This window comes from Cyprinodon tularosa, unplaced genomic scaffold (genome assembly GCF_016077235.1).
Source record: "Cyprinodon tularosa strain WSP-4 unplaced genomic scaffold, ASM1607723v1 ctg34, whole genome shotgun sequence".
NCBI lineage: Eukaryota > Metazoa > Chordata > Actinopteri > Cyprinodontiformes > Cyprinodontidae > Cyprinodon > Cyprinodon tularosa.
The window spans coordinates 606,600-678,688 of NW_024039052.1; the positions used below are offsets into that span (position 1 = coordinate 606,600).

General features: G+C 37.3%; 2 protein-coding genes across 3 annotated transcripts in view; both read right to left on the reverse strand.

Moving 5' to 3' along the window:
* Positions 1-993: 993 nt before the first annotated feature.
* On the reverse strand, positions 994-22,146 carry LOC119789488 (high affinity cationic amino acid transporter 1-like). Of its 2 annotated transcripts, none has more exons than XM_038294392.1 (12): positions 22,017-22,146; positions 13,257-13,657; positions 12,999-13,157; positions 12,507-12,678; positions 12,287-12,420; positions 11,976-12,198; positions 10,661-10,800; positions 6,700-6,802; positions 6,143-6,348; positions 5,910-6,061; positions 1,301-1,409; positions 994-1,212 (listed from the first exon to the last, which is right to left on the reverse strand). In XM_038294392.1, exons 2-12 carry the CDS (start codon positions 13,624-13,626, stop codon positions 1,046-1,048), a joined length of 1,935 nt encoding a protein of 644 aa, XP_038150320.1. In that variant the 5' UTR covers positions 13,627-13,657; positions 22,017-22,146; the 3' UTR covers positions 994-1,045. The 2 variants fall into 2 exon arrangements, with proteins under 2 accessions (XP_038150320.1, XP_038150321.1); XM_038294393.1 differs by lacking the exon at positions 22,017-22,146 and adding an exon at positions 15,096-15,118.
* Positions 22,147-32,226: 10,080 nt separating this feature from the next.
* Positions 32,227-72,089, reverse strand: part of gbe1b (glucan (1,4-alpha-), branching enzyme 1b) — a 159,808-nt gene continuing 119,945 nt past the window's right edge. The window contains exons 15-16 of the mRNA XM_038294400.1: positions 52,828-52,945; positions 32,227-32,901 (exon numbers count right to left, since the gene is read on the reverse strand). Of these exons, the coding sequence (XP_038150328.1) occupies positions 32,839-32,901; positions 52,828-52,945 (181 nt within the window). The 3' untranslated portion in view covers positions 32,227-32,838. The remainder of the gene's footprint in view (positions 32,902-52,827; positions 52,946-72,089) is intronic.

The following is a 72,089-nucleotide window of genomic DNA, read 5'->3' on the forward strand; positions in this document are numbered from 1 at the left end:
GCATCATGGCCGGGTGAGTTAAACAGTCACAGTTAAAATGTAAACCATGCATTATTGATCACATTCATTAATTATTGAGCTGCAATTAAAATCTACTATATTTTCAAACATAAACATGGCATCGGTGTTAATGCAGCACTGGACTGGGCGAATGTTATACTGTATTTGAATGACTGTATGAGGCACAAATGATATCTATAGGGACATTTCTAACTGTTAAGGTTGCTATAATGCATTAGAGAGAGAGAAAAAAAAAAACAGGATATTTTTTTAATGCTATCATAAAATATTCAAAATGTCTTTTCTCCATTATCTAGTAAAAATTGTCCAAAAATGTAAAACTCACCGTATTCCTTAAAAGCAGACTTTGGCAATTTAAAATGTGCGTTATATACACAGACAAAAAATGTATTTATGCCTCACAAAAAAAAGTATTTAGTGTTATATGAACGCCACCTTTAAGGGTGTAAAATTTGTTTAGGAAATGAGCACATAAAATAAATCTCAAGTATCTGACTTCTAAAAACTCCATATTAGCAGCTTTGCTGGTATCAGAGAAAATATGCAAATTGCCATTGTTAAAAACAACATATGTATGTGCTTTACATTCAACAAACTTTTTTCAAAGATAAACGAAATAAATGCTTAAAATAGAGCAGACCATCCCAGGAAAGACTCTGCTCTCACTAGATGTCAAAGTGACGTACAAAATATTCACACAGTTGTCATGTTTTAAGTAACATAAAATAATGCAAAAGCTCCAAAGTCGAAGCACCTGTGTGTGTTAGGTGCTCTAACAGAACTCTGGCTCTAATTTCTACAGTTCACAGTAAACAAACATTAAAAGATGCGGCTCTGATTCTCTGAGCTCTAACTCATTTTCCCCCGCGTAATATGCCATTGAAAGTGTTTGTCATGTTAGCACACTGCCAGTTTGCAAATGGCTAACTTTATAAACAGTCATACAAGGATGCATGCATAGCTATTTCTCTGCTGCTGCTGCAGAAAATCTCAAGAGTAGATATAAACTTCTCCGTTATCCTCATCAATCGTCGCCGTCTGGGGTGCAGCTCGCCGTGTTGTGCAGGAAAGACTCCTTCTCTGGGCTCATCGGCTCTCCGTTTATCGAGCAGGCGGGAGGGAAGATGTCAGACCTGTTGGAAGCTGCTTCTGAACTGTTCCAAATCCCATACCCGAAGTAGATGATGAAACCTGCAGTTTGTGGGAGAATATAGTTTAGAGAGGTCAGCTTCTTTTTATAAAAGCTGAAAAAAAATGTTTTGCTATTGAACTAAAGTACCTATGATCATCCAGATGGTAAAGCGTATCCAGGTCCCTCTATCGAGCTGCATCATCAGGTAGACATTGACAAACATGCTGACGACGGGAATGAAGGGCAACAAGGGAACCTGAGGAGAGAATGTTCATTTCAAGAGGTTAACATTGAAATCCTTTTCCCAATATAAACGTCTTTTTTTTATTTTTTTTATGAAGTGTAGTGGAGGAATGAATTCATGTAGGCAGAGAGCAAATCAGTGAGCAAAGCAGAATACCTTAGGAAAATTAGCTATCTGCATGATAATTGAGAATTAAGATCTTTATTGGTTAAATAAAGTTTAAATTCTCAGCAAATGTAAAACAAAAATATAGCTGTTTCATTCTTGAAATCTAGTGTGATTTATAGCCAGATCTTAACAGAGGGGTCTGGCTGCAGACCTGCACTGCCGGGAGCCTTCCTTGCAGACCTGCACAATACGGCCTCCTGCACTGTCAAGAACGGAAGTTTATTCTGGGCGTTTTAATCGAAGCCTTCAGGAATAGCACGTAGCCTGATTTTATTAGAAGAAGAAGACATATTTTTTTTGGAAGGCGAATGCACACTTAAATCTGCCTTTTCCCCACTTAAAGACCAAGAAAGCCATGTTTTATCATATTTTTTTTTCTTTTACTTATTACATTATCCGTCTCTTATTGACGTACCGTATGTTTCAATATGATGCTGTGCAATCTGCTATTTTGACAATAAAAGCACTTGCAAATAAAAAAAAAAATTTTTTTTAAGTTTTTTATTCTGTCTACTGTTTTCTCCAGTATTGTGGGGAAAAAACATAAGTTACAGGCTATTTTGGTCATGTATCTAGGTATTCAGTAATTTACTGTGAGTACACAAAGCTAAGTTAATTTGAAATCACACACCATTGGCAAATCTATGTGTTCCAACAGTCACCTAGCTAAGACGCAAAAAATACTAAAAGAATAAAGAATATAAAATACAATACTTGTAAACACAGATTAGATATATCTTCATAAAAGAACTTGGTAATAACATGGTAATAACATAGCAAGTCACACTACATTACTTGGTAACAAGAAAAAAATTTGGTAATCACCCCAAAATTAAGGTATATAATTTCAAAGTAATTACCTGTATGTAATTATTACAATCGTACATTTATGTGTAACACTGGAGACTTTTGGTGGGTAATTAGGTTAGGTTACCACATAACAGTTTGTATTGTATTTAACAAAATTTCTTTTTGTTTACACTTGTGTATTCAAAATGACAAAATAAAATCTGTCTAAGTCTTCTTGGCCACCACCTACGAACGACTTAAGAAGTAAATTGTAACTTATGATCAGGTTAATAAAGCATTATAAAACTGAACTTAAGTTACATATAAATAAGAGTTTAGTTAAGAAAATTGTCTTGCTGTCTTCTAGGTTTGATTTTCTGTTATATGCCAAGTAATAAACTGCATCCTATTAGATAGCTAGCTTTTATTTTATTTCCCTTTTACTTTGAAAGGATTCAAATAAACTTCAGTTTGGGACACAGAGGACACCTCACAGTGACGTTCAGCAACAGTGCAATTCTGCAGCTAGACTCTCTTCGATCTTGAACTGAGCGTCACTTGTCATTTTTCTGGGGGGTCACATTTAACCTTGAACGTGAATCGTACAAATTTAACATCAAACAACAAAGAAAATATCAGTGATCGTACACAAACAGCTGGAAAGATTGTGAGTGGAAAGGAAAACATTTCAGAGAGGCGATTACTTAGTTAAAAATCAAAACCTGCATCTGATCACAGAAGACCAGGAGGAAGGATTAAAACAATGTGTAGAAAGTGCCTCCATTAATATTACCTTTAACCAGGGAGCAAGCACAAGAAGACGAGTCCTGTGCTCTAATCCTTACCACAAAATGTATTATGAGTATCTAACAAATGTATGTCCTAATAAGCTTATAAAAAAATCAAGTTGTATGAGTTAATACTGAAGCTGCACTGAAAAAACTATGGGTTTATAACTGTAAGAACACAGTAGCCAATAAACCTTAGATGTAAGAATCATCTTAAAAATCCTCGTGCTTAAAGATATTAGTTTTAAAAAAGTTTTGTGGGAAAGAAAGGCAAAAATAAATATTGCATTTGTTAATTACGTCTTTGCCATAAAGCTGGTCGAAATTTCATTTTTCAGGGTTTTATTCCCTTAATGCAAAAAAAGAAATAGATTTAATATTGAAGCAAGGATTCTGATTTCATTAACATGCAGATAAAAACCAAAAAGATTCTTCAAATTGATCAATAGCATTTAGATTAGCTGACAACTTGGATTTTATAAGGGAGGAATTGGCAGCTAAAAAGCAAAACAAATGTCTTCGACCATAACAGCTGGAAGGAAAAGGTCTTAAAAATGTTTCACAACTTAAAGGAGAAGTTCGGTTTTTTACACTTTAAGCCCATTTTCTGTAGTGTCCAGGATGAAATCGAATGATCGACACCAAAAGTTTGACAATTGGTCCTGTCTCTGCTTTTTGGCTCATTTAGAATCACCCCCTGGCTGCTTCAGAATGGCTAGCATAGAGCATGTCCGATAATGTCCTTAAAACAACCTTAAACGTTCTTTTTTTTAAATATGCTACTCACCGGGTCGTCAGCGCTGTTCAATGACGTTCCAAAAAATGTTTCGTGAAGAAAAAACGTTCCTGTAGTGTTTTATTTAGCATTTTGTAAATCCCATTGAGTTCTGTAGGAATAGTCAATATTCCGCTGCCACCGGAAACGGAAATGGGGCCTGTTTACACAGTTGTAGTCTTTTCGCTTCACTCTGTGTACTCCGACGTCGAGAATCAAGAATCCACCTTTCGTATTCCATTTTCAGAGTTTTTTAAAGTGTTTAACAGAGACGTTAGCACCTCGACGTCGGAGTACACAGAGTGAAGCGAAAAGACTACAACTGTGTAAACAGGCCCCATTTCCGTTTCCGGTGGCAGGGGAATATTGACTATTCCTACAGAACTCAATGGGATTTACAAAATGCTAAATAAAACACTACAGGAACGTTTTTTCTTTACGAAACTTTTTTTGGAACGTCATTGAACAGCGCTGACGACCCGGTGAGTAGCATATTTTAAAAAAAGAACGTTTAAGGTTGTTTTAAGGACATTATCGGACATGCTCTATGCTAGCCATTCTAAAGCAGCCAGGGGGTGATTCTAAATGAGCCAAAAAGCAGAGACAGGACCAATTGTCAAAAGTTTGGTGTCGATCATTCGATTTCATCCTGGACACTACAGAAAATGGGCTTAAAGTGTAAAAAACCGAACTTCTCCTTTAAAGCCTGAAATATGTTAGAGGGTATTAGTATTCACCTGCACCCCCTCTTCCCTGAGGCAATCCTTTTTTTGAACCAGCATTGCAAATCTATGGAGGGAAAATTTGGCTTTTGTTCTGGACAAAGCAGCTCAAAGTCAGCCAGGTTAGGGGTATATCAATAAACAGCATGTTTTAAGACAATGTTGCATGTTCTCTGTTAACTCTAAGTCTGGGTTATTGTAACACAAAGATATGCATTGATCTAAACTATTCCTGTTGCTGTATTTTTTGGGATCCAGTCCTGCTGGAGAGTGGACCTCTGCCCCAGTCTTATTTGTTTACAACCAAACAGGTTTTTTCATTATTTATTCCCATCAACTTAAAGCTGCTTCCCAGTATTGGAATAAGAATCCCCACAGTATGATGCTGTCACCACCCTGCTCCAATAAGGTTGTTTGTTAGGCCTCGTGCGTTGCAATGTTTTTCATATTTTATATATTTAGGCCAGAAAGGTTAATTTTAAGTTGATTTGATCTGAACCTCTTACTCCACATGTTTAAATAGTCTCCTTCATTACTTTTAGCAAACAAATAACTGCTTTTATTAAACCTGAATTTGTGGCATGTGGAACCAGAAGTTACCAGAGATTCTTGGTTCTTCTCTGACTAAGTACTGTTTTTTATTTACAGCTAATGGAGCAAACAGTGCTCTACTGTGGGAATATTGCTTTATACCTGAAAGAACAAGATTATTAGTTTTCTCCATAGTGTGTCTGGGCTCTCGCTTAGAGATAGGGATTAGCTCAGTCATCCAGGGAGGACTCAGAGTAGAGCCGCTGCTCCTCCAAGTCGAGGGGAACTGGTTGATGTGGCTCAGGCTTCTGGTTAGGATGCCTCATAGATGTCTCCCTGGTGAGGTGTTCCAGGCACGTCCCACCGGGAGGAGACCCAGGGGGAGAACCAGGACACGCTGGAGGGACTATGTTTCTCGGCTGGCCTGGGAGCGCCTTGGGATCCCCCGGAGGAGCTGGCCCATGTGACTGGAGAGAGGGACGTTTGGGCCTCCCTACTGAAGCTGCTACCCCCGCGACGCAACCCCGGATAAGCGGGAGGGGATGGATGGATGAAACCTAACCATACTTTTAACTTTTGCATAACTTTATCCCTAACCTCTGTGCTTTTTCTTGGTCTGTTCCTGCAGACATTTGATATAATAGGGTAAAAAAAAAACTAAAAGGTTATGAATACATTTGGAAGGGACAGCATGAGAGAAAATAAAAGCAAGAAAACAATACATAGAGTTTAGACTCACCTTAAAGGCCAGCTTGGCTTTGCTTTGAGGCTGCCTGAATACAATAAATGTGAGAAGCAAGCAGGCCACCATGATGACGATCAGCAGAGACACAGACCAGTGGGCCGTTCCTCCTTGAACAGCCACCACACTGAAAACACACACCAGAACACCTGGAGGGAAAGAAAGGATCCCACCATGTCATGCTCTGGGCTGGTGGAACATGAATCATTCAGAGACTGAAAGAAGCTTACCAAGTATGCTGGTGCAGATGTTGACGGTACGACCAGACATGGGAGACGGCTCAGGGTTGGAGGGGGACAAGAGATTCTTGATGCTGGCTGTATCCTCTGATTGAGGAGAGATGTCAGAGTTCCCTTCTATGTAAGACTCGGAAATGTCTGCATCATCCTGGGTGTTGGCCATTTCATAGGCGGTACTCAGCTGCTCAGGCTGGTACCTTCACATAAGAAGCGAGCGGAGTTCATAAGGTGAGGATGAGAGCTACAGTTCTGAAGTGAAATTTATAAACCTCAAACAAAGGAACTTATATCACTTTACTTCAGGCTTCTTCTGATTTCTTGTGGATCAGTTCAGAAATATACATATAGACTCAGATGTACTTAGTGCAACAATAATATTGGGTCAACCTGTCTAGTTAATTTCTACTGTGCAGATTATTTCCAACCTTCTAGGTTTTAATTTGTCCTGCATTCAGAGAACTTACAAGCAGCCCTCTCAAAGTATAGAGCCACTATGACTGGTTTAGACAATATGTCTACTGAAACAATATGGTGAGAAACACAATTACCTGAGCACCAACACACAGGCAGCAACCAGAGTATAGGCAAGCAAAGTGCCGATAGACATGAGGTCAACCAGATCCTTCAAATCAAACAGGAACGCCATCACAGCTGCAGGGAACAGAGGAGGAACATTTTCTTTCGCAAACTAAGAGATTCAAAATGCACAAGAAATATTAATATACACTGAACACATACTGTTAAATAGAGACCTTATATAGCAAATAACTGGCAAACTTTTACTTGTGGGATTTTTTTCTTAATCCCCAAACCCTCCTCCTTCCACACGGGGGCACTATTGCCTTTAGCTTTGTTTCAGCTACCTACCAGACATAGGCTGCGTCTCAATTCGCAGGCTGCGTACTTGGTAGTACGCATTTTGAGGCCGGTGACGTCACAACGCTGCGCGGAGGCCGTCCCATTTGGCAAAAATTCTGAGGACGCTTAAAATGCAGCCTCAAAATGCGTCCTCCTTTTCCCCGAATTCTGAGGATGCATCGCTACCATCCTTAGTGGCCTCGCCTGCCACTAGATTTCCCGAGGTGCTTTGCGCGCTTTTTTTTTTTTTTTTTTTTTTTTTTTTTTTTTAGTAGTTGAAGAAGAAAGTCGGATTTTCTTGAAGTTACGGACAACCGAAAGCAGCAGCAGCGCCGACAGTAGTGCGGAGAACACCTTTAAATGTAAGTAGTTTGTTTTTTTTTTGTTTTTTTTTAATGAACATCTATTAAAATACATGACGGTAACGGAGCCACCGGAATGTGTAGGAGCAGCTAAAACTAAAGCTTAGAGCTAACCTGTTGATACGTGATGTTCATCAACAATTAAAAGCCTTCATACAAATGTCACTATTTTTTATTTTAACCTACATCTTACTGTACTGATAGCCGTATCCCTCACTAATCGGATCTATTTATTCTCAAACAGTTTATTACAAAGGATTAGAACTGTTAAAGCTTAATGCAGCTGAAGAAATAACATTAGTCCAGCTGTACTGGGCTGTTAATACTGCAAACGTTTTGTTTTAATACTCAATAATGTATAGTTTATTTACAGTACAGTATAATAAGGTTTAAAGTATAATTCGCTTGAAGAACAATACAGGCGTAATTATACAGAACAGTCATTTTGCCTGTTGACATAACAGAAATATGCTTTACATGTCATTTGGTTCCAGGGAGCAGACAGAGGAGTGGATAAAATGACCACCTTATCATCGGGGCCAAAGATACTGCTGCAGGCGGATGGAGGGAAGAGTTCAGGCAGAATTCCATCTACATGTTGCATTTCTATGTAAAAGTCACACAGGTTAAAATAAGTCCTGTTCAAACACCAACGTACAAATATAATCTTTTGATCACATCAAATGATGCTCAGATGCCACTTTTTGTAAGTATGTATGTATGTATATGGGTATGTGTAGGGAAATTACATCTTTCATTTATTATTTTCATGTTAATTTACACTTTGAGTAAGCTTGAAAAAGTAATCTCCAGGTTACCATTCCAAAGTCTTTTTCTGTAGAATTTCATTAATCCATCCAAATCATGAAACCTTCCTTTTTTCTAGCTTTAAAGAAACACTACAGAAAATAGCATCTGTTGATACAAATAGTTTTCCTCTACTTTAGGAATGCAAAGATCCTTGGACAGGGCAGGGGGTCAGTGGGAATCCTACTGCTGCCACCTGGCCCTGGTTTGTCCTCATGGATGAGGTATTAGGACAGAGGCCCTCTATTACCCCACCTGTCCTAATTGCCTCCATCCCTGAGGACACACCAGGGCTAGATGCTGCAGAGGCAGAGCAGCATCAGGGTGAAGATGAGGAAGAGAATGAGGATGAGGGAGGAGGGAAAGGAGGAAGAGAAGAAGGAGGAGTGACGAGTTGGTGGATTTAATCAGGGAGGAGATGAGATGGCAGAGGGAGGCGGGAAAGGATGGACAGATTATTTCATTTATTGGAGAGGATGGTGGACAGATGTTATTATTTTTTTGGTGTTTTTTTTTTTTTTTTAACAAGTTGAAGTTCTGTGTTGCTGTTATGGTTAAATTAAATTATTAAATTGTTTATAAAAGTTATTGCTGTCGGTGTGTTCTTAAAGTCTTTTAACCTTTTTACATGATCTGTTTCATCACTTCTTTTTAATTTAAGTAAACTTAGAACAACTTCTCAGTGACATCAGTTTATTTTTAGAGAAGCAAGTATTTACAATAAACTATTAAAAACATTTTTAACTATTGACATTAGATTTTAAAATTAACTACTACAACTATTTACAGAAGATATACAGTAAATATTACTAGAGAACATATATATATAATTGTCACTGAGCAGGAGTCCCTGGTGGGGCTGCTGGACTGGATGGGATGCCACACAGATGAGCTTGGAGTCTTCTGACTGCGAGTGGGACATCATCTGGGGGGTGGGGGTGCCTCTCTCCACTGCTGATCCAATCGATGGCTGCCATGTTACTAAAAATGTTCAAGAAGACGCAGAAAATAATGACTTTACTAAAACTGTTTTTATAACCCTTAAATAAGAACAGCTAAAATGTGATTCTACTTGCCATCTAAATGTAACGGTGGTCAGGTAGACCCTCCTCCAGGGCAGACACCTCAGCAGACAGCTTGCCCCGCCAGGGAGCACCACTGACTGCCTCCTACACGTTCTCCCCTCCTCATCCTCTGGCATGTCGTCCTGCTCTTCATCCTCTGGGGCTGTTATGACCTGTAGAAAAAAAAAGACAAAAATATTTATTTTTATTCAGTCATCTATCTTTTTTTCCTTATCTTTATTACATGATTTATTAGAAATTACATTTTACTTCATCTAGATCCACTATTTAACTTAGTTTTTTCGTTTTTATATTTTGATTTTTTTCCCCCTGTATTATGTTTATATATATATATATATATATATATATATATATATATATATATATATATATATAAAAAATCAGGCAGTAAGGGGATAACAATTTAGACAAAAATGATTTATTTCTCAACAGTTTGGCTTCTCAACACAACATTAGTGATAGTAAAAGTAGTGATTTAAGTCAGTTATTTACAGGGTTTGTACACATTTAACTATTCAATTCAATTTACTAAAGTTACAAACAAATAAATCACAAACTTACAAATAAATATAAAATTTGATATTTAAACCTATTCATCAATCTGCTGACAAGCGTTTATTTAATAACTGGTATATTCTGATCATTAGCAGGCCCTGTGGGTTAGAATAATAGCAGGTAGATCTTACCTCTCCGCTGCGCTCTGCCAGCCTGAGAAAAATCCGTCGCAGGTTTTGCTGCCGCCGAAGCCGTCAAAGCGACTCTCCTCCTCCAATAACAAGTAAATAAAAAAAAATAAAAATTTCCATATCTATTTTTTTGTTGGTTCTTTCCGTATTTCTCGAGCTGTCGGATTTTGTTTCGCGCTGTGTTTGGGGTAAACGTGATGACGTCGTGTCGCAACCAGGAAGTGCTCCAAAGGCTAGACCGTCCCATTTACCAACGGCTGAGGATCCTCCGGAGCAGCCTACCAAGTCTGGGTCCTCCGGAGGCTAGGTAGGCTGCGTCCTCGGAAGTACGCAGCCTGCGAATTGAGACGCAGCGATAAGCCCTGCCACCAAGACGGAGACCATTGGCGTCTTCCTCCCGCTGACATGAGCCAGAAAGGAGAACATCACACCGTCACGAGCCATAGCAAAGATAATGCGTGGCAGACGAAACATGGAGCCAAAGAGGCTGAGCCACAGATGAAGGAAGGAGGAGAAGATTAAGAACTTAGCTGCTTCCACAAGCTCTCATTCATTCTAAGCCCAACAGAGCATCTGCTCAGAGAGTGTCAGCGTGGTGGAAACTAAGGTCGGCTGCCTTTGTGCTGCATTTCATGTTAGTAGGTCCTGAGGATACTGGTCTGCAGGTTCTGCAGCTTTCATTCAGTTAGTGAGTTTAGGATGTGAGCTCACCTGCAACTATGCCTGATGTTACTGTGGCAGTTAGCGGGGTTTTGCTTCGTGTGCTGAGTTTAGCCAAACATTTGAAGAGCAGGCCATCGTCTGCCATGGCCCAGATCACTCTCGGCATTGGGAACATGGAACCAAGCAAACTATTACGGAGAAAGAAAAACCAACATGCAATGTCAATTAAAACACACAAAGCTCAGATTTCAGTGGTGAAATAAAAATGTATTTTTTTTGTATAAAAAAAGCATTTAATGAGAGCATTTTTTATGACACAGCAGAAACCTATATTCTATATGCAGGCCTGTCAGTGCAAAAAAATAGAAATCTATAGAAGTAATTTTTTCTTAAAATAAGTGCATTTTTTCTTGAATTGAGGAGGTAAGTTAGACCTTGCCAATAGAACAAGACAATTTACATTTAGAATAAGAAAAAAAACAATCGCATTGTCTTATTTCAAGTGCATATTATTTAATTATCTTATTTTTAAGAGTAAAAATACTCAATTAATTGGCAAATCATCTTTACCAACTGAAATTAAGAGTAACTTAAGAAATTTTGACTCATTTCTAGATTGCACCTCTAATGAATTGGTGCATCTTTTGGACTGGGAAATGTTTTAAATGTTTCTGTTGTTACATCATGTAAACATAAAACATGCACAGGGTAAAGTGCTTTAAATCTGGAGCTACAGTGCTCCAATAACGTCTCTAGGAGTTCTTGTGTTTATTTTTTAACTGACCTTGAATTACAATTCAATTGTTCTCAAAATAAGGCATATATTTTCTAGGCTGCACTACTTGGCTTTCTAACTCTATACATTTATCCCTATATGTGATTTTTTTTTTCTAAAGCCAATCATTAAAAATGAATTTGGAGATTTAAGGGCTTCAATCTAACTCAGATTCACAATGATAACTATTTTCTAAGCTGTGACAAAAATTGTTTGATTGAAGCAAATTATCTTAACACAGAAGTCTGTTACAGTACCATTCAGACAGATAGAGGAAGGCCTGGATGAAACATGAAAATAGTTAAATATCATTTCATAACCAGAATAACTTCATAAATCTATCTGCATGTTTGATCAAAATAATATTAAAAAAATTGTATCTGTGACCTGCCTCATAATAAACCCCACTCTTTCCAACCTACAGTGTTTTAACTGCAGCTCATCGGCCAACAGTAAGTAAAAAAATATGTAAAAGAATTCACAACTCAGTGCAGCTAAAATGAATTATTCATTTCTAAAGATTCCTGTTGAACAATTACGCGCCCTCTGTGGCTTCTCATGCTGAGAGGCAGTAGGAGACCCACTTACCTGGTCGACAGAGCACATAAAGAGCCAATGGCTACTGCATAAGTGGCTCCCTCCCAGCCGACATACTTAAAGGCCACTGGAAGAGGGCTGTTCTTGTCCAGCATGTAGTACGGCATCATAACAGTAAGAGCCGCCGAAACGCCAAAGTAAGCTACAAAACAGATGAGGAGAGAGGCCACTATGCCAATGGGAATGGCCCTCTGGGGATTCTTCACCTCCTCTCCTGAGGGGGGAACAAACAAAAACAAATAGGATATGTCAGCTAACAGGGCTCATGCAGGCACTACCGGTGTTAATGGATTCGTCCTCACCTGTGGTGGCGATGCAGTCAAACCCCACGAAAGCATAAAAACAGGTGGCAGCACCGGAGAGGACACCTGTCCAACCAAAAGGCATGAAGCCGCCTTGACCAAGAGTTTCCTTTTTAGGGAGGGAAAACGAGGTACTGAAGGTACAAAAAAAAAAAATTACTTTACTTACGCAGATCCCTGGAGATGAACTTACGGGTAGACTGATCTTTATTTAACCTACTTAACGCTGGTGTTTGCAGTGATGTTAAGGATCTCATCAGGGTCCAGGCTCCAGTTTTTTAAGCTTCCTTTCACCAATCCAGAGATGATCACAAACAGCAGGACAAGCACATTGACGCAAGTGAATACTTTATTCACCATTGCTGATTCTTTGACTCCAAAAGCAAGCAGTCCTACAAAAGGTAAAAGAATAATTATTAAGGGGGGGAAAAAACCCACAGGATTCCTTGAAGTGTCTTATTCTATTTCAGTTTTAAGCCTGTTGTTTATGTACAAATCGAGGAGTAAAACATTAGGGGCAGTAGGGTGGATAGACTGATGGATGGAAATAATAAAAAGGAAAAAAAATAAAAGGAAAAAATTCAATTCAAAAATTTTTAATTTAGATTTTTATATTCTAAATTCTAATCCATGCTGAGAAGATCCTGCTCCATATTTTTGAAAACGTAGCGTTACTTTGTGTGAATCCTGAAAAGTAATGCTTGTTTCTAACCTGTCAGAATAAGTATGATTAAGACAGCAAAGATGTCTGGATACTCTGCGAGGACTCCTGGAAAGTTCATCCTCATATTTTCTCTGCAAAAAGTCTCAATGTTCTTTCCAGTCAGCTCATCGAAGGTTGCGCTCCATGCCCTCGCCACGCTCGAAGTTCCTGCACAGAGAAATATTCAGCTTATTAAAAAACAAATACTAAGACGGACGACGGTGTACTCTTATTTTCTGTTTTGTTTTATTTTTTTAACAGCCTCACCAATGACATAGGAGAGGATGAGGTTCCAGCCGGTAATAAAAGCCCAAAGTTCTCCAACTGTCACATAGCTGTAGAGATAAGCTGATCCAGTTCTTGGAACACGGGCTCCAAACTCAGCGTAGCAAAGACCGGCCAGGACGGAGGCCAGGGCAGCGATGAGAAATGAGAGGACGATGGCAGGTCCAGAGCTTTCACGGGCTACGGCACCAGCGAGGACGTAGACGCCAGCGCCCAGTGTGCTTCCGACACCTAGGGCCACCAGGTCAAAGGTGTTGAGACATCGTGATAGCCTGGACTCTTCTGTGCTGCAGTCCACCACCTTCACCCGCAATAGCTGCTTCCCGACGTCTTTAAGTTTGGCCAGAATCATCTTTGTTAGCACCAAAAGGCTGAAAAAATACCTTTGGACAAAACAACAGAAATGTTGATCAGAATATGATACATCTGGTAACACAATACAATATCTGGTCTTATAATTTTGTGCTGGTCCACAATCAAAAATAGATTTCGAATTCAACTTTATCGTCATTATACTGTCACAAGTACAAAGCAACGAAATTCACTCTGCATTTAACCCATCCCCTTGGCGAGCAGTGGGATACCTTTGTTCGGCATGCAGGGAGCAGTGTGGGGGTTAAGCGTCTTGCAGAGTGGCAGTCTGTGGGAGTGGAGCTTGAACTCAGAACCAATAGAACCCAAACGCAATGCACTAACCATTGGGCCACCACTCCCCTACTACCAATAAAATGCATTGAAATTTGTGGCTGCAACAACAATCCAGAGGGCACAGTTTGTAGCACTGTGGCCTTGAAACAAAAACGGTTCTGGGTTCGATTCCCAGGGTTTTATGGACCATGGATACCACCAGGGGTTCTACTCAGGGTACTCCGGCTTTCCCACATGCCAAAAACATGACTGTTAATTTACAAGCAAAACAAAAGTAAATCTTTTGTTGATGAGAGAAATTTGGTAGTAAAATGTACTTTTGCATTTGTTTGTTAAATCAAATTGTCTTAGTTTGTAAAATCAACTTAGATTTTATTGAGTGAAATTTTCAAATAATTTCTATGTGGAAAAAGTTACCTAGAGTAAATGTTACCCCTTTTTTTCAGTGCAAAGTTACGATGGCATGTATTCAGACGATCAGTGGCCAGTCCAGGAAAGAGGCTCATAAGTTTATTGTGCTAATTTAAACAATCACACTGCAATCAGGCTTAACTTTGCTGCGTCAGTCAATCTAAACCATATCTAGACTGAACACACCTTAAAAAGAAGAAGCGTGGTGAGTTTGGTGCTCCTTGAGTGTTATTTAGTATATAACCTCTCTTTATTCTGTTCCAACAAAAAGCTGAATAGGCTTCTTTTCAATAGTGATGGCATCTACGAAAGTAGATCAAAATATTGGGTATTAAAAAATTATAAACCTCTAATTTATTCAATTAATAAGGAATAAATTAAGAAAATTTAAATTTTTATGGTTTGGTAAGGTAGGCAGAATATGTATCAACAGTATGAAATAAATTAGGGCTGAAACAATTAATCCGATGAATCAATTATCGAAATAATCGTCAACTATTTTAGTAATCGTTTTAGTATAGAGACTGTAAAACATGCCTTTAGCTCACAAATCAACCCACTTAGAGCAGTAGTTTTATTAAAATTGTAAAAAAAAAAAAAAAAAAAAAAGATAAAGGAAGCTTTTTCCGTCAAAATGTTCAATCGATTTGCTAAATAATTGTTAGTTGCAGCCCTAGACTAAATAATTGTGACATTAGTTTTAGTTTCAACCTTCCTCTAAAACAATACATCAGCAACAGTAGTGATCCAGAAAGTACTCACTTCACTTCAACAACTAAGCAAGATGGAATCCTCAGCCTTTCCTGATGCTCCCAAAATTAATTCTCCTGACTGCACATCACCATCGCCATCTTTAGATCAGACATTTACCACCATAGGTCTGACATGTGACTAAGGACGCCTTTTTTCTGTGCAAGGTGTTTGGTTTACAAATAGAACAGTGATGCATCACATGGCATCAGGGGCAGCTGTGATTACGCCAATACTAACCCGCCCTTTCCTTTTTAAACTACTTCAAGAACATACAGAGGCAGAGGTAATCTGAATTAACTGTTTGTTCTTCTCAAAGCAGCCACCTTTAAAGATTTATATCAAACAAATGCTTGACTATAGGAAGTTGATTTTAAATATCCTGCTAATTTGGTCTAAAATAAGTTTTTACAATACCTTCCTGAGGATTTAGATGTCCGACTTTTAAGGTTTGATCCACCAAAGCAGAGAGAGTTTGATATCTATGTGATGCATCTTTAATTGAGGACACAGGCAGGAATGAGACTGTAAAAAATATACTGTGGTATTTTTTCTTTAACACTAAGCCATTTACTGGTGTGCTATATTAGGAGGAAATGTTGTTCTTGATACGTAAAAACTGTATTGTCATCAAGCATTGAGAAAACCTCAGATAAGACCAAACAATTTTAAGCTGTGTGCCCAGGTCATAGTGAACTGTTATTCTGACCCGCATTCAGCTTCTAAAACAAACAGAAAAAAGGCCAAATATAGACACTAGAAAATGTACATAGAATGAAAACTATCAGTGAGTCTTTCCCATTTATCCAAAACTGGAACCAGCTTTTTGACATGCAGCATGTCCTCCTATGCTGCTGGTGAACCAGATCATTAGCCACATCCGCGTCCAGAAAAAAAAGAAAAAAGAGGAGGTGTAACGATGAGTCAGTGGTTCAGAATTAACAACAAAACCACACAGCAGAATGAACATGATGTGGCGTGCCTTTGCTGAGCTAAAAAAGGCGGGTGAGAGGAGAGGGCCCCTGCCCCCGTCTCATCCAATCGCTGTGCTGGTGACTCATAACGGCATGTGGATTAACTTGGAGGAGCAGTTGGTCCCGTGGTTTTAAATGTTTGCCTGCAGACACAATGAATATAAGCTCCTTGAAATGACTTTTATACTGACGGTCACAGATAGACCTATAAAGAACTTTTAATAGCAGATCAGCAAAGCATGCATAAATTACTAATTAATTATTCATCCCATTAAATTATCCTCATGTAAACCTGATGTTCAGCCAGGGATCTTTGAATTCATAGTGAGCGGATGTGAGTGGACAAGCAGTGTAAACACTCGGTCCGCCCTGTGGCTCTCAGCCTTTAGGGCTAGCAGGCGGATGATGCAATATTGACATACCAAAACTGTTATTTTGCTGTTTATGCTTTGGATTCAAGCAAATTCCAACACGCCCTTATACTTTACAATGTACTGTGTGTTGCAATCATACCTCTTAATTTTGCCAAATTCTGCAACATTAAAACTGCAAACTTCATCTTAAAAACCAACAAAGTAATGCAAAAGTGTGACGTGAAATTATTTTTTACAAATACTAATCCAGGAAGTGTGACACATATTTATATTTAGTCTGCATTTCTTCGTACCCCTAAATAACTCCAAAAGCAGTGGAATAAAGCTGTGGCTAAGTTTCAGTCAGGATTAGGTTGTAAAACAGTATTACAAATGTCAAACATTACAAACTCACACTACAGTGCTCAGTTCTACATGCCGGAATGGAAATAAATGGAAGTTATCTACCAAGATGTCGCCAGAAGGACGAGATGGGAAGCAGAGTAAGAAGCAGCCAAGAGGCCCGTGATAACTGAGGAGCTGCAGCAATACCAAGCTCTAAAGAGAGAATATATTGGCCAAACCAATCGTCGTTAGGATGGCAAAAATAAAGCCATTGCTCCCCAAAAAAAAAAAAAAAAAAAGCCAATATGATGTTTATGTTATGTCACAAGCCATGCTGGAGCCGGCTTTAGGTTTCGGATTTCAGGCTAACTCTATGGAAACTTGCTGCTCCAGATGCCAAACCCAAGATGAAAGATAGATTCACATATTTAAACATCTTGTCTGTCAGTTGACAAAAACTCCTAGGTAGGTTTAGAAAACTTTTCAGAACAAAAGTCTGGTTGCTTCCAATTTAAGCCAGTTTTATGGGTTGACATGACCCAGATGACAGAATTTGCAAATCAAAATCAAAAACAGCTTTTAATGTTTGATTTTTATTCATGCTTGCAGGGCAAACCCCTGTCGGATGCTGGAGTTCACATCCGACATTGCATCCTGCAAATGGAGGGTAGCTCCAGCTCTCACTTTCTTTGTCCTTGGGCAAGATACTTTACCCGCTTTGCCTACTGATGGTGGCCGGAGGGCCCGGTGGCTCCTGTATACAGCCGTCTTTTTCTGTCACTGAGCCCCAAGGCAGCTGGAGCTGCAGTAAAGCTTGCTGCTATCAGTGTCAATGTGTGTTTAAAGCAGTTTGGAGTCCTCTCCTTGAAAAGGTACTAACATAGGTACGTGCTTATCCTGTGTTTTCTGCTTATTAGGGGTCATGCATGTGTTTGGTAAATGAGGGGAGTGTTGGTCTAGTGGTTAGAGCAGTGTGCTTGCGCTCTGAGAAGCTTGAGCGTACTCGGTTCGATCCCACTCTGGTTTCCTGAACAAAACCCTAAACCCCTGATTCCCACACTGATGCCAGCAAGATACATGAGGTCATTGACGCCATCAGTAGGTAGTGTCTTTCCCAGAGGGAACACAAGAGCCGGAGCTGGGGGGCAAACACCCGGTTACAGGCCGAGCTCCCGCATCCAACGCCACTGTCAATCCATTAGGAGTAACAGTATAGTGTAGTTTTTTGAGATGTGCTATCCTTTTCTGCCACACCAACTACCTTCATGTCCTCTTTAATTCCATCCGTCTTCCTCTAGACCTCCTGCCTGGCAATTCTTCTATGGATCTACCAATTATCCCTCCTTAGCATACTTCCAAACCATTTCTGGCTTTATCTCCAAAATATCAACATGAGCTGACCCACTGATCCTGTTCATTCTTCTCGCTCCTAAAGAGAACCTCATCATCCTCTCTGCTACCTTTAGCTCCGCCTCCTGTCTCCTTTTCAGTGCTGTTGTCTCTAAATTGTCCACCCCTTCCGAATCTTACCACCGTCTTTTACATCTTTCCTTTCATTCTTGCTGATACTCTTATAACACAAAACACCTGATATCTTTCTCCATGCGTTACCAGCTTCCGGCTTGGATTGCACTGGACTGTTGACCCTATTTACTAAAGATCCACACAAAAATCTCTTTAGATTTTCCTCCAACTGTTCCCTTTTCTCACTTCATCTCACTATGTCATCAGAAGTGCTACACAAATAAAACTATTATAATTACCATCACTATTATTATAGTGCCAACATTATTGTTGAGGATATGGAAGCTCATCAAATTTCATCAGAAGATAAAAGGTGCTACATTTAGGGCAATCATGGGGGAAAACATGTTTTAGGCTGCAAAAGGGGGAGGAGCTTTACCTCGCTCCAGGTCAGCGACCATAAATGTCAAGCCAGAGATATAAGGAAGAAGTTTCAATCTAAAGCATATCAGTGAGTTAGAATGGTCTTTAACAAAAAAAATGTATGTTTTCGATCATATAAGGTTTAAGACTTGAAATAAAAACAGACAAACATCTCCTTCAATGGATACATCAACATATACAGAGAAAAATTTATCAAAGCAAGGGAGGATGAGTGCAAATAGATACCACACTATTTAGATTTTAATTTCTAGAAAGAAACAAAAATAATTTATCCTTTTTCCTGCTGGTTTTATTTTACAGCTTTGTGTTTGATTACCACACACATTTACTATACAACATATTTGAGTTAGTAGTTGTGATGTAAAACAAAGTTAAAGGAGCAAACATATTTTTCCAAGGCAGAAGTATACATAAAAAAAAAAATACTTGTGGAAAGTTTATCTCATATCTCCTCATGTACACTTGATAAGTAACTGACCTTTTGCTAACGACCCTGCCTCAAGCGTTGCTCTAAGAATATATTAAAAGAGAACAATAATTTTGACGGTGCCTTGGCAGGTGGCCACACTGCTTATTAGTGGGATTAATTATTATCTTGAATGTATTTGCATTCATTTCATAAATCTTGCAATGCCTAATTAAACGTTGTGGAAAAAAACATGAACTTTGTGTTTTTCTTCCTACTCCTTTTTGTAGTAAATGGTGTTGGATTCTAAAGTTAAATAAATACTGAACATCATAGCAGTTTGTATAGTCACTTTAAAGACAACAAAAGAATCAATAAACAAGAATCAAACACCAACGGTATATAATTTTTTAAAGAAAACGTAACACTTTGGGTCTCAAAACATTTGTATATAGTGAAAGATTTAAATGTATAGTGGAGGATGTTCTTTTTCCAGGTGGATCATCAAAATAAGTGGTCCTCCTAATTGTCAATCATTTTGGTGATATGTTTTTCGCAAGGCCATCTGAAGTAGTCGTTGCCCTTTTCACTTACTGTTGGTGAGTCTGACATAGTGGAAAAATTGCAAATCTTCTTTTGGATAGTAAGCTTGTATGAGCAATGCAAACAGAAACTTTTAGACAGATCGTGCACGAGGATATTTTCACTCGGGAGCGGGAACAGGGTTGTGCATTCGCATTTTTTTTAAAGTGGAAAGGACAGGTCTTTTCAAAAATTCGCCAAAATCCTCCACTGTATCTTTAAATATGTAATCTGGACTCTAGACAAATCTCAAGACAGTCATTGAAAGGGTTGCATAGAGTTTGTTTCTTTGAGGAACTATTTCCTCCCTGTCCTTAACCTTTGCAAATTAGAATTTCTGTGAAGAATACACAGTCAATCTTACTTTGATTAAAAACTCATAAGGAGGTATAGTAATAGAATTTTATCCTGAATTTCAATTTAAAAAATTGTTATATTTCTCAAATTTTATCTTGTCAATTCATTCTCTCATTGACATTCCTGCACAAGATCAGGACAAATTTAATTGCAATATTGTGCAGGCCCAAAATACCATGACAATTAAAATATATTTGTTACTACGGTAATTGTTGCTTTGTAGGTATACTTTTAGGTTGCAATATCGTAATTTCTTGAACTGCTGCAGCCTATAAATGATGACGTATCCCACTTTGATGAGTTTTATGAGGTAAAGGGATAACACAGCTCTTTTAAATTATTCTGTTGCTTGCCGGTTCTTGGGTCTCCAACCTACCTGACAAACAGAATTTATCCAAACTTGCTCCTTCTACTGTTTGGCTTTAATGCAATAAAGCCTACAGCTTCTCATGAAAAAAATAAATAAAAAATCTATAGTGGGCTACATGTTTCCATTCCCTACTTTACAATACTACATTTTCCTTTGTTGGAACTTACGGTACTAAAGTTATGCTGTTTCTAGTCCCAATGCCATCACTGAGTGACAACATCTGTGTTATGCTCCGGTTATGTTTTTGTTTGTTGCATATTTATTTAATTTTATCACATAAATGAATGTAACTATTAGTGATGATAAGCCTAAACACACACAAAGTTACAAAATTAGTGTTTTGTTTTATTTGTTACTATTAAATTGGGCTGAAAGAATGAAGCAGATTAATTGATTATTGAAATAATCTTCAACTAATTTAGTAATGATTAATCATTAACTGGAGTATAGAGACTGTAAAAGTTGCCTTTAGCTGACAGATTGACCTACTTAGAGCAGTAGACCTAATTATACCAAAATTGCAAAAAAAAATAAATAAAAATACATAAATATGTTGTCTTTAAGATATATTTTTTTTATTTCTGCGGTAATATGCTCTACCCAGAACTCCTGAAGTGGAAAAACTTTAGTTCCACCTGGCTTAATCCTTTAAAAAAATCTTCTTGCCAACAAATTATTAATCGATTAATTGAAAGAAATAATTGACAGATTAAACAATTAGCAAAATAATTGTTAGCTGCTGCCCTTCTAGTAAAATCAACATCTTAAAAGCAGAATATAAATATCATCAAGCATGGACCGAAAGAAAGGGCCCCGCAAACAAATTCTGCTCCAGGTCTCAAATAACCACAGTCCGCCTCTGAGAAGTATGGAGGACCAACTCTGCCATATTTAAAAATAAATACAGAAATAAATAAATGCTCACTACATAAATAAGCATTTAATTAATTGCGCCCAAAAATACAATAAACAAATAAATGTAGGTAGAAATTAAATTAGACAGCGAGACATAAATGCATATATCTCTTTTAATTAGCTTGTTCATTTATTCCCCTTTGTAATAATTACCTTTATCTTCAACTTTGTTACTTTTTTTATTTATGTGCATGATATATTTTATGGCAGAATTGGTCCTCCATAGGGAAGCACTAAAGGAATACCAAGTTAAAAAAAGAAAACATAAATATATCTATAAAAAAAATTGCACTATTTTCTGAGCTGTTATAAATAAATAAATAAAAGCAGAGAACAGGAAGTTTCATTCATGCGCCTTTTTGGGTTCATGTGAGTTCATCCGCCAGCGCTACAGCTGTGAAGCGCACTCCTATAAAAGGAAATGTTCCTCCGCCTGCATTGCCCACACTTTTTAAAAGTGTAAACATCAACAAAACTTCTTTAAAATTGCCTAAATAATTAGTTTCCCTGACTGTTTGCAGCAACTTCAAAGTGCGCTTTGGAAGCAGAGTGCAGCTTCCCTGAGATGCCCTGAAGTTTTATTGCATCAGCCGGATGATCCTTCCGTCCTTTCTCAGCCCATGTGCGCCTGCTTCCTTATTAACTGTGAGATGAAGCCGCGCTTATACCTACTTTTCCCTTCTCTTTCATTCCAAAACATCATTATTAATAATATTTACTTACTTTTAAGTCAGCCACAAACAGCTTTAGTTTTTTTTCCCCCTTTGAAAGGATTCCCCTTAATGAAGCTGACAGATGATTCCGTGGGAAGGACATACACATGGAGGTGAACTGTATTCACACACACCCACGAAGAGTCCACCCACTGAGCTGCCTGTGGCTCCACCCGATGATGTGCAGGAAGCTCTGTGAGCCGCTAGATGGCGCACTTTCCAAGTGAATGGTCGTCCTGAGGGCCCCTCAGAGGCATCTTGGGTGTAGATCAGAAAGCAAGCTGCCCTCCGGCCATGTCTCACTTTTTAAAATCACCCCTATAGCCCATCAGTATGCATGCCTTCACATCTGTCCCTGCTGTTCTTTTCAGAGCTGGGTGATTATGAATTTCTTGTGAAGTTGTAAAAGACTCTGTGGGGGGAAACAAAGCTGCTACGCTCCATTCTCCATGTGTCCTGCTGTGGCTGAGTGTTGGTGATCCTCTTATCCCAGCCTGCATCTTCATAGATAACACAAATCTACATCTGGATTTGGGTTTATCCACTAGGCTGTTCCAGGATTTAATAAAAAATAGGCACACTTTCCACATACTGCGTTAGACTGGGTCAGACTGGTACCATTAGAGATGTCTAGAGGTCAAAGGCGTAACTTTCGGTAAGCAGAGACTGCAGTTGCTTAGGGGCCCCCGACCTCTGAGGGGCCCCGTCACTGACACCTGGTTGGCCCCTTACATAATTGTGAATATGTAATGGCGCGAAAAATTCTTCTTAAACCCACTTGACACTAATATAACTGGCCGGACGTTATTTATACCCCAACACATGGCAGATTTTAACAAGATGGTGAGCCGTTTAAACACGACACCAATAGCAAAGCAGACATTGGTACTTTAAATTACTATATTAATAACTGTGTATAGTTCATTAGACTAGTTGGTTAAAAATACACCCATATAATATGTTTCAAACCGCAATAAAGATCTTAAAAGAACCATGTTTTTGAATATAAAATTTTTTACACTACAACTTGGAATTATGGGTAATCCAGAGCGTAGATTAAAACCATAACCCTTACGTACAATGTGTTAGCATTGATGGATCTGACTTTTACTTTCTACTTTTATACTTTAAGTTTTGTTTTTTGTTTTTTTTTTCTTGGAGCACATACTGTTTCACGTTTTATTGAGTAAACAGGTGAGGTTGATACTTCAACTTTTACCAGAGTTTTTTTAAACTGCAGCATCTATACTTTTACTTAAGTAACAAATGTGTGTACTTTTGACACAACTGGAGATGTCCTAATTCTTCATGGAATTTCATTAGATGCCAGAAATATTTCTAAGAAAATATGCTCCATGTTGACATGATAACACAAGGCTACCACATGCTTGTCTAGAGATTCGATTAGGATCTGTACCGACATTACAAAGATTTCATATCAGGCTGGGATTTGGTGACTGAGCAAACTATCAGAAAACAGTGAACTCATCTCCATGTAAAAGACACCAGTGAGATGATTTGAGCTTTGTGACATGTTCAATTATTTAGCCGGAAACTGCCATTTAAAAGATGGGGATGGGGATGCTGTTGCAATGAAGAGATGGGCATAGTCAGTATAAATGCTTATGTAGGCTGTGATGTTTAAATAAAGCTTAGTTGGTACCAGCACTTCTAAATTATACAGAAAAAAAAAAATCAACATGATCGTATTACCACCAGCAGCCTAAAATGTTACAAAATGATAGAAGACAGGGGGATCTATGTTCTATGTTGATTATGTTAAATTCTGTCATGCAAATGTTGCAGGTGAAATCAAGAGTTATAAGTGATTGAACCTTTTTATTCTAATTTACTATTTCTTTTTTTGGTGACCCTGAGTGAACTGTAAAAACTAATTTCCCTGGTTTGAGCTTACAGGAGCTGCTCCATTGTGTTCTGGTGTGGTAGCCCATCAGCTTTGAGTTTTGTTGTGCTGTGTTTACAGATGGTATTTCACATAATGTCACTGCATTGAGAGGGTATTCGGGCTACTTAGACATTTCTATCATGTCAGTCTGTCTGTTCTCTGATCTCTGATATAAGCAGCCTTTTTTGTCCACACAAGTGCTTCCTGGATAGTCCTTTTTTTCCAGACCATTATGTGCTGATCCAAGAAACGGTTGTGCATGGAAATCCCAGAGGCACAGTAGTTTCTAAAATAGTCAGACCGTGCCTAATTCTATCTTAGCAAAAATGCATTATACAAAAAGGTACAGAGCAGACTGTGTTTTTAAAGAAACTGGAAGGAAGATCCTATAGAGTTTGCAGCAAGATGTTACATATCTTATGAGGGTTTGTTGTGGAGACTGCATTTTTACCTGCAATCATCTCTTGGGTTAGGCTAAAAAAAAAAAACTGAAAGGGGAATACACTAGCATGTTTTGGGGACTGCCTAAAGGCTCAAGAGCTCATTGCTTAAAAAGTGAAAGGTTCTTTATATTAAAATCATGGTGAGCTACGATGAACATCATTTTCACCAAAAAGTCATCTTTAGGTTTGTTCCACAGACCTCCTGAATACATCTATAACCATCTATAATGACTTCTTCAAGAAAACTATAGAATTTGTATGAAATCTGGTACCTTTTTTTTCTGGTTAATAAAGTAGCATATATATATGGACGTATACTTGTTTGAATTTCAAAGGATCAGTGGCTTCTGATACTTTAAAACTGTGCTTTGCTCAGATTTCTTTTGTAATGTTATGCAATACCTTTCTGAAGTGGAGTCTACATGCATTTGAGAATACCTTTAATTTAATATATAGCCTGCCAGCTAGACATGTATTAAGTTTTTGTATTTCTCTATAAAGTTGCAGCTTTATTTCAAATCTAACTTAAAGCCTGTGTAATGAAAATCTGTGAAAGGTAACATTCTCTAAACTTATGGCAGGACAGCGTATGTGTGAAAAACCAGAATAATAGTTTTTTTCTATATTATTTGGATTCTTTCACACTCCAAATAACTTCCCCTTTTACTTTGAGCTCAACTACTAACATTTATCTAAATGTAATTGCTATAGGAGAAGCACATTAGATTTCTGCATCTGACATTTGTAGATTTATAACTGACTGCTACTCACCCTGTGGGCCAATTGTGGGTTGCCTTGATGAATAGGAGTAGCAGCTCTTAGGGGATTTAGATGCCACGCAGTTCTCGGAGAAGGAAGCAGCTCATACTAAATATTAAATCAGATATATGCCTCTTTCCGGCTCACCAGAAAGAAACACGTCTGGAGGGTTGCTCTCCCTTCATAAAATGGTCTTAGAAACACCTCTAATAGAAACACATCTAACTTCTAATCCCATTTTTGCATTAAGTATTGAATCAAACCAATAAAAGAAACAAAACCTTTTTACTGCCTTGCAAAATATCAATAAACCTAGTTATGTTCCACATTTGGCAACATTACATCTATAAACGTTATGCATTTTACTGTATTATATTTGGATTGTACCAACAACAAGTATTAAGTGAAACTAGTGTCTCACATGGTTTGAAGTGGTTTTCAGAATAAAAAAAGATTCACTCTTCCTTATTGATATGTATTTAGTCTCCCTAACTCATAAAAATAACCCCAACAGCATCATTTTGCCACCACCGTGTCGGAAGGTGTGTTCCACATGTAAAGAGCAAGCAAAAACCTTTTTTAATTTTATTTGGGAATAAATATTTTTTGGTTCGACTTTAAAATTATGCTTTTTTTCAGGGTATGCAGTTTTGGTCTATTATAAAAAAACATTGCATTGCGTGCATTTGAAGTTCCATGTACAAGAAATACAAGGGTTTGAATACTTTTGCAAAGCATTGTGGGTAGCATGTCTATCACGTATTAGATTGAAGCAACAGAATTGAAATTTAAAGACCTTTGGCTTTAATTGTCCCTTTCCTTCATATCAAGGATTTTACTATTTGGAGAATTTAAACAGATTTTTTTTAGAATATTTAATTATTCACCATTGCTAAACGTTAATGTAAGCGAGGATGACATTTACTAAAGCGTGATAAATTTGGGCTTGCTTTTATAGCAAAAAACTAAAAAGCTTCTATAAAAACAAACTAAGCAACAAGAACTTCAAAAGCTTCTGTTTGGGTCTGTGTAAACCAATTACATTTAAGTCACAGACTGGCTTTAAAAAAAACATCTATTGATATTTTCAGACTCTCAAAGACTCTTTTAAAGTTTCTAATAAAAAAAAAGGACTGAAATGAAAAAAAAAAGGTTTTGCATAATAAAGAACCTTGTCCCAAGTTACAATTCAGCTTCCTAATCAAAACAAAGTGAAGTCAGACGTTAATTATGCAAGGGCTCAGTTTGCACATCATAAAGCAAATTAAAGACAAAAAAATATTGTCAAAGCTTGCTGAGAGATGAAAAGCATCCCTAAATTTACACAAGAACTAATATTATGTTTATTCGAAGGTTCATTATTTTAACACTGGGGCTGTACTGAAAATAGTTTACAGGTTTTAATGTTCAAGAATCTTTTTTCTGAATATATCTAATTTGGTTTTGGCTAAAATGCTCCATTTTAGCTTCTGTTTCTTTACTCCGTGCCCATTAAGAGTTCAACATGAATCAAATACCTCATTTTCCATGAAAGAATATAATCAAGAATAAATTACTAAAAAAAAACATTTTTTTGGTGATCTTTCACGTTACAGATACATACCTGTGTTTACGGAATTTCATTTAGGCAAATGTGATCTAATTCTGTGTGATGATAGCTTGCAGTTTTCCAGATAATGCACTGATATTTGAAGACTTTGTGAATGAATACATAAAAAATAAGTTTTAGCCCTAACAAATCTGTGCAAAGCGTCTCACTACAAAAACAAAATGAATTTGTTAGCCTTAATGGAATCAGATTGCATGCTGTGTGTAACAGGTGTTCAAAGCAGCGGGAGCTTATTGTTCCTGAACACCATGTACCATTCCTTCGAAAAGCAAAACAGAAGGTTTCTAATATCTGCAGAAAAAAGGTTGCAGTAAGATTATCATTCCAAATTAATCAGTAAATCTGTAGATTGAACTTGTCATTCCCTAAAAGCAAATCTTGATTTCATATGTGGAATTTTTATGGCAGTAAACTGCTTTTTGTTAAAAGTTATTCAAGCTTGAGTAGATTTGACACGATGGCATTTAGAAATGCTCAGAAGGAAGTAGACAGCATTTAAGCAGATTTTTCAGGCATTGGGTGTTCCCTGCTGCTTGGACTGTATTATCCTGCAGAGAAAGGGATGCTGTAAGATAGCGTGCAAAGAGTAAAACCCCTTTCATCTCCGCATTCAGTGACATCTGCCAACGGAAGAAACTCTATTGGAGCAGCAGCAGTTTTCACCGGGAAAACGCTCTGACTGGTGCTGTCTCATGGGTTGGACAGGCACCATCCCCTCTGTGTCTGTCACACCTCCCGGTTTTGACGACATGACTCCAGCTTAGAAATTTATATTCATGAGGGCAAATAAGAATGCAATACAACAAAGTGATACAACACAGAGCTCCCACTACAGCCTCCAGTGCAAAGTCTTTCCTTGTACTGTACTGCATAGTTTATACTGTACGGCATACATTTTTTATGACACAGATACCTACCGGGAGTGCAGTCAATAACTTGAACACCTGTAAAATTCAGTGTTTCAGAAAGTCGGTTATTGCTCTCAAGTATGTGGTGAGACTTGTGGTATTGATGCATTTTCTTTGCAGCCTGTTTGGAGCATTAGCTATACAGCATTGATGCATTTTCCCTCTATGGAGCATTGTCTACCACAATTGTGGTCCAGCATCCTGGCAGGCTAAACAAACACTTTACTTTAACTCTTTCACATTATCACTGCAACAGTATTTTATTGATATTTTATGTGATGTACAATGGTGCTTGTAAGCATGAAGCTGAACAGGAATGTGGTATTTTCAAAATGTTTTAAATATAAAGTTTAGTGTGCTTCTTTAAAAAAATAAGGAAATTAGAAGACAGATTTTAAATAAAGTTGCAAAGAAGTATAAAAGGTTAGAAGTTATACATCCATATTGCATGCTTTTGATATTTCATACAGTCCTTTGCCATTAATCATTGGAGAATATAAAGAATATGGAGCAACTAGAACACTTATCAAGACATGGCTTTTCTGCCTAAACTACTAGATGAGCAGCAGTTACAGTTAAAAGCAGCCATATTAACTCTGGAGGAGCAGAGTTAAGGGTGTAAAGGGGTTTAACTGTAAAAGGGAAGATTACCAAAGCGTTGAAGGAAATTGTCTAGAAGTCCTTTAAGCAGTGTATCCACAAAACAGATAAGACAAAAGGAAAAGATATAAAGTGATTTGATATTTAGGTCAAAACCCTATGGGCCTGATCTTCAAAATATACAAAGGAGTGGTAAATTGCTTGTGCAAAAACAGAGTTAGTGGGTCTGTTAAAGGTGATCTACAAGGCTCCTTGTGCAATGGATAACAGAAGCAAGTTTAACTGGGAAAACAGTTTGCTACTGGGAGTTTGGGGGAGCAGGGGAGCTGTAAATGAAACATGAATATTAAAGCTGTGGACTATAAAAGTAAAAAAGCTAAAGTTAAATATATATATAAGTTATAAATAATAACTATTATTATTAAACTTGACGGTGCTAAAAATGAATCTTTGGGTAAGGCATGTGTTGCTGCTCAAAGAGAATCCAAACAAATGACTGCCCTGAAGATGCAATATGATCCAACAGCTGAATCTTTAGACAGATACTGTATGAGGCGGAGGGGGAAAATAGAAAATCATAGAAAAGGGTTAACAATAAAGAAAAAAAACAATACAGAAAAACAATAAAACATCCCCCAAAGAATCGAATCCACACCTTTGTGAGACTACCTCAACAAAAGCTATTGTGATCTTCCCTTTACAGCTATTCATGCTACAGCTGCTATTAAGAGGCTTACACAGATGCCTGTGCACAAAGACTCATAATCTGGTGTAAGTAGAACAAAGTGTGGGGCCCAGAAAATGGAAATTAAAATATTACAGTCTGATGAGCTGTCTTTCATCCTCCTTGCATCATGTTGTAGAGAATCACTTGCTGTGATTTCTTTCATGCAGTCATTTGGTAGCATCTCACATCTTCTCTTGTCACCAAATGGAAAATGAAAGTTTTATATTCTGCAGCACAGAGTAGATTCCTTCTTCTGTCATCTGAGATATCAGGGCTTTTCCTGCAGTCGGCTGCAATAACTGAGCACACAAAACAAACACTTGATCCGTCTATGGTGAGAATTTGATTGAAAGCTACTTCTGGAAACCTGATTTACTGCAGCATTGATCATGTTTACAGTAAAACATGGAACTGTTCTGTATTCTTGGAAATTCCCTGGGGAAACGTGAGCATAATGTTTTCAATTGTATATGGTGAAAGGTGAAAAACTAATAATCCATAACACATTTTAACTATAAAGACAAAGTAAATCAAGGCCTAGCATTTTTTGTACAATCAGAACTTAAGGAACACTAGATTATTCTGATATGTTATTTTGAAAAAAAAAAAAAGGTCTAAATATAAAATTAAAATCCCTCTGATGAAAGGCTTAAAAAAGGTTCGAATTGACCATCCAAGCCAGAAATAGTAGTGGTTTTTAACTACAAGCTGTGCACTACCAAATTACCTTATAAAAACCATTATGGCTTTAAAAAAAATTATTTCAAACTCCAATATGTGTTAGATTATTTGGCAGCAGAATTATTTCATGTTAAAAACAACATGAACCTGCAGTGACGCAGTGGGTAGCACTGATGCCTTGTAGACAGAAGGATTCAGGTTCGATTCACAGTCTGGGGTTTTTCCTGCATAGAGTTTGCATGTTCTCCCTGTTCATGTGTGGATTCTCTCCGGGTACTCTGGCTTCCTCCCACAGTCCAAAAATATGACCGTTAGGTTAATTGGCTTCTCTTAATTCTCCTTAGGTGTGAGTGTGCATGGTTGGTTGTCCTGTGTGTTGCCCTGCGATAGACTGGCGACTTGTCCAGGGTGTAACCCGACTCTCGCCCATCGACAGCTGGAGATAGGCGTGTCAAAAAAATGGATGGATAGTAAAAATAAAGTGCAGTTAGATCATTTAACATCTTTTAAATTTTTTTTTACAAATGTTATAAAATTGTGTTTTACACAAGGTCATCATTGGACTCGTAATTTCATCAGCATGACGAGATTTCACCAGCCTACCATGTACACACTGTAGACAATATTAAAATAACCACATTATCTAAAGGATGCAACAGAAACAGATCAGTAGTCGAGACATCACACCGAGTTTATCCACATCGCTTTGCTTTGACAGATTCTGATTTATTATCTTTAATAGTAATGAAAGAAATAAACTGAAACAGTTACAGTCTATCAGACATCAGAGGTTCTTTAAGGAACAAAAGTAGACAATTGATTGTGGCAGCAGCAAAATGACAGTGACACTGGGTCAGATAAAGGGTGATTAAAGGCTCTAATTCAGGTGCACAACCTTGTTGCTTATAATGTATGCAGAGTGATCCTCTCTGAGCGATTTGAGAGGTGGAGAAAGGCCTTTCTTTTTGAATACTTAAACAGAAGCAATGACATGTTCATGATACTTCTGACTAAACACAAGAAAATGGTGTTGAATATGAATGTGGCTTCCTTTAGCTGCGGGGGAGGCAGATCAGAACCCGCCATATGCTACAGAGTAAACCTTAAATGACAAAGTCTGAACCGATTCAGATGGGCTGGATCATAATAAGCAGAACATTAGCATTTATCTCCAAATAAAAACTACTCTGTCATACTCTTCTCATCTGGATGCGACCTAGAAAATGATCAAGACCATCCAAAAGCAACAAGGGAGTCCAAAGAGAGTCAAAATCGAGAATATATAAAGGCTGGCAGGAGATTTTTTTATCACAGTTATTTTCGGGACATAATATTTTACATTTTATGAGCGTGTGAGTTCAGCTGTCAGTTAGCATCAGTGCCATTTCTCGGTTCATTTAAGTTAATCAATAACCTTCTCACTCAGCAGCACTGCACCGCTCTTAGACATGTTCAATAATCAAGCAAGTTGAGACAAAAGTCACAAAAGTCAGATTTAATTGAAAGAGGCACGCATAGCTCTGCGTGCGGATTTCGGCTTTGTTTTTTTTTGCAGGAACAATCCCATGGGAATACAACAGCACCTAATGAGCATAGCATAGATAAATCACACTACTTCTTAGGGTAGTGAAGTGTGCCAGTCTCATGTATGACAGTCTTCTGCCTCAAAAAGGGTATATCGAAAATCAGTCAATAAGGCAAAATTTTGCTAATAGCTTAAAAATTGTACAAAGATTAAATAGACAGGTTTTAAAATTGCAAGTAATTGCCAGCCAAAAGCAAAGCTACCAATAATTCTGCACTACATTTTAAGTTAAGTAGGTAAAAAACGACCGAAAGACTGAATTCAAGAAAAATATAAGGAAAGAAATGTGTAGCGAAAAGGTAGTGGGAAAATGTATTAAAAAGTAATATTGATTATGTACTCCATATTGCCTTGTATGGAGGACAAAGAAATAAAAAGGCTAATGTGAAAAAATATAGTCATTTTAAGAAGTTTACCTCAAGCCATTTTGGGGACACAACTAATGTGTAAAAAGGTGCTTTAAATAAATAATGGAAAATTAACAGCCAGAAGACATAAGGCCTACTGGTATGATAGTGGCAGCATCACGTGCGGTAATGCTCTGAGCAAACAAATATACCGTATGAACATATCTAACAATTCTGTTGAAGTCCAGATCTTAATCCTTCCAATAGTCTGTCGTAAGAATTGGAAATCGATCTTTGTTTACATCATAAAATCTGAATAAGCTAGGTAGTGTAAAAAGAAAAACTGTGCATCAATTTCAGTCAGAAAATGTATATAAAAAAACAACAAAAAACATCTAAATGAGTATCCCAAAAAAAATTACTGACTGGCTGTCAACAGTGTAATTTTAAGAGTTCCTTTTATTAATAATCTGGAAGGACCTTATAAATTTACTGTCTGTACAAAGAATTCAAATATATAGATTTAGAATTCAGTGTCAGTTTGTCAAGAGAAAAAAAACTAAAAAGCTTAAGAGTATGAAGACTGATGTGAGACCATTTACATAACCTGTTTATATTTAAACAAATGTTAAATGCTAAAATATGACTTAACTCCTTATTTATTGCAAGTGACTCTTTATTTGGATCCAATAACAATGAACAAAGATAGGTCACAGGTGTTTACATACATGGACATATTGATGTTAAGGTGTTCCAGTTAATACACATTTCTTTCTGTATTCTATATCTATACAAACAAATTACTTCTGTTTCTACAAATCTACCCGTCTAAAACACTCCTATTTTCTTTGATCATTATGTTTGAATAAATGAGTGCTGGCTGCCTTACAGTCGCTGGGTGTATTTTTCAGATGACACGCCAAATGCAACCAAGCTGAGAAATAGCTGCTGGCTAGAGTCGGATGGACTGGGCAGGGCTTTTGATTTTTAGCATCTAGCTGCTTGGATGGGTCGGAGGCTTCCCAAATGGACCACTCTCAAGCAAATGGGGTTACACACAGTCTAAGGTTACAGATGGTATTTTGAAAGCACACAATTGTATGATGCCTTTCTTTCATCCCCCTTTATTCAGGAGAGGGCTTAGAGGCAAAAAAATAGGGTTTGGTTGGTGTGCAAGGTTGACACTTTAAGATGAAGGTGATTGTTAACACTCAGTTTGAGCTTGGAATCTGTTCTCAATCCCAGCCTCTGTGGAGACAATCATCCTCTAATAACAGTAATCTATCTCCTCGTTGGCCAGGACAATAGCTGTTCTGCAGGGGATGTAGACCTGAGAAAGAAAGAGACAGAGAAAAAGAAAGAAAAGTGAGACAATTGAAGATTAATGATGTTAACAAGATCACCAATTTGGAGATTACTGAATCTTCAGGTTTATTTTATTCTTTTTAGAAGTGACACACAGACACCTGGTAGTGTCTCATGGTCAGACATGGACAGCTTTTTCCCCCTTTTCTTTTTAACCAAGGTCGATGTGTCAGCTTGGGAAGGATGCGGAGGAGGAGGAAAGACAATGAAGAGTGTAGGAGGTGTATTCACATGAGAGCAATAAAAGAAAAAAAACTTGATAGGAGACAAACGCTACAGCTTTGATCAAAGTGAACAGTCAAGGTTAGAAAGCCATAATCAACGTGACAGGCTTGCAGCATGTCGGCCTCTGGGTGGCACTAGAGTCAGCAAACTGAACTAAAGGGTATCAGAGTCAAAATTCCAAAACTACACTCCTGGACAAAATTTATATGGAAACTTAAAAAATAATAATACACCAACATTTGTACAATTGCCTAACAATATCTAAAAGTTACCAATAGTGTTTAATGTTACATTAGGCATGCAGTTTTAGAGTGGAAACCCAACAACCCTATGGCTTCCCACCGATCGAGACGAAAAGGTTTAGTAGCAGAGTTAAAAAAATGATGTGGAAAGATACAAAGATTGTAGTGGGGATGTTTACATTAAAGTATTTAAGGCAAAGGAGGGAAAGAAGCTATAAGGAGCCGCAAATCCGAGAAGACAACTCGGAGATGCAGAGGCAGGGAAAAAGAAAGGGGAGAAGAAAACGGTGACTGAAACTCGTATGATGTCATTTTGTTTTTTTCCCCACTTATTGCTCCTTTGAAGCAGTACATAGAAATATATCAAATAGCAGAATTAAATATTTTTCATAGCTTTTAAATTGAGCCACAAACCACCGTGGTTTGTAAAAGCAAAGTTGGCCTTATGGATACCGGGAAGCGTCTTTGTGTAAATCCTTGACAATCTGTTATTAAATGGAAAAAATGAGAGAAGTATGAAAATTCACTGGATGGTCTTTAGACTCGGTAAACAATTTTTGTATGCTTCATGCAAATCAACATAGGCATTTCACCCTGGTGAGGTTCGCACAAAGCAAAGCTGCAATTGGAAAAGTATTTTTCAATTTATTTATAAATGTAACACAATCATATTCTTCGAAGGAAAATCCTCTAATTGCGAGGACTTGTTGACTCTGCAATCCCTCACACAACATGTGGTGACAGTGGAGAGAAAAACTCCCTTTTAACCTCCAGCAGAACCAGGCTCAGAGTGAGCGGCCATCTGCCGAGGCCGAATGGGGTTCAAGGAGATGGAAGCCCCGGCACAAGACTGGCTACGTTCAAATTGGCTACGTTGATGCTTAATTCAGTTTTTTTTTTTGCGAAATACGATTTTATTATATTTCCAAATATATGCGACTTGTATGTGATCTCCTGTGTGAACTGCAGTCATACAACGCAAGCAGTAGGGGACTCAATGACGTCACTGGCCAGCATGCTCTTTTTTTACGGAAGTAAACATGGATGGTAGCGCCGGCACGCATCTAGCGGTCTTTTCCAACCATAAAAACACCATCTTTTCCATATGGTTAAACATAAATACTGCTCTCCACATCATCATCCACCATGGTTGTTGTTTTTCTTGCCACTTCTGTGTAGCAAGACGCAGAATAGTGACCTTTGTCGGGTATTAATGGCGTTCAGGTCGGATAAATGTGACCTGGCCGTTCAGACACAGGTCGCATTTGAAAAGATCAGATTCGTATCGGATTCAGGAGCACATAGCCAAGTGGCCTGGGTCGGATCAGAAAAAATCTGATCTGTGTTGTTCAGAGAGCCATGAAAAGATCAGATGCCCATTCGCATATGGGCAAAAAAATCGGATATGGGTCACTTCAGGCTGCCTTTGATGCTGTGAATCAACATTCCCTTGGATGAGTAACCTAGAACGGATTAGAGTAGTCTTCCTCCGGGGCCCGGACACTGGTGGTGGAATAAGCCAGAGGGTGAGTGGGACTAAGAATAGTCTGCGATGGGAAGGGAGCCAAACGTGGATTGTTAGCGGTTCAATCAGTGTTTGAAAAACAGGCGGTAACCGGCTATTTTCAGTGGGAAAGGGGCTTAAGATTATAGACCAGCTACTTAAACAGCTGGTTTTCTTCATGTCCAGATTGGTCAATGCAAGCAGTAAAAGTAAATAATATATAGATATCTATTTATTTGGAGTTATAACTATGTTGTAAAGTCTTTCTTTTAGCCTAGTTTAGGATGGGAGCTAAAACAGCTTTTGCACTTTTTACCTCACATGGTCAAGCAGACTTCTCATATAACAGCTTTTTTATTATTATTATTATTATTATAGCATTTTGTTTATGATTCAAAATTAAATTAAATCTTTTTACAATTAACAGAAAATTCAAATTAAGTTTATATTATACTTATAATAATTTTATTTCCTTTTTTTAACTTGATTGATTTGTTCTTTTTTACAATCCAATCTAATTTAGAGTAAACACCATTAAAACGATTTGTGTGTTCTTAATGATGGGGAGCTCTTTAAATCCATAGGTTATATGTCTTTAGGTTTAACTGCAGTGGGTTTTGCAAAGTAATTATTGGAGAACTTCCACAGGATGTGGTCCACACAGCGTAATAAAAGGGTGAACAACTCTTCTAAGACCTATTACAGCAACAGAGGAAATATATATTTTTAAAAGAACATTACTTTTATAAATGGGGAAGGTTATTAGATATGACTATGCTACATTATATGCAATCATTGGAATGTCATTTGTACATCAGAGGCTTCTAAAAAAAATTCATCTAGCAGGTAAAAACATTTTTTGCCATTTCTTTTTCTCAAAACAGGTCTTACAAGGTGAGCCTGTAGAACTTTATTTGTTGCTTTCTCCAACAAAGAAAGGACATTTTAATGTTGAAAATCCTTTAAAGCGTTCAATTGTTGAGTCAATTTGCTCAAAATTGAAATGATTACTTTTCATCCAAAGCCTTTGCCTTCACCAAAAGAGCAACTTTGCTTGAATTGGAGGCACCATGTCTTCTGGAAAAATAATCTCCACATTTTCCAATCAATGCAATAACTGTTTCTAATTATCTCCAAATACTGGCTGTGTATCTAGTGCAAATATGGGTTTGTGTGAAGAAGCACAATCTGCCACTGGGCATAAGCTGATCTAAAAGAAGCTCTGTGGACTCGGCAGGGAAAACAAACAGAGCCTGCAAATGTCAGACTGCCTACATATATACAGTACAAAGAATCAGCCAAGTAAGGGCCTCATTTTCAAGCCGTGTGGCTAATAGAGCCTATGATCAATCCTTTTGATATTCAGTGACATTTAGAGGCAAGAAGCCATCGTGTATCATTAGTCACAGATTCATGCCAAAGGAAAAGCAAGACAGACATAAATGATGCGATATTTCCCCAACAGAAAACTAAAAAAAGGGAGCAGAGTTGTAAACAGTTCAATCACCCCACTGAACTCTCCTAGCCGCCCCTCGGCATCAGAAGATCTGAGCTCGCCGTGGATGCGTTTCTTTGGCAACAGTTTGTCATTGAGGGAGTCGAGCAGCCCGCCGCTGAAACACTGACACAGACATTGGTGCCTAATTAAACAGTCACAGTGGGAGAGTCTGCATGCAAAGGCATCACAGAGGGAAGAAAAGCCAGAATGAATCGCTGCACCTGTTCAGACAAAAGCTACCACTGCGCCAAACCTGGAGTATGTCAACAGCTTTTATTTCCACTAAACGGATAGTGTTTAAATAGATAGTGTCTTGTTTATCAGAATTACAATCCTAAGAATTAGTGTGACATATTAAAAAGAAATAATACATTAAATTATCTAAAATAATCTGGATATGTTTTACTGCAATTCATTATCATAAATATTCAAAAAAAGTGTATTACTAATTAGATAAACTGGACAATAATAGTAAAGTTTATGTGTACAATACAGGTTCAAACGATAGGAGGAAGGAACAAAATAGCAAGGCACACTGCAAAAAAAAATCACTTTTTTTTTAAATAAGTGCATTTGTTCTTGAGTTTAGGAGGTAAGTGAAACACCAATGGAACAAGACAATTTACATTTAAAATAAGAAAAAAACAAACAACTGCACTGTCTTATTTCAAGTGCATATTATCTTAATATAAGAGGAACAAATGAATTCCATTCACAAATAATTTATTTTACCTACTCAAATTAAGGGTAAATACACTTAATTTAAAAAATTTTGACTTATTTCTAGAGCGTTTCTGCAGTTCATTGGTTCCAATATAATAATATGCTTGAAACTACCTTTGGAAAAAAAAAACATGAAATTGTTTTAAGTTATCCCATTATTTTTTTTTTTTTTATCATGAAAACAAAGTCGAAACTAAAGAGAGGTTTTAATTCTTTGGCACTGAATACTGAATGATAATTTGATTTTAATTGGGCTTTTATTTTAAACAAAAGTCAGATTTTCGATGTTAAGTCAACAAACCAGAATTTTAAGTCAACACTGGCCTTCAAAATCCTGGAAGGATTTAACCAGTTTGAAACATACAGGGATCTGTCACAATAAACAGTTGACATGCTGGTATTAAAACTCTAACACATCAATGTGCTGCTAACCTGTTGTTAACCGCTGTTAACATTACTGAGCTTGGAATCAGGATTTAATGTTTTTTTTTTTTTTGCATGGTATTTGCTTATAGTGTTTAGCTTAGTTGGTAACATTAGTAATGATCTAAATCTGAGTTCCAGCTTTGAGTGTCAATGGCACAAAGCATTTAAGACACTTTAGTTTAAAATTGTTTTAAAAAATAACTTTATTTTGAGTTTTTTTTTTTTTTAATGAATGAAGCAACATTAATTACTGTATGCTTGAACAATTCAGGATGTTATTTTAATGTTATAATTTTTAGTCTAAACATTACTTTAAACCTCTATAAAAACTATCACAATTCAATGAGAAAGACTCAACATATTTAACCAGATGTTCTGGAAAAGAGGAAGTCAAAATAGAAAAAAAAACATACAGTTTTCAATGTTCAAGAACAAAATGCAAAGAAAACTGCAAATACTTTCATGATGTAACTACGATATGTCAAAATATTTAACAATAGGACATATTTTGACATATTAGATCCAATTATTAATGAAGAAGAGACATTTGTACTTTTTTCTACTGCTCTTTATTACCATGCATCTGCAAGCCAATAACGGCAACCTGTAATTACCGAAGAAGGTGGTTTGGGTCAGGAGGAACATATTTAGCCTTTCTTGTGCCTTGCTCTGCTTTATTTTAGTCTATCCTTGCTTTTCTAGCATACAGGTTTAAATCAACAAAAGAAATGTTAAATCTGACTGAAGAAAAAAAAAAACAATAAAACTTCCCATGGCCGCACACAGAGGCTCTTAAGGGCTTTACATAAATAGTATACAGAAATTAGGACACACAGGAAACAGGAAGCTGTTATTTTGAACGTTCCTCTATCTGATTCTATGCAAGAAATTACTCAACATTATATGACACTGAATGGTGCCAGGAAGATTTGTGGTTCAACGTTGGGTTGGGCGACCTCATGTTTCTTTAAAAATAGAAAATATTGTTGCAGCTATTGAATAATAAGAATAAATGTTTTCTCACTTGTCACCTTATTTCTCCGTTTTAAAATACACCGTTCCAAAAATAAAGGGAAAGCTCAAATAATAAATGCTCCCAGACACAGCAAACCTCCTTGCCACAGCTTGCATTGATGTGCCATCCTGGATGAGCTGCACTATCTTAGCCACTTGTGTGGGTTGCAGAGTCTGTTTAATGCTACTGTGAGTGTGAAAACACCACCAGCATTCAAAAGTGACCAAAACATTAGTCAGAAGGCATAGGTACTGAGAAGTGGTCTGTGGTCCCCACCTGCAGAACAACTCCTTTATTGAGTGTCTTTTGCTAATTGCCAATAATTTCCACTTCTGGTCCATTCCATTTGCACAAATCATGTGAAATTAGGATTGAAAAGTTTTGCTTCCAAAGTGGACAGTTTGATTTCACAGAATCAATATATATTGTTTGTTTACATGTTCCTTGTTATTTTTTTTTAGCAGTGATATGCAAAGACCCCTAAAGAAAGATAATTATTAGTGAGTTAATTTTAAGATAAAATCAATTCTACATAACATATACATTAAAAAACTCATAAAAGGGTCAAGATGGACTGAAGTGCTAGAAGAAAAATCATCAAATAAGAGGGAAATAGAAATTGTCACTTTGAGTTTTAAAAGCATGGGTCGGAATATAAAAAAATTGTTTTGTACTAATAAATAACATAAAAAAACGGGTTCACAGCCACATCATGTGTGATAACCCTGCTAATATCCATGTGCTAATGACTTCACATCCCTGGTTAAATCATGTTGGGGGGGATTTATGAATCATCCTCATCCACTCACTCACTACATATTCAAATGAATTACTCAGAAATATTCAACTTAATTCTCTTCAGTGCGGTACAGTTTTTCATCAGGGTAAAATGTCCTGTGGGATTTGTTTGAATGTGTGTGTAAAGCCTCTGCCGCCTCTGATTACTCATTAGGAGTAGGTGTTTACCACTTCAGCCGCTCTGAAAGCACATTTCATTCCCACACTCGTAAGGAACATCTTATATCCAGGCAACAGCAGGCTCTTTTAACCGTCAGATCAAGCAGCATTTACTGTAGAACAAAAACCTTATCTCCAATTTACTCCATCACAGGTGCAAAACTTAATGAGATGAGAGGGAAGCAAAGCAGATTTTCCTTTTAAATATTGGATTAGCAGAAAGTTTGCTGACACACTTTGTCCTTTTCTTGCCTCCTTTTGTCTCTCGGATGTTCTTTTGTTGCCTCACTGGGGAATAAGAATTTGGATTTTGTACTCCCCTCAAGAGTTGAGTCAAGCCTTTGGGCTAATACTCAATCTGATCAATGTTCAAACACACTGATAAAGGATTCATGAGGCGCTGCTCTGGAACATCCACTCTCCTCTCTCCCGACCCCAGCTGCTTGTGAACGCACTGCCTGACTATCTTTGCACTTTTAACTCTCCAGACATGTCTCTGTTTGGCTCCATTACTCACTTACCAAGAATCAGCCCACTGTAAGCACTTCTGTAGACAACATTTAGTTTGTACAGAATGTTAGGCAGACAAAGGATCTGACAGATAAAAATTCAAAACCTGCCTCGGAGGTTAACTAGGCTTTGGATTTAGAGGATTATATCCATTTGTGTTCACAACCAGGGTTATTAGATTGTTACAACAAACACCTTAAACTCTGATGAATTCTATTTGTTCACAAATCTCTTCTATTCAGGACTTTTATACATTTTTAGTTAGCAGCAGGAAAAATTCCTGCTTACATTGACTAAAATAATATACAATATATAATCCTTCTCTCTCACATTTTGTCATATGACAACCTTATTTATCTTAGCTGTACTTAACCGTGAAAGACCAAGACAGTATAAATTATAATTGTAAAAAAACTAAATATGGCTTTTGTTGGTGGAAATATCAGCATCTACTTGAATTGAATAAAGGCCCCTTGATCGTTGCCCGCAAAATATAAACAAAACTTTTTGGCTAAATGAATACAGTAACATGCTATGTAGGACTGAAAGCAAACATTTCATATTATCATTAAGATACCTTTCCCATAGTGAAACATTATGCTGATAGCATTATGCTGTGGGGTTGGTCTTATTTAACAGGCAAAGGGAAGGTAATGGGAAGACTGATGAAGCTATTTTTAATGGTACCCCTCCATGGTAGTCTCTCCCACCACTGAATGCTAGATTACACAAAAATGGAAAGCGTAATCAGAGTAATGTCCACTTTACTGAAATGGAGTGGTAAATTGACATACCTCTTCTTTAAATGATAATTGTACGTGTATGTACACTGGAAATCATAATTTGTTCATACATTTGTATCGTCTTTTTTTTTATTCAGTAACCCAATAGGTTCCTGATTTGTTAGGAATGGTGAGCTTGACACAGATATTTTTGATTTATGCCCAATATCAAAGCATGGTCTGCGCTATGTTATTCCACGCAAAAGGGACAATCACGATCTAGCTGTGTGTCTAGATATGGCTGAGGCGGCGAGGAAGTGGGGGCAAGTTTGTGCAACAACGGAGGGACATGAGGGCGAAAAAACAACGGGGATCCAGGTGGAAAAAGGGTCCCAGCATTCTCGCGCACCTCGATCTTCTAGCTGGTCATACTTCATGAGCCTTTTTTGCACAATGGCGGTCATTAGTAGAGTAGAGCGGATACAGATTTGACCAATCGGAGGCCTCCTGTCCGCAACACTGTCTGCTGTCAACTACAATTTCTGAGAGGTGCAGCGGATGGGAAGGGGTCACATTTGCGTTCACTGCGACACACGCAGACGACCTGGTTTCTGAGTATAAATCAGCCTTTAGATCTTATTTAGTTTTATAATGAGTAAAAAAAATATTTTTTATTGAGTCAGTATTTCATGCAGCTGACACGATAAATACATTAAATATAACAATGTACTTCTTAGTTTAATTTTGCCTATTATAACACATATTTAGTCCTTCATGTTATGGAAAGACCCTGTTTTTATAAGAGAAAGCTCCTTTTTTAGGAAACTGCTTGTCAATTATTCATTAATTGTAAAATATGGTCCAGAAACTTTAGATGAATTTATTAATTGATAACTTGCTTCCGTAGTACAAGGGTGAGGATTTATGATTCCTCTGCAGGATATTACACGTCTGCAAAAGATAGAGGAAGGTCCTTTGCCTCCTGTCACACTTTTATTATGTTAGTTCATTCCTCCTCATCAATGTCTGTCTTAGATCTGCACCCTGGAAATGAACGTCTTCGTCTTTTGATCATTTGCCACGAACCTGCTACACTTTTCTTCACTTTCTTTCCCCTTCTTATTTCTGACTAATTTCTTTTTGAGAAACTGTCACAGGAGACAACCCCCTTTGATGCATGCAAAGTTTATCAAAAGGTTTCAGAGCAGCTAATTATTCTTCACACTTTCTTAGCATTACATCTTTGACATTATAACACTCAAACAAAACTGTGCATGTGACATGAACTCCAAGAAGGATAACTTAAAATTTTCTCACTGAGGGAGTTTTTATTCTCCTAGTATATAAAAGTTTCTGTCAGGTTAAATTAATAAACTCTAATCGTTTAATAGCAGCTCCCCCCATAGGAGACGGAGTTGTCAGCTCTCTTAGACAATAAAAACTGAAGAATTCTTGTCAAGATAAAGCGTGTAACAGCATTTCACTCACTTTTATGTAAATCATGTTTAGGTAAAACAAATGAAATATTTTTATTCTACATACTAGTTTGAAATCAGGCAAACTGCAAATCTTTAAGATTGCGTTATTAAAAATGCAAAAATTTGAGTTTTTGTGGATGTTTGCCCACTTTGGCAACAAGTTGAAAGCAGGTAAACGAGAGTGGGCAGCATGTCAACCCACACAAAGAAAATTTAGCCAGAATCATTATTATAAGCTTAGAAATTTAGCCAGCAGAGGCAAACAGAAACGGATAGAGGAGAGCTTACTTTACATGTTGAATAATTATAAGCATGTATAGGTAAGAAAAAATAAACGTTTAAAATGTAGCAACGTATTTTTTAACAAATGTGCCTAAAAAACATTGCACTAACTCTACAAAATAGTTAATGAATAAGTATTTTTAATGTGTTTACCCTTTGATGAACCAGGGATCTGTCCTGGGTGAAACCCACTTCTTGCCCAATCAACTCTGGATTCAACTCTTCAGACATATCTCTGTCCTTAAAGGTATAGTGAAAACATTTTCACGAATATTTGAAAAGACCTGCTCCCTCTCCACCTCAAAAAAAAAAAAAAAAAAAAAAAATGCAAATGCACAACCATGTACTCCCGAGAACATCTATTAAATGCATCGCAAGAGCATGCACAAGCCCATTTCTCCTCCTGCACGCTCTGTTTAAAAGTTGCTGTTTGCATCTTTCATACAGGCTTACTTTCCAAAAGAATTTTTCCACCATGTCTGACTCACCACCAGTAAGTGAAAATGGGGACAAACATGTAGGACAATGATTGACAATTAGGAGGATTATTTATTTTGATGAATCACCTGGAGAAAGAACATCCTCCTCTATGTACAGTATAAGTGTGATTTATGCTCAATGGTTCTGCAAGGCCTCCGGGACCAAATCACATCATTTTTGGCTTCTGTGTCTCACAGTGTGGCGTCCATGCAAACAGAATTTCCACCCCATGTGCTTAGGAAAATTGGAACTACAATATGCGGATAGGTTTATGCAGAAAAACATGGTGAGCAAGGAATAGCTCCTAATGGCAAGGATTTGCAAATATAAACATCTGGAGACATCCTGTGATTTAGCTCAAATACCACCACTATCACCAGATTGTGGGAAAAAAAATGGTGTCACTCTTGGACGGCATGAAGAGGCTCTGTGAAAAGTGTAAATGGCTTTGCTTTCTACCTCAGCTTTATGTTAGATTTGTAACTGGTAAACTGAATTTAAAATTTGATCACGTCTTAACCACATTGTCTAGAATAAACACTACCTTACAATGGTTTGCAGAAAGCTTCTTTCTTGGACTTTCTTCCTTCTTGGGCTACTTTTTTTGTGAGAATATTGCTTTGATAGAGATTGGGTGATTGTAATTGTACTTTTTGACATCAAATTAAAGCCTTGATTGTTATTTTAAAAGGGACAGGGGTTTTACGAGACGCCCATGTAATTTTAGATAATGCGTTTCAATTTGCTTGGCTATTTCTTGGACTTAAAAGCATAAATTGGTTTAAACACCTTTTCCCCTTTTGCACAGAGGGGATTTTGCCCTTTATTTATCTAATCAGAGTAATGGAATTTGGACATAAATCTTTAAACAGGTTTTTTAGGGGGATCAGAGTTTCTTCATTTCCTCAAACTGATGACATTGTTTCATGTGTTGTTGGCCAAAAGGCTTTTTTCAGTGCATCAGATTTTGTTTTTATCAATTAGTAAAGGAAATTTGAATGCAATTTTCGTGCCAAGAAAGCTCTACTTACTCTATAATTCGTAGTTATGTCTGTAAAAGTCATCATTGTGATTTTTCCCTTAAATCATGGTGCTTTGAAAAACGATGGTGGTGACAGATTGGATATCAATGCCAATTATTCTACTGTGCTCTGCAGGTACCAAAGTACATAGAAATGTAATTTTAATGTCAACATTTTAATCTTGATGGCATAGTCTTATACAAAGCAACTGTAACTAATCAGAGACATTAAAATATATATATTTTTCAAAACTTGTTACTTAAAGTGATCAAAATGTGGCATTTAGGTATATTTCATAAAAAAAGAAATTATTGAGAACCACAGTGATGGCTTATGAGAAAGTGCAAACAAGGCTTCTGAGTAGTATTTTAAAAATGAAGCTAAATGGAAATCCACACAACCCATTTATCTTGTTTTCTAACTAAAATGATTCATTAGACTTAGACAACTTTTATTGTCTTTTTGTATACAGAGAGTGTATACAAAACAAAATTTTGTTTCGTACAGCTTTCCAGAGAGTAAATGAACATTTCCATGCCATAAAGGGCAGCAGTGAACAAATGTAAACAGTGTGGGGGAAAAAAAAAAACGTGCAAAAAACACATTGATATGGATGTTTAGAGCATTAATATATATGGTACAAATATGCAGTATTTTTGGTTTGGTGTTAACAGTGTGATGCAGAGTTTATGACATGTTTTAGAGTTGTTTTTTTTAACAGGTCAGCAGTCTGATGGCGGTGGGGAAGAAAATGTTGCAGAATCTACTTTACCTGCATCGAATGCTGCAAAGCCTCTTCTCAGAGGGCAGCAGGGAGAACAGTCCATGGTGGGGGTGTAAGGGGTCATTGATAATGTTAGGGGCTGAATGAATTACTTTTTGTTCTATTATAATCTAAATTAAGCACAAAAAGATCTGTGCTTGTAACCTTGAAAATGTGTAAATGTTTAAAGGTATATTGGAGGAGGTACTTTTTCCGGGTGGATCATCAAAATTCGCAAAAATCCTACACTGTACCTTTAAGTACAATAAATATTTTGCAATATATTGTGTATGCAATCTTTAAGATCTCTTGAGGATCCATAATTTAATTTTTATGCCAGTATTTTGTTTATGCGAGTTGGATCCGTTTGAGCTTTATTGATTCCCTTGCTAATATACAAAAGGATCCTACAGACAGGGCTAAGTAGATTACAGTAAACGACAACCACATTTGCAAACACTGGCTATAAGGGTTGCATCGAGTTCTCAAGAGTACCAGGATACAAGAATGCTCCTGACATTTTGCTTTGATCTCATTATGAGCACTCACAGGCTGCAGTGAGATGCATTGTTGGAGAACATGGAGAGTTTATTATCCCTTTCTAACAAGGAAGTTTGTGAACAGTCAGACACATTAAAAAGAAGTTTGTGCAGACTTTGAAAGCTTTAGTCGTTAAATAAAGCATGGATGGTGTGGGCACCTTTCTGCATCCCCAGCAGTGGCTTTTGTCTGATTATTCTTGTCATTACCTGGTAGGTGTGAAGAGGAGGAGAAAAATCCACTTTGTGCACGGCTGTATTCTTATTGTCAAAGCTTTAGAAAGCAGCCTTGAAAGGAGAATTGACAACCCGTTTTTAGAAGGGTCCCTGCTGCCTCCATCATTTCCTTCCAGTCTGCTTCTTCCCTCTCGCTCTCTCATATTCTCCTAATTAATTTGCCCGTGTGCCAAAATTAGCAGATCACTAGTTAACTAAACTTCACATTTTGGCCAGGAGGGACATGGTTAGATACTGTGTTTAAATTAATAAGACTTAGAAAAAAGTTAACGGATTGGAGAAACTGTGTCACTGATGATGAAACCTAAGCTAATGCGATAGAGGATTGATGTCTGCTGAAGATATACGCATAAATTAGGAAGCATGCTTGAAATAAAGTAAATTACTCTAGAATAATGCATTCAGTCATGCCTTAAGTTGGCAGAACAAATTTATACTAGTTTAAAGTTTACTGACCAACACCCAAAAATCAAATTAAAACTCACCTTTTTACAGTAACAACAAAACTAATACCTTAAAAGTAGAACATTTTAACAGCTAATGCCTTCATTTAGTATGTCTAATGGTAGACAAAGGCTGTCTCCGAATGTCTGCCCTAACCACTACATAGGGCACTGTATAGTGGTTACGCCATTTTAGATGAGTGTCCGAACATCTAGTGGATGAAAAAGTAGTGGAATCGAAATTTTCCACAATGCATGTTGAAAAGTAATGATCATCCATGTAGACTAGACAAGCAGATGTATCCTGGAATGCTTTGCATGGAGAGCTCTCCCCGGAAATCATCATGGGACTTGCTGTCACAGGGGCAACTAATAACAAAGATGGCGCAGGCACTGTGGGGTGGAGGCGGAGTTACGCGACCAACGGGGAGCAAAAACGAGTGATCACCTGTCTGAACGGTCAGTTAACTGAGTTCACTACAAAATCTACTATATATAGTCCCTGGTCTATATAGGGATTGAGAAATTTAGGGGTTAGGGTAAACGTTCTGACCCAAAACTAGGGGTGCATACATTTAGCTTCATCTAGCTCACAATTAAATTGATTTCAACTATATTCAAAAAACTTTATTAAAACCAAAATAAGTCAAATTTCTGAATTGATATTCATCTACTAGTTTTCTCAGGATTTCTGTTTCACAAGAAGTCTGAAGAACCCCTTGAATAAAGGCACTGTTCTTGTTGTACAACAATCTGATAAAAAGGATGGTAGTTGATATGAGTCAATCTGGTACTTTAAGTCTGAGGGGTATACAGTAAAATGGAATGAGAGTACAGTCCCCTGAAGTGCTCCTGAGCTGTCAACTAACCAGCTGGACACACAACCTTTCAGTCTCACAAACAGTGGTCTGTTTGTCAGCTAGTCTTTAATCAGGGCTATTGTGGATGCCTTCTGTAGCCATCAAGGCTTTCTGACAAAGCACAAGAGGGTGAATAGAGTTAAATGCACTGGAGAAATAAATAATACGATTCTCTAAGTTCTATCTACCTTGTCTAAATTGTGGTTTGTTTAAGCAGGTGTATGATAGCATCATCAACTAAAAATAAAGCTTAGCAAACTGTTGCTTGTTTATTAATTTAGGTTGGCCAACAGGAATCTTTCTAGGAGCTTCTTGATAGATGATGTCAGGGCAACAGGAACTGATGGCTGTATTTCATTATTACTGGAACAAAATAGGCGGTCTCCCATAACACGCAAACCATCTCCTGGGTCAGACTAACGGGGTAGAGGTGTTGTAGAATCCCTCAGAGCTGCTCCTCACAGTCCTTCAGAACTCTGAGTCAAACGCCATCAAAACCCTTTTAATGCAGCTCAGTTTTTCCATTTGTCTCTTTGCCTGCCTTCTAGAGACAAACAGGTGAACGGGGAAGCCTAAGTGAGCAGTGCTACCTTCTGATTTGGTTGAAACACAAACACTAAAGCAGGTGTTAATAGTAGAAGAGTAATTTAGGAGAGTAATGATGTTTTTGAATAGCCTGGGTGCCATTCCGAACTTAGTCCCGCCCACAAGGTTTGAGGTCGGGAAGTTCGGTCTGGCTCTGCTCCATAGTAGCGCGAGTATGATCGCCCACCCTCTGGCGATCCAATCAAATTGTCAGGGCGGGCTTTATACGATGATGGACAGATAAGCAACAGTAACGTAATCAACCACGTGACCAAAGCGCGCTTGGGTGACAACAACAATGGCTGCCGCCGGAGAGTTGAGGTGAGTAGATTCTGCTATTAGGTCTGTTCTAGAAGATATCGACAGCAAATTAATTTTAAAAGAGGAACAGAGAAATGCGATCAAGGCTCATCTTCTTATTCTAGGCGCGCAACTGCACGCTTTGATTTTTGTTGACAACAACAATGCATCGATTAACATACGTCACGCACTCCGTGGCCCTTATTGGTTGTAGGTCTATCCAATTGAGTGCAGAGGCATTTTTTTTCCTGGTCCGTTCGAAACACGCCCCATAATCACAGCTCTATGGAGCAGTATCAGACTCATATTCTGACTAGAATTGAGTAGGACAACGTCAGGCTAGTTTTTGAAGAATATACATGTTGAAATATATTCTTGATCATTCCACCTTTTTTTTCACTGTAACTGCACTACAAACCTTAAAGTTCTTAAATAACAGAGTTTAATGACAGCTTGTAGTCGTCTGTCTTTTCCTCCTATCGCTTACACAACGTTGTGTTCAAGAGTATAACATACAGATAAACATTCTCTACGTGTTCCGGCATAAAACAACAGCATATATTTGGAATATTTGGATGCAATATACACATTTCTTAATTTCTGTTTGCAAATGCATCTTCATACATTATACCCTAAGCATTACTTTAAACCATTTGGACCTACTAACAAAAAGAATTGGGAATTAATGGATTAATTATTTTGACGTCCAAATGCAAGGATGGATTCAGTTTCTTTTTTAATCTAGTAACCTTTGCTACAATAAATTATTCCATTGCATCTATTCAGCATAACAAGAGTGAAAAGTAACATAGAAATCTAATGACTAATGAAGTTAACTTTAATTCTATCCAACAACTTGTATTCAGCTTTAAGTGAAAATTAAACAGGCAACCAAACTAAGTTAATTTACCAGATTGTGTTTTACCATTATCAAAAATTGTATTACAAAGGTGAAAAAAATAAACGAATAAAGAAGAAAAGTAGAACTCTTAATCATTTTCCTGACAACTGCGCTACCATGTTGCATCACTCCGAGCAGTGATGTAACAGCGTTCGTTGGCTGTATAGCTCGGAGTTGAATACATTGGTATGTATTTAACATCGCTTTATTAAAAATAACTATGTTTCTTTTCCTTTATAGGGTTATATTTTTCATGTTTGTAATAGAATTACTGATAATAGTAAGGCACAATATCATAAATTAAGTTAGTTTGGTTGACTGTTTCATTTCCACTTTAATGAGGAATTTCCATTAATCACCAGATTATAAGAGGTTGGGCCGTTACATGAAATTAAAAAGTACACGATTCCCTGGAACTGTGCTTGTGTAGCTCTGACTGAGATATACCCTTGGTCTATTTTGATCAAACATATGCAGCAATTTGGCATAAATATCGCGAGTCAGACAGGAAAAGTCAGGGTGGCAATAACACATCTGGTTTGGGTAAAATACAAAGAAAAATCTCAGAATCACAAGAAAAGCCATCCGGGTTTGCCCTGTTTAGAAGCACACAGGGTGTATAAAGCAAGCAGGGCAGGTCTCTGATATATATCAATAAAACATTTCAAGAGTGTATTTTACCCATTTTTAGCTGAGGGGAACAGAAAACCCTTTAAGTGAACTAGCAATTCTTTTTGAGCTATATTTAAAAAAAAGAAAAAAAAAAACATGTTCAACGACAATGATGATTATGAGTGATAGAGTGGGAAACGTGTAGTTATGCCCTCCTCTCCATATGGAATGAAGATAGGACTGCAACAACAAAATGATACAATTTTGATTTGCTGCAAGTAAAAACCTTTAGCGGTTTATGTAACAAGCGTTAAACCGGTTTGTTTCCTTGTTTTTTTTAGATATAAATGAAATGTCATGCTTTAGTAGAACTATTTTGTGGTCAAAAAGAAAAAGCACAAACAAGAAAGTCTATCTCATTGGGTTTAAGTTGCCAACCCCTCCTACATCTTCGTAGCTAAAGCTTCATCAGAGTGTTGTTCCTCCCGGACTCTTACTATGTTCCTTGTCTCTACTCAACCAGTCCGGCAGAAAACCACCATATTGAGCCTGGTTCTGCCAGAGGTTTCTTCCCAACTGGGAGTTTTTCCTCTCCACTGTCGCTCCATGCTTGCCCATCATGGACAGGTTCTCTGAACCTGTGTTATCCAACTGGACTTCCATCTTCCAGGTCCCTGAGTGAAGCTCTAGCATCAGCTCATGCAGTCCACTGGGTCTCCCCATAAAGCTCAGCATACCGTCTCGCTAACCAGCAGTCTATAGACCGACCAACTTCATCTATCTCCACTCCACCACCAGTTTCAGAACTGGGGGTAAACAGCCCTATTCTTTGCTCCTGTTCATGCATATCTATTAAAATTAAGCGCTATGTTTCCTGCCGAGGTCTGAGCGCCAAAGACAAAATAATTCTATCAATGAATTTCTCCTAATTGTCTTTTCCCTTCATGTGAGTTTTCCAGATTGAAATCACCTTACCTTTCTTTTATGTAAATTGGATTAAACATAAAAGGACCCAAAAATTGTATATTTGGTTGTCATGGGAGATAACATGCCAGAGTTTCTTAAGCATCACAAAATAAGACGAAAATCATTTGATCATATGAGCCTGAAGAGGTTTTCATGATGGAGGGCCAGCAGCTCATTGTTCCAGGTAGCTTACATCTCTACACGGTTCTGTACAGGTTTAAAGGCATGAACATGAAAAGGTAAGTTCTGATGCCATGAATAATGCATATTGTTTGCTTAGGGGGGAAGGAGGTAGTCGTGTATCGGATTCCCACGACACCGAATAACTTCAAGATAACTGCCAAGCTTGTGCAGAAGAAAATGCAGAGAAGGCAAATATAATATTCACAAACAAAACTTAAGGCATTGGATATTCCATACAATACTTTCCATCCCCCTGATAGTAGGATCTAGCCTTGATGCATGTAGCCATATTTGATCATTTCTTTATGTTGAATTAGAAGCTTTAGAGGAAGCCAGTAAATTATGGGGCTGTTGTTAAGAGGAAAGTCCCAGGCTAGGCAGATAGTGGCACTTTGCCAAGAAAGCAGCCCCTTTTCATGCCAGCACACTTAAACCTCATTAGAACGGCTTTAAAACATTCCCTCACTACAAACCCCATTTCAGACCAATTAAACAGATTTGAGAAATCAAACATTCAACATAAAACAAGTAGAAAACATCAACACGTGGACAGCTATTTTATCAGACTTTGTTTCTGCTGCCAGCACTTACAAAATTACTTTGCAATGGTAAAACTGAACGAGTAAAATAGTTAAGAGACGCATATCCACCCGGTGTGGGTGGGGTGAATGCAAACATGTTTGAGCAACTAAAGGAAAGGCAATTCTCTCCAACAGAAAGAAACACTGTCAAGAAAGCTGGATAATGTAGGCAGATTTCCTGCAGTCAAAATTCAAAATTCTGCCTTCAACGGCGTAAAAATAAACCACATCATTAAAAGGTATTCTGATTTGCTGAGCAAAAGAAGAAAAAGAAACAACAATGAATATCAATGACAGCACTGCTCATTATTGCTGCTGTGAATTTCTTCTGAAAAGTTTAAAACCATCTATCTTCAAGATACAACAATCACATTAAAAGTTGAACGTGTAAGATGTCAGGGTAGTATATATTTCTATATATAAAACGCTTCACCAAGTGTCACTGTGTGAAGTAGTATTAATATTGTGACAGTCTTCAGAAAAAAAGTTATATATTCTGGTGTCAATGTGATATTCATCTGATGACTAATGAATGGGTAGATAGATCTGTCAGAAACTGTTGGATAGAAGATAAGCAAACGTGTTAAGATGCTCAACATACTGAGTTAAAAAATAAAAACAGTCTGCCTTTTCATCCCAATGTTGCTTTAAGGGTTTTGTTTTTAAAACCTCTGGAAATATACAGTAAAGGTGATGGTGGCGATCTGCATTCGTGACGCTCATGATCTCAGCATGATTAATACTATTAACTGGGACTTTTCTATGGGACCATCTCTTTATAGGTTCTTTGCATTGTGTAGGGTTTTCATATGAAATACCAACTCAAAGCAGCACATGTTTCTACAGTACGGAGAAACACACAGTGGTCTTAAGACGTTTTTAGGTTTTAAAACTTATCTAAATCACATATCACTGTTCATAAAGCAGTAATCCATCTGAATTAAGCCAACCCTGCGAACTTGAACCTAATCTGAAATTGGAATTGCTTTTACCTGGAGCATTGTTTTATTCAAATAAAAAGAGGAAGATTTTATGTACATTTTCTAGATTAAATATGTAAAGGTTAAAAAGTAACAATGGGTACCTTTAATAAATCATTAGTTAAATATTCTTGCACAAAGAGCCATTTACTAATAAGCCATCAAAGATAAAGAGAAATGATTTTTTAATTAATGTAATTACTATATATAATATATATATATATATATATATATATATATATATATATATATATATATATATATATATATATATATATATATATATATATATATTAAGGTTTATGAATATTTTCACAAAGTATTGTAGACATGATAAAAAAATTGTAAAGCTGAGAATAAGAAAAAAAGGAAAACGACAGACTTATACACACAAAGACCTTGAATTTGAAAGCAAAAGATGCCTGTCCTTTGTAAAATAATATTAAATGTTTTTCTAGCCAATTTTGGAGCTGTCTCATTACCGCCCACAACTCATTTTGATGTGTTTCAGCGGTGACCAACTCCTTAAAAGAAGCCCACATGTGTTTATTGCTTTGTCGGACAATAGTGTCTGTCAACAGCACACTCCATCCTCATTTAGTATGCATGCTGACATTTTTGAGCATGCTTAATTTTGCCTCTTCTTCGGTGTGAATATACAACACCCTCCAAATCATGCTTGAATTAGTATGCAGAATACAATGTTGATACAGAATTGGTTATGAGAAAAGTGGCCTAGACTCAACAACAGCAGCCCTGAATTTGTAATTGTAGTGTGCTGCAAAGCTAGGACTCTGTGACATTCAACAAAAAGGGTGACCTCAGATGTGCCAAAGTGTGGTGTTGGAAATATTTACCAGCATGGAGTTGGAGCGTCCATTCAAGGGTTGGGGCTCAGTGAAGAAATCAGTGTTGTGGTCGAGCCGTCCGTGCCCTCCATACTGAAGCATGTCTGAATCCAGCTTGATTTTGTATCTGACACAGATCTGGGTTAAAGTGCAATAACGGTGGGAAACTAGCTTAAGAGCTTGAAGACAAAAGAAGATAAGAAAGGAAAGGTTTTATCAGCGGTGCAGACTTGGTTTAACAGTGCTCAGGTGGAAAATACTTCCAGAAATCCTCAGATCCATTAGCATTTATCTCCTCCTCATAAACTGAAATGTACCAGAGAGGAACCAACGCACTAAGAAAATGGTGACCAAAATAAAATCACTAATTCAGCTTTGGTTTAAGCATACAGCTTATTTTATTTAGAGGCTGGATATATAAACAATGCTGAATTCAAGCATGTGGCAACAGATGCTTACCTGTTTTTTATAATTTACCATAAAAAACGAAATCAAAATAGGACATGTTGAAACTACATAAAAATTGTTATTGAATCAGAACACCTATGCGCATTTATAATTATTTCAGTATACATTAAGAAAAAATTCACAATAAATCAAAATTTATGTAGCTGAATACTGCTTTTAAATAAAGCTCTGTGATGTAGAACGATTCCACTGCTGAAGACAGTTTAGATGAGCAATTAAAATGGTAAGAAAAAAAAAAAAAAAACTGTTCATGGCTGCATCACCACATGTTAGCAGGCTCGGACTGCCCGGTGGGCGGGTCCTAATTTCAGCGTACGAGGGCCGGCCCTCCTTAAATCATATTGGCCCCAACGCTTACTCTCCAGCCAAAGCACCTACCTGTGACAATAAGTAACTCAAGGAGCTCAAGAAGTAATACAATGTTAACTACTTAAATGATGCATGCAGTATATATAGTACTTCCTTGTCATGCACATCCTTGTGAAGGTTGGCATATGGTGTAAATTTTCTATTTCTTCAAACTGTAAAATCCTGTTGCTTCAAACTGTAAATTCCTTGCAACAAACAAATTTATAATAAAACTAAAATACTTTCTTTAAACCAAACTACGATATTTGTGTTAGAATATTTAGCAAAAATATGTTCCGGTGCATGATGGGGTTTTGCATCTAAAGGCTAACGTTTCCCATCTTTACCTGCATTGTTACAAGGTTGGGATGTTTCCCAATCTGGCAGTTTAGGATGGTGGTTTTTTTCTTTAAATTTATGGCCTAAGAGATTAATAGACTTTGGCTCAAATTGGGCGAGATTTCATATATCCAGGCGGTTTATGAACATTTTTTGGGTTGGAAAACGTGAGTCAGTGACATTTGGCAACCCTGCCAGTTGGGGGTCCATAAGTGGGACGGTGTAGATGGAAAAATGCCAGGGCCGAAATCGTTCCTCGTCTGAGCCTGCACGTTAGTATTCTACAAAAACACACTTATGAATATATGTATGAAAATAATCACATTTAATACAATATAAATCAAGATGGCACCACATTTTTTTACATTTGAGAAGAAAAATGCTACACATCTATAAAGAATATTCAAAAACTCATTTGTTAAGAAGCACAAAGGGTTATAAAGATATTATATATTGACTCAGTTTTCTTAGCATGTTTAAAATGTTTTTGTATAACTGGCCTTTTTATTTGGCTTGCATTATTTCTTACATTAGAAGATTTAAACTATTAAAGGGATATTTATTCAAAAAAGGTGAAGTCATCAATATGATTTAGGCTGACATCGTCTAAATAAGTTTTGTTTTGTAGAGCTAAACACCATAAACCTTTCCTATAATAGCCCATATAGTAAAAACCCTGATATAACTGTAGGCTCTGTCGAATTAAATGTTTTTTTTTTTTTTTTTATTTACATGATACACAGTTTAAGTTGAATATTTATACAGGTTTGGAGCTGTGAATAACTGGCCTTTTTATTTGGTTTGCATCATTTTTAACATGAAAAGATTGATGAATAAAGGAATATTTATTCAAAAAGGTGAAGATTTGTTCACCTGTCATCCATATGGTTTAGGCTGACATGGTCTAAAATAGCATTGTTTTGTAATTTTTTATTTTTTTTATTACATGATGATCTATACACAGTTTAAGTTGAATATTTAACTCTATTGTGTCAGATACAGGTTTGGAGCTGTAAAACTTTGTAGATATAATATAGCAGAATAATGAGGGAAAAAAAATGCAATGGCTTTGATCAGGTGCTGAGAAGCTTTATGTTCTGTATGTAAGGAAGGGGGAGGAAGGCAATCCCACGTCCTGTCACTTTTTTTCTTGCTATACTGTCTCTGCTCTGCGCATCTGAATGAGAATGCAGAGATACTGAGGAGCAGAGCGATGGCAGCTCCCACTATAAAGTTTCCATGATTTGTGTGTATTCTGAAAAAGGGACCACAATAAAAAAAAAAAAAGACACTGCATGGAATATGTAAATCATGCCATATGCTGTGTTGGAGGATCTGCAATGTAGCTACCTTTCTTAGGAGCAGCCAAATCTGCCCTTCAGCTGGCTAATAAAACCTAGCTGGAAGAGCTATTTTCCAAGGACATTTTCAGAAAACCCTTTTTAACATGAGAGGGCTTGACATAAGTGTAGCACACATCTTCTGTTTTAAGAGGGGGAAAAAATGAGTGTAAGAGCCAGGGAAAGGGCTGGTATTAATGTTGGAGAAAATATATAGAAGATTAAAGAGCTAAAATGCTAAAAAAGTGCAGCAAAACAAACAGTCAAACACATATTTCTTACCTAAAATCTTCTGAACATGAATACTTTGATCTTACTCCATCTGTTTAGTTACTATTTCCTCTCCCCCTACAATATAACGTAGAACACAATGAAGATGCAGAAAGCATCATTTTCTTTATTTTATAACTTTTCTTGTTACAAACATGCAGGAGACAGGTGAACAGAACTCTTACCGCCCCCGTCAGGGATATCACATGAGGAAGCTGTGCCAGCGCAGCTTTGCTGTGCAAAAAGGACATCTGGCAATGGTATCCTAATTGCTTGATTGACTTTATTTAATCATCTAGTTGCATCTGGAATCAAAGTAAATAGGTTGCACAGACAGAAAAACAAACCTCTGAAAGTGTGTTTTGAGCAAGTTGGCTGGTTTGACCCCTGGAATTGTGACTATGTTACACAGATGAGAAGAGTAGTAACCGTGCAGCGCTCACAGCCACAGGACAGGGAGGAGCACCTCGCCTCTGCTCCCAGAGAGCACAGCAACCTTAGGCAGGCAGACGCCATGTGGTGCCTTGAAGTAGCTATTTACCTAACCCAGAGTTATATCAGCTGTGAGCACCGCAGCAGTGGGTACAAGGTCGGAGAGACCGGGGGAGAGAAGCAGGATACCAAACCTGCTGCTACCCAATCCCAGCACAGCTTAAGCCCACAACCCAGCAGCCCTGGCTGACAGGCGGGGTACAAGCTCCTGGCAGCAGAACCACCCACCACAAATCAGCAGCACAAAGGCCTCATTTTTTATTTTTATTTTTTTTCAAAATCACTTGTATTATTTAGCTAAGTTATCATGGTCATATTATAAATATAGATGTTAACTGAGTGGATACAAGCATTCCATTTACAAATAAATCTAAATAAGAACTGAGGATTTTAATTTGCTTCCATGCAGACATGGGCAATGTGGAGTCAACAAGTCATCTCCATGTCATGTATTTAATCTACCCAGCCAATTAACCAGGTGAGTCCAATCTGCACAGGTTAATTCACGGTGAAGATTGGACTCACCTGCTTCAGGGGCTGGGTAGAACAAATACATGACATGGAGATGACTTGTTGACTCCACATTGCCCATGTCTGCTTCCATGCAACTTGCATCAGTAGCTACGCATGAAAAAATTTCGGATCTGATCTAAATATCGGTTGATCGGAAATTCAAAATCCGTTTAAATGATCTGATCATGACGTGTGTATACATGTACCAAGCGTTCAATCAGATGAAATAATTTAAGCAAAACTATTCTAATTTTCCAGAAACGCTTTAGTAGTAGAAGATTCTGCCTGCTATGTAAACAACCTATATTTGTCCATTCATCCTCAACTTTAGCTACTCTTGCTGCCTGCCCCGCACATTTTTATTGAGTTCTTAAGTTGTGTCTGTTGATTTAGTTTTGACCCTGATCGTCCTTTGTCATATTGTTCTATCCATACCTTTGGTTTTGGTGGTGATTTTAGTTCGGTGAGTGTCTCAGTGATAACTAACACTCCTTCATTATACATTTAGAGCCACAAGGACCAAAAGCTAGGGGATGATGATTCGTAGTAAAGGAAAAAGCTACATGGAAGCCAATCAGGATACCGATCTGCAAAAATGTCCTCTCTCTTTCAAAATGAGATTCTTTCCGATCGGACCGAATCGGATTGCACTTCAGTCTGACATGTTTACATGAAATCTTTCTGATCTTGACATTGAGTTGATTACATAATCTTTTAGGTGAAATATTCACAAAAATACTATACCATTAATTTCACCAGTATGTATATTTTTCACCAACACATATTGTTGTCAGATAAACAAAGGGTCAGAAAACCTAATGTTTATGTGAAATTATTGACGATATGGGCCAAAAGTACATAACAGGTCAGACTGATTCCCTGTGTGTTCAGATCATTTTTTCTATCCCTGCTTGTATTATTTTTCAAAGAATCAGCATCACAAGAGCAATACTGTTAAAAGATAGTTGAGTGTTTGCTCTCTAAAGTTTTGGGTACACATGAATACAACAATGGATTACTGGCTCTCCAGTTCTTTGCAGGCACTGCACTAACCACTGCGTTTTATCTACAGTACCACGTTCTGTTTTTGGGGTTGTTCTCAGCTACTCGTCAAACTATGTCCATTTGCCCACAGTTAAAGTCACTCAGATTCCTACACTAGTCCATTTCCCCTGCTTTCAACACATCAGATTAAAAAAAACTGAGTGTTCACTCACCGCAAAGTATATCCCTCCCCCTTGTCAGGGGCCACTGTAATAAAATAATCAACGTTATTCACACTAGCTGTCAGTAGTTTTAATATCGAGACCAACTCACATCTATGTCTGGACGTATGTGTGTATCAGTGTGTGTCAGTTTCACAGAGAGTCCTGGAAATGAGGCATAGTTACAGTAATTTAGAGTTCCCCATCAAACCCCTCTACAAGGACTGAGAACCAACACAAATTGGTAGTTGGAAGGGTTTGAGCGATTACGTCTTTGTTAGTGGCTACAGATGGCTGCAGAGACAGTTTGCAGTTCAGCTGTAAAGCTCTGTGATCAATACAGCCAGTGTGAATAAAGAGGTAGATTAAAGAACACAATCAGTTTTACCCAATGACCAAAGAGAAAAGTAGGCAGACCAAAAGCTTGAAGATTAGAGTCATTGATGACCCGAAAACAATCATGCCATGACCACTATTTCAGCTCCAGCTACCACTTAGTTCCTCTATAAGCTCATTGTTACCTTTTTTCTAGCTATATTGAAGCAATAAGTTGCTGCTGTGGGTAAACAAGAGTTAAGTGAGCTCTGTGCACACATCTAAAGAACGTGGCATGGCCTTGTAAGTTTTGTAAATGCCATGTCTAGTCTTTTCAGAGTCAATTTTAGCATGCATTCTGATTTAAGCCACATCAGTGAGAAACAAATTAGTGTTAGGGGGAAAAAACACAAACAAGAGACAGGTTATGAAAAAGTAAAATGAATACATTTTCTACAGTGACTGACTTCTGCACTCAGCATCTCAAAATGCTTGAAATACAGCACGCATCAAGCTGCCAACTGCATTTGTACAATGTAAGCAGATTTGACATTCACTGAATGAGATTTTATCCAGAAATGGAAGAATGCAAAGTTTAAGTACATGTATTAAATTTCCACAGCAAAACATTTTTGCCTTTTTCAATACAATATACATATTTTTTTTTTTAGACTTGGATCCCTGGCTGATAAAGTGTTTTGTTCAAACCAATCTTTGCCAGCAAGACCATTCAAGTTCAACTGAAATTTGGTCTTCTTTAGATAAAAAAACAAAACAAACAAAAGCAAACTATAATATTAACACTGTCTGCTGTGGTGAAAAAATCTAAGGTGATGTGGCATTTTCTCAATAAATCTCCATCAAGTCCATCCAGCAGTGTACCTTCAACCTTCATTTGATCACTTTTCTAATTGGATAAAAGCAAATATTTCCAGCTAAAGAGTGACATTTATACTTCTTTGTTTCCACAGTTTGAACTTTTATACTATCCCTCTGACTGTAGCAGTAGCCATTTTCCTGTGCTGATATTCGAAAAAATACATCTGCCTTAAAGAAATTAAGACAGGGCCTGCCGGGTAAAATCATATTGGTACCTCAAGACAAAAGCCAGTTTTATATTTCATAATAAAACGTCGTCCGAGGCCTTTGACAGAATTATACATTTCTATATCAAGTACTTAAAGATTAAGGACCAAATAAAGCAGTTAAATGCAGAAAAAAACAAAAACTCTTCCATTTTTTTTTTATCCTTGCTGTTTGTGTGTAGTAGTCTCACTGGGATCATAACCTTTAAATAACTAGGTAAAGTTGTTGTCTTTAACCAACCTTATTTTTAGTTTTCACTGAACCACTGGTACAAGTAAAGCAGAAAAAAAAAAACTTAAGGGAATTGAGACTGGGCTGAAGAACACATCATTGGAGTTTTTGTCTATCTGCTATCTAGAGGACCTAGAAACATTCCTGGTTTGCTAGATCAATTAGAGCTCTTTGGCTTCTGCACTTGATACAAGCTTAACATGAATAAAACAAAAATTCTTACATTCAATTATAGCCCATTCAAAAGCATATTGGAACATAATCTGGCTTGGAAAATGACAAAAGTGAAATTTCTTGGGGTTTTCTTAATAAAGAAATAGATGTACTGCATGAAGCTAATTAAATAAGAAATTGGGAATATTTCCATTGGTGAGCGGTCCTTCTCAAGAAATGGGTTCTTGAATAGAGACCATTATAATGAATGTTCTTCTCTGGCTCCGTTACCTAGTCATGTTGTCCATACAGATAGCAAAAAAAAAAAACTGTTCAGAATATGATGGTAAAGTTCTTTTTGTTAAATGGAACCATAGGAGAGGCTAGCTCTGCCCAACTTTAAGGTATTTTTCTATTCTACACAAATGAGGCCCATGTTTAGCTGGTACAACAGAGATTATATGGCCCAATGGAAAAACAAAGAGCGATCTTTAGAAGGAAGAGAAACCTAAGAAATGCAGAAAAATTATTCTTGGTGGAGAGAAAGGGGATTACAACCTCACAGGCTGAAATTAAAATGGGAGACCGAACTTGGATTAAATATTTCTGATGATCATTGGCCCCTAGCATGGCCAGCTTGACCGACTGACTTAGAAGGGGTGTCATTGAGTCTAAACCTTAAGGGTCTCTGGTCTAAAATAGATCGGACCAGTCACATCCCTGAAGGCAGACCGATAATGCAGCATTGCTTCTCTGACTTTAAAATCTCTGGCTGCTCTAAAAGATTAACTTTTTATAAAGAAATGTTTGTGTTACATTTCGAGAGTTATCGGATCGGTTCTAAACTTCTTCCCCCAACTTCTTAAGACCCACCTTTGAAATTGGGCCCTTTTCCATGCTAATATACTGTGTATATGGTGTAAGTAGGTCTGAATGGATAGGCTAATTAGTCACATATCTGGAAATCTCAGCCGACAAGTACTTTGTCACATGTTTGAAGATTATACTGTTAAAATAACTTACGATTCTTTGTTAAAGTCATTATAAATTAGGGCTGAATACCATCTGCACCAAAGAGATATTGAAAATAACGTGGAGCTTTAAATGTTGATCATCCCCTTAGTTGTTGGTTTAGCCTAACATTAGAACATTTTTGGGAAGATGCTAAACTTTTTCTGGTCCTGGGCTATGATATCTCAAAGGTTTGTTTGTTTCTGTATTCTGGAAGCGAAATTTCCAAAAACAAGACAAATATTTACTGAATATTTTGTTGGCAGCTTTAAAAAGAAAAAAGCAATCACGAAAAAATGGAATAAGTCGGATCTAAAACGCAAGGAAAATGGCTGAGAATTCTGAATGAAATACATATGATGGAACAAATGACTCAAAAGTTAAGAACTCAATAACACAAGTTCTTAACTTTCAAAGTAAGATTATACAAAAGTTTTATCTATTCTATTTAAAAATTAAAATCATGCACAATGTGCCCTAAACCTAAAAGTAACTTTAAACATCAATAAGATACTGTATAAATACAGTTTTTAACCTCTGATAAGAAATTTAATAGAGCTTCACTATATCCAAGGTGGGTTATATAACGATGAAAACAGTCATAAAAAAGCACAACCACCTCCATCAAGGCCAAGCACAAGTTCATCTGCATTATAGCTGCAATAACAGAGGCTTTCTGCTGTACTAACTTGTCAGTTAAAGCCTACAGATTCAGCTCTGCAGCTATGGCGTTTCCTTTTCATCTTTTATCAGTTATCCCCATAAATCCTATTTATCTGAAACACAAAGTACTATTCTGTCTCGAGGTTTCCTTATATATAATTATGTTATTAAAAACTATATATACTCTATCAGTTTGAATTTAGGCAAGGTTAAAAATCTTAATCTGATTAAGGAATAATACCTTCGAATGTGGACTTAGAGGCCAACTTTCATATTTTAGAGCCAGAAACCATAAAAAGCAAAAACAAACAACAATATATTCTAAAGTGTAGAATCAATCAACCATTTCCTTTGGTCTTTAAATCGGATATTATTTTTTTACACACATTTTTATTAACAGAAACATGTTGTTTTAGTTTGTTTCTTTACACGGCCTTAAAAGCAGATGTTAATTTCTGATTAATGATGATGTAACATTTTTAACAAAGCCATATGGACACCTATTACTCTCTGATATTATTAAGTCACAACAGATATTTTTTTTAAACCACATTTTGATATTGGGAAATCATACTTAGTGAATGTGTAGTCATTTACTAATCACAAAGGAGAAAAGATTCAGTATGCAATATTGCTAAAAAAAAATATTTATGGACCGTGGGGTGAAGAGAAGGAACTTTAAGGATTTAAAGGGGAAAAAAAAAAACACATTTAAGGGGTGAAAACAAAAAGAGTTTACACCAAGGTTGAGATTACAGCTTGAACAGGGAGTAAACAGCCAGACCAGTAACAATTATGGGTGTTTGTAGGCATATAGTTAATCAGGCAAGGCAGTATTTTCTTTGGTCAATGTTCATCTACAAACGAAAAAAATGCTAAATTTATCCTGCATATTTACCTAAAATACTTAACTGTGTCAATGTTTGGTATTAGGTATTATATAATACCTAATAACTTCCTAATTAACTTTTTTTTTTAAATTACAACCCTCCGAGGCAGCTTAAGCTTGAAATAACTTTCAACTCAAACATCTTCAGAAACCAAATAAAGTTTAATGGTATCACCATACTGACTTTATAAAAGAATTCTCCTGACCTTTTCAATTGTGCTTGTCTGATATGCTGATGACTGTCAGATTTATTTTGTTTGTACAAAATAACACAATATAGTCACTCATGCATTGCCTGAATGACAATGACAGAAAGCATGGCTCTCTCTTAATTTCCGTGGTCTATACAAGAACAAGACAGAAGTTATGTTATTTGGTCTGAGGTGCCGTCAGGTTCACTGTCAGTTTATCTCATAGACTGCGTCACTACATCTGAGGTTAAACATTGAATTGCATCTTAAATTTGAGAAACAGATCAGCAGTGTAGGTCAGAAAAGTTTAATCAACTTTGTGAAACAGCCAAAGTGAAGCCAAGACCTGGAGAAATTAGTCCACGCTTTTATCACGGTTCTTCTGAACTACTGTAACGCACTCTATGCTTGTATTGGTGAGGTGTCTGTGCTCGTCTGCAGCTTGTGCCGAACTCGGCTGCTTGCTTGATAACTCACATCTGCAGACATGGGCATATTTCCCCTAACCTGGCATCCTTTCACTGGCTCCCTGTTCATTTTAAGCATCTTATTCGTTTTCAAATGTTTGAACAACCTTGCATCACCATTTCTATCTGAGCTGCTTCAGCCTTACTGTCCTCTTCGATCACATAGATGTGCTGATAGGCTGCTTTGAGCCATCCCTAAAACTAGGCTGAAGCTCAGAGTGGACAGAGCATTTTCTGTAGCGGCTCCTACATTGTGTCTGACTGGCCTCATGTTTTTAAATCTCTTAAAAAAAAAAAAACATTTTTATTCCTTGGCTTTTGACACATATCTAGTTTTGTATAGTAGTACTCTTGTTGTGAATCTGGTTATGATGTCTATTATAATCGTATTTATTTTTTACCTATTTTATGTACCGCACTTTGCTTACCCCTGCAATTGTTTTAATTTAGTTTGTTTAAGAATTTTTTAATTTATGAGCTCAAACTGGAACAGGAGAGTTGGGCATCAAAGAAGTATATTCAAGTGGGCCCCTGAGGACCAGGTCTTGGGCTCTGGTCCTCAGGGGCCTGCTTTCCTACATGTTTTCCCTACTTCAGTGCACCTGAATCAAATGACCATATTTCCTTCTCAGCAGACTCCAAGGGCTGGAGAGGTCTGTTAATCACTGTTTTATTTAAGTAGGGTGTATGTGGAGGTAGGGGAAACGCCTAAAACATCCTGTAGAGCGGGCCCAGGAGACTGAGGTTGAAGACCTATGGACTATTTGCTATGTGCTGATGCCTAGTTTGAGTTATCACTATGCGACATTTTGTTACATAAGCATTTCACAACTATAGTCCTTCAGAACCGTCTTCTGAACAGGTGAGCTGCTGTGTAAGACCACAGTGATAGGAAATATATTACTTTAAACATGACATATGCCCTTTTTCTCTTATGTTGCAACTTAGGTGCACAAGGCAGAATTATTGTAGATTCTTCCTTTATTAGCATCACTGCTCCCAACAAAATCCATGTCACTTATTTGCTTGACGGAAATTGGATAAATTTATTTTTTCTGCAACAGGTACTTTTTTATTTATGCAGTTATACATGCACATTTTACAGAATTCCAACCAACCTACGCTGATAAACATTTTATTTAATCCTAGCATTTTCAATACATTTATTCTATTCTAAGCTTTCCCTTACTGCTACTGTTATATCTAAACTTCTCCATTGTAGCACAATAAATGATCATATTTTGTTCTAAAACACTTTGCTAAATTTGCAGAAAAAGATCCACTAACGATTTATACAAATATTTTATTCCGTTTAGACTGTTTTTATGGTCACCCAGTGTCGCTTCTAGACACTAAAAGTGCTTTTGTTGTTGCCGCTAGGGCAATTATTGTAAAAGTGCAGTCATATTTATACATTTAAGACCAGTCTGCCGCAAGCAAAGTTTAGAAAGAAAAAGGAACACATTGTACCTTTACTAGCCTTATCTAAAATGATAATATTTATATATTCCAGTGCTTATTTTGATCTAATTTCTTGTGAGAAAGTGATCCCCCATCCACAGTTGAATTATTCTGTGTGGCAGCTCAGGAAAAGCTCAGACAGAAAGGAAGAATGATAACCTGACACAATCACAACTGCCTATTGGCACAGTGTAAATCAAAGAGCAATCTGCCCCTACAGGTACAGCTTTCATGATGGAATCCAGCTGGGATTTCAAATACACTAACAGACAGATAAAGACCGCTGTCTGAAGATTGTGTCCACCATGAGATGGAGAGAAAATAAATAACATTGATGGGCGAGATGGCACTAAAAATCCGACGGCCACTGCATTTTAATGACCGATATATTTCGATGAAGGGCTTTGCGTAACTTGTTTTACTCCTTTCCCTCACAGAAAAAAATATAAAGAAAAAGAGACACATCGAAAAAGCTTTTAAGAAACTACAAAAGGGTCAAATGGCAACTGAATGTGTCACTATGGATTGATCCCGATGGATCAAGAGCTTAATAATAATAATAATAAATAATAATAAGTGAACTTTAGTGATCTCACATTGGAGAAATTTACCTCTGGATTTAACCCATCCCATTGGAGAGCAGTTGGCTGTCATCGTGGGGCGCCCAGGGAGCAGTGTGGGGTTAAGGGTATTTGCTCAGCGAGCCATAGTGGCGGTCTGTCGGAGTGGGGCTCGGACTAAGAACCTCAGGATTCCAAGCTCTATGCCCTAACCACTAGACCGCCCCGCCTCCAACTCAAAGTAAAAAATTGTTAGCTTCTGTAGCTTCCAATATCAAGTGAAAAAAGTATTATATACTGTAAGATCTTTTAGAAAAGAGACGAGTTACAAGCTGACAACCTGCAGCAGCTTGTCTGCACAGGGCGTCTTTACTCAAACTTTCTTCCTTTCTTCTGCAGCCTGCATTGTGCTTTGAGTTCCCTGTTTTACAGTGACTGGACCTTGTTTTAAAATAATAAAATACTGAATATACCGTTTTTGGTTTTAAATACTGTTAATACATATTTGGGATTACTAAAAGGGGTTTTATTTTAAAAAAAATTTTAAGGTAGACATGAGATGATTACAAAAAAAAAAAAAAAACACCAGCTGTGTCTAAGAATGTTTTATTAGTTAAGAATACTCCATGTCAAACTTTACTTTTCTATACATTGGGTTTTCGCTATGTTTAAATCCAAGAGAGTCCAATCTGCCACAAATATTGATTGGAATAAACACTTTATTGTGCTTCCATACATTGAAATAGCAGGAAGTTATGATTTTTTTTTTCAGTTTGAGTTTCATGAGATATTCAGACTGTGTCACTTTTTGTTATTTTATTTTTTTAACATTTGTGTATGAGTATAACAACACTAATTTTGCCTAGATGCTCCAAAGCAGATGCAGAATATAGCTTTTTTTTAGTGGCTAATATCTGACCAGACATGGTATTCCTGCAGTTTGTATTTTGTTTGTCTGTCTTTATCACTTTATTTTTTTACCGAGTAAGAAATTTTACACAGTCCCAACTCGCATCTGTTGGAGTATCTGGAGAGGAAGCTATATTCTAGGGTGATGGCAACAATGACGTCCAACCTCAAAGACTTGTAGCTTGTCATCAAAGGTAAAAAGTTTAAATAGCAGCAGAAACACCCAAAAGCACAAAAAGCTACAGTAGTAAGCAATTTAACAATACAGTAAGCTATACACTTTTTTACAAATTTCTTTTTTTAATTTTTTTAAATGTGACCATCTCATTGAGTATCAGAAACCACCTTTTAGGTTAAATCATAAATAATTTTAGCTCAAACTGCCAGAAAAATAAATATTTAGGGGTTTAAGTTTAGGTAAAGTGGCGCCTTTAAAACTGGCTTAGACTTACTTCATTAGCGAAACTCAGGCTGACAGCACAGACCTCACTTTAATGAGAAATATCATGACAATTCAGTATGTTGAGATGTTATTAAAACTAGAGTTAAAAAGCATTAAAATAAACCTCTCATTGCAGTGGCATTATCTCAAACTTAACGATTTGCTGCAGTTCCTATTAATTTACTTCCCTTACTATCCTGAAAACCGTACTGTAGCTATATAAACTTGAGTTCTTCTACTTTTTAAAAATGCATTCCTGTTTTTTATGTTTAGTTTCCACACAGGAAGCAGGCAGAAAGAGAACGGGTGGGGAAGCATGCAGTAAAGGTTCTAGGTTTTAGAGCTTATCCCTGGCAGGAAGCATAAATAACTTAAAGGCTCTGTATAAGTGCTGCCCACGCTTTCTCCTCTAAAGTTGTAGTTGTTTTACTTTTTTTCCAATGATTGAACAGATTAGGTGATCATTAAAATGCTTTCAATGATTGCTCAGACTGCAGATATCTTTGATTGATTTCTATTATAGAAATTAACACACTTCATAACATTTGTTTTTTGCTTTGAGTGTTGCAAAGACAAATGAGCTCAAGTCACTCATGTATACACAATGCAACAACGATCAAAGGCTTGTAGTAAAACGAAGCACTTTAAATCAAGACACAGAGGGGGAAAAATGGGTTTATGTTGTATAACTTTTGGTAATATATATATAAAGGATATTAAAACAATTGTTTCTTAATTTTGGATTAAAGGATGTGTTTATCTCACAGTTCTGGTGGGTAATTTGTAACTACGATAGAGGATGATTGTATTTTAGAAATCCCCCCCCCCCCCACATTTTTAAAGAGCGTGCCAAAAATATGAGGGGTACTGTTTAAGCAAAAAGTTCTTGTACACATCAAACATCCTTCCGCCTGGCAACAGCATGCTTACTTATCGAAAGTAATTACTACGGAAGCTACACAGGTGGGAAATAACACCTGGAGACCTGTGTTAAAACGCAGGAAGCATCCAACATGTGACAGAAAGCAACAAAAGGAATTTCAGTGATGTCTTTTTTTTTTTTTGCAGTCTGGAGGGACACTTTGGTATAATATGATACTTGCTACATTGCCGAAGGAAGCATCATTCCTTGGTGGATCAATTTTCAGTGGTGCACAGCATGGTCAGCCTCATCGAGCCATTATAATAGTTCTAGATATGGCTGCAGCGCAGAGCTCCACTGTGACACCCTGACCCTCACGCAGGTAGAAGAAAGTTTAAGTATATGACAGCTGAATGTAATGAAAAAGCACTTTTGGACTCTTTGAGCTTGTCTTGTTTACCTCCTCTGCCTCAGAGTGGCACTTTCATCTGTCTTCTCCTCTAATTGGATCCTCTGCACACATTCCCATCGGAGGATCTGCATCTCCTCATACACGCAGCACATTTACCTTGCTCACACACACAGCACATTTGCCTTTATGTGTTTACCGCCTCTCTGTATAATGACAGCCAGAGCTTTGCCCTCACATTTATTTGCATTTCTTCTCAACCCACACCCAGTGTCTGAGGCCTCTCCTTAAACATCAAAAGAAGCACCAGGAGGAAAATATGTGGTTCCATATAAATGAAAATAAATCCTCAAAAACGATGTTAGAGACACTGTGCAGCTTGGCTATTAGCGCTTTGCCCAAGACTCACCCCCCTCGACATCTAGCTAAAAACATGAGGCAAAAAGTACAATTATCTCACATCAAACAAACTCACAACAAAAGCATCAACCAATGCTTTGCAAAAAGTATTAATATGCACAAACACCAGAGTGTTTCATTGAGATTGTATGTGACAGACCATCAGAAAGTAGTGTATAATTGTGTAGTAGAAGGGAAGTAGTAGAAGCATCCTCCTTCCTATTAGGTCTGACCAGCTTCTATGACCCAGTTGAGGAGAAAACTCACACAGCATGTTTGCTGCTTTACACACACGGCTTGTAGGAAACTGAAAAACTGACTTATTTTGGCATTCCTTCAGCAAACGCCGTTTTCTCTCTCCTTATAGAACAAACAAGTGCACAACTAAATGTTGCTCTTTCCCACCTGAGCTGTGGATCTCTACAGTTCCTCTAGTGTTACGTAACATTTACTTAAGCAACCACTTAATATTAAATGCTTTTCTTCTCCAACATGCATCATTTTCCTTCCATATCCCAACAATGGTTAACTAGAAATTTCTGCTGATATATATCACATACAGCCCATACAGGAAACGGATGTTTGAATCTCTAATGTAAAAAATGCGAACGCTTCCAAATATAATGAATATATATATTATAACATTTAATCTTTTAATACTTTATCCAGGGTTTATACAGGAATGAATAACTCGAATTTAGTGCTTTTTAATGCTCTCAGAAATTATTTTAATGCCACGAACAGGTACCCGTCGACAGGCTGCAGCCATGTCCCGAATTCCTCGTTTTCCAGCCACTTTTGTTGAAATTTGCCTTTCCTCCCCCATTGCCTACCTTTTTCTCCGACTCAAGCTTCTTTTCTGAACATACAGCTTTGCGATCAACCGGAAGCAGTTCCATGCAAATATATCATGATATAATATGTCTGACGAAACTGTTTTTATAAAAAAAAATTTTAAGAAAGCATTTTAAATGCCACAATAAACACATTAAATTAATTTTAATGCCAATTAAGGCCTTAATTTAAAAAATAATAATTTAATGACTTCTGCAACAGCTTTTTTCCCCGCTGCCATCAGACTGTTGAACAGTTGAAATTCTAATCAAGACACGTATAAAGACACAGCATCACACTTGTAAACATCAGATTTGCCCTACATGGCAAATTTTCAAATCCCTTCAAATAGAACTCAACTCAATGTTTCTGTAAATAGAAATGTTAATTTCACCGTTGTAAGCTGCTCATTCACTGCTGAAACACTGTATGCATTAAATTTCGTTTTGTGCACACTGCTTATACAAAATTACAAAAAAGTTAGTCTAAATCTAAATCTTTTACTTTTTATTTTTCATATGTATTTAAATGTATTTGAATGGTTTTGTTATGACACAATTATAAAGGGAAAACGATACTTTAACTCACAACATCATTAGAAAATGTTAGGATTTTAGCAGCTAGCATTCAAAGGCAAACAAACTTGGAATAGACTCATATTCATTATCTCTGTATTTTAATGGCAGCCAAAGCAGCACAGCCTCATGTCCACATGGGAGACGGATGGTGTGAGCTACAGTCAGCCTCATAAGGGAACCATGTCCACGATGAAAAATACAGATCTGTCAGCTCCCTGTCCCCCTTCACGTCCCTGATCACTACGCCTGCTGCAATCACAACTGGGGGACTCATTAAATTCCAGACAACCAATGTTGCTAAACAGAGTCTTTCTGAATCACTGGGCTCTGATATTATTTCTCTCTAACAGCATAACAACAATACAGAAAACAACCAACTCATATTCCCTCTCAACAATTACGACACAAAAGTGCCAGCCTCAGAGAGGGAAAAAAGTCATTAAAACTGTGGGTCTTTACAAGTCTCGTTTATTTTTAACAGGGCTCACGCAGAGTGCTTAAATCTCTGATCCACTTCCCAGCCTTAGAATCTTCTCAGGGGACATTTTTAGTACCCTAAAATGTCTTTTACCCCCGACAAAATGTAGAAGTTTAATTAAGAGACGAGTCAAGCCCATCAAATCATCAAGAGCGAATCTGAAGATTAAAGGAGAGCGTGATGCAAATCTGACAAAGGAGCAAAACAATTCAGAGAATTTGCCTCTGAGGATAAATATTTAAAACAGAAGGGATTTTTTTTTGTAATGGAAAATAAATTAGTGTCATTCAAATGAACTTTTTTACATCACAGAACATAATAAATGTCTGATCTTTACCAGGTTGTAAAACTGATCAGCTCTAACCTTAAGTGGACAAAATTCCACCGTCGTCATAATTTATCAAACCCCCCACAACACATTCAGACTTCCACCTTAAGTTCATACCTGCATTCACAGAATCTTTAAAAAAAATCCTGGATCATTAAAATGTTATTAGCAGTGGAAGTTACATTGTTTTTCCAACTCTTTAGGCTACAGGTCTGCTCTGCATGGTCCTGATCTGTAAGGTGTGATGCCTCCATATTCTTCAAAAATCACTACCTGAGCTTGAACTGGCTGATGGTTCAAAGCACACAAACCAATTCCAGACTAGATGTTCTAGAACAAATCTCAGTGTTTCCATCCATATCAATCATAAAATGTTGAGCTATCCCCAGAGGGAGTGTTCTCCCTCTGATGTCAGCACACAGAGATGGGTTTTTACTAGTTGTTTATCAAAAGTGCTGCTCTAGAGCTACTAAATGTACGATATTTGTGTTAAAAATAGACCAATTTGGTTCATAATACCTATAAAACCAGCCGCTATGTCCAGCTGCGTGATTTTAAAGCAAAATTACATGAAATCAAAATTGTGTCATCAATACTTTAAAGTCTACAAGATATCTTTTTTTTGCATGGTTATTTTAAGGTTCCACCTTAACGTTTCAGTTGGGCTGGAGTATTGACCTTGACTGTGCCATTGCATCACCTTCACTCTCCTTAGATTCCTAATTCTTTAGATTTGTACCTCGTTTTAAAACATTGTCTTGTTGTTTGCCTCCTCCTCTCTTAGCGAATAAAAACAGATAGCTTCACGTCTGTGTCAGATTTTAAGGAGTAGTTCAGGTCATGGTTGACTCACTGACTCCAAGGTCCTCAGATGTTGTAGTTATAATAAAATAAAATAAACCCAAATAAATCACAATTTCACCACTGTAATCTGAGCATTACACCGCTGCGCCAAGATTTATGCACTTGAACAAGGCTGGAAGCAATGCAAGGATCTTGTTCTTAAATTTTTCCAGTTCTTTCTACCACAAGCCAACCAAGATGTCTACGGAACAAGAAGGGGTCAGAAGTGAACCACCATTTGGATATGGTATTAGGCCGTGGGTGACAGGCTGCACAGCAGCACGAGGGGATCCACAGGAGCCTGTGCTGGCACCATACCCATTTCCCCTCTACACTGCAGACTGTTTCATCTACTCCCCAGGCTGCTACTTTAAGAAGTTCTGAAATTACTTAAAATGAGGGGAAAACAAAGGAGCTCTGCAGGTAGAGCAGGTACAGACCCACCACAATGACAGCAGTGAACGTCCAGGGAACTGCTGCTGACATAGTGGACTCTTCTAATTATCTGGGTGTTCACCTTAACAATAAACTGGACTGGAGTGACAACACTGATGCCCGCTAGAGGAAAGGACAGAGCAGACTCCATCTGCTCAGCAGACATCTTTCTGAGTGCAGACTTTATAATCTTCACTGCTCCAAACAGGCCCAATAAGTTGGTATTATCAAAGTTGCCTAAGAGCTTTAATAAATAACATTTGTCTAACAGCTATACGTACCGTAACTTACCCCTAACTAAACCTTTCTGCATCCTTGAATTTAATATGGATACAGTGTGAAATAATGTTTCTCCGCTCATTTTTCCCCCCACTTTGGCTTCAGTCTTAATATGCCAGTTCTGACTATAATGGGATTTTGTAAATTTCAAGTTAAGACTAAAAAACCTTTTAGAAACAAATCTGTTTCATTATGTCCTGATAAAATTGAAAACTAAAAGGATGGTGCCCATTCCAGCTCCCAACACTCTATATTCATAACCGGTATTAGCATCCAGTGAGGAACCAAATTATAATGATTGACATATTGTCGATGTGAGCATTTCTGGAAGAGTGCTGACAATAAGAAAAGTAAAGATGACATCAGCTGCTACATTAGCAGTTCTGTAGCATTTCCCAGTCCAGCTGATATAAGTGGAATGTTGTTATTACTTTAAATTCATATTATATGTATAATGAGGCATCATTATCTGG

Bases quoted from the DNA above. Each gene is read 5' to 3' on its own strand.
- LOC119789488 (XM_038294392.1), bottom strand. From the start codon at position 13,626: ATGATTCTGGCCAAACTTAAAGACGTCGGGAAGCAGCTATTGCGGGTG. The intron at 1,410-5,909 runs GTGAGTCTAAAC...TTCTCTCCTCAG, and splicing joins AAGCCAAGCTGGCCTTTAAG to GTTCCCTTGTTGCCCTTCAT. The intron at 1,213-1,300 runs GTACTTTAGTTC...CACAAACTGCAG, and splicing joins TACCATCTGGATGATCATAG to GTTTCATCATCTACTTCGGG.